Raw genomic sequence first — 72,089 nt, 5'->3', positions numbered from 1 at the left:
CAAACTGAGAACGTGTACGTCGCTGATCTGTAGGATCACCGGCAAGATCACCTGCTGCATCCCGAGTAGCACGGACCCATCTTGGAAGTTGAGGATCCTGAGAAGGTGGGGGAGGATTATCATCCTCGCTTTCATCATCAGAAGAAGAAATGTTTTCAAAGATAGAAGAGATAGGAAGAGGTGGCACATCCGCCGGACTAGGCTCGCAGGCCGATTTATTTTCATCAAATTTTACATCTCTTCTAATGATAACATTTTTGGACTTAAATGGAATAAGTCTATAACCTTTTACATCTTCAGAATATCCAACAAAAGTACATTTCTCACTCTTAGGTTCTAAAGCTTTATGCTTTTCATCTGGAATATGGGCCCATGCTTCACTTCCAAACACACGAAAGTGACTTACATCTGGTTTAATGGAACTCCAAGCTTCTTCTGGAGTGATATTCTCTAGAACCTTAGTAGGAGTGCGATTGATTATATAATTTGCACAATTAATTGCTTCGGCCCAAAAACTAAGACTGAGTCCTTTAGATTGCAGCATACAATTAGCCATTTCCTTTAAGGTGCGATTTTTCCTTTCAGCTACACCATTTTGTTGTGGAGTGTATGGAACAGTATGTTGCATTTGAATTCCATTTTCGGTGCAAAAGTTGATGAATGCGTTTTTAACATATTCTCCACCATTATCAGTTCTTAGCTTAAGAATTTGATGTCCAGATTGTTTTTCAACAAATGCTTTGAAGGCCAAAAAAGTGCTAAATACTTCGCTCTTGAGTTTTAAGAAGTATACCCAAGTGCGTCTAGAGAAATCATCAATGAAAGTTAAGAAGTACTTGCAGCCAGAGAATGAAGCAACAGGAAGAGGACCACATAAATCACTGTGCACAAGCTGTAAAGGGGCTGAGGCGTGCCAAGAGGCACGTTTGTCAAAACTGTCCCGATGATGTTTTCCGAGTACACATCCGGAACAAACACCATCTTTGCAAGATACCATAGGAAGACCTGTCACCATATTTTCTTTACATAGATGCTGAAGGGAGCGATAGTTTAAGTGACCAAACCGCTCATGCCAAAGTTTGCTCACTTCATCATTATGAGCAACAAATACTGAGGGAAGATGGGATGACCCAAAGTTGTGAAACTTATACAACCTTTTGGAATCATCAGCAAGACCAGTAGCTAGAATCTGTTTAGGATCTTTTAGATCCTTGATTACAACATCATGAGGTGAAAATTCAACAATTTTACCTTCACCTGAATGAGTTATCTGATAGACAGATAGAAGGTTGCAGGATAAGTTTGGAACACATAATACATCATTGAACTGACCATTGTCTAGATGAACAGTTCCAGTCCCTACAACATTAAGAGATCTATCATCACCAACATATATATTTTTGGTGTTACAATCATTTAAAGAAGAAAACATGGCTTGGTTTTTGGCCATGTGACAAGAGGCTCCAGAATCAATGAGCCACTCATGAGAATGAGAAGAAGAAGAAGATACATTTAATGCATAACCAGACTGAGATGATTGACGATGACATGCAGAAAGTGCCGTTCCGGAAGTTGAAGTTGAAGTAGGCTCCAGATGGATGTTATGTTTCTTCATTGCGGCTTCCAAGGCTTCCATCTTCTTAAAGCATTTAGATTCTAAGTGGCCATCTCGATTACAAAAGTTACAATGTCTGTCAGTCTTCTTCCATTTGTTTTTATTGGTCTTGTCATTTTGCTGAAATGATCTTTCATCTTGAGGCTGAGTTGGTTTAGGACCATTCCTTTGAGGATAAGACTTCTTAGGATTCTTTGAATTTGGTTGCTGCTGGGCGGCTAACGCTTTCGAGGAAGAGTTTCCAAGATTAAGAAGACCAAGGTGTAAGAGTTTTTCTTGTTCTCTTATTAAGGAATCACAAAAGGAGTCAAAGGAAGGGGGCTTGTAGTCTTTGCCTTGACAAATGAAAGCTTCCCTGGTAGAATGGAAAGTGGAAACAAATACAGAGTAGGCTGGTCCCAACTTAGTAAGGATGGAATAAATAAGGTTACCATCTTCTTTCTTAACTTTAACACCTTCCAAGAGATATCTAAGGGTCTTGAATTTGGACAAGAAATCTTCAATGCAAGAAAAATTATTAGGATCCAAAGTAAGCAACTCATTCTCAAGTTGATGGGCTCTAATTTCATTTTTAATCCCAAAAACTTTAGCAAGTTTTTCTAATGCTTCATGAGGAGTTTCAATTTCTGCAATGTGGAATCTAAGATCAGGAGAAACAGACATTCCTATCAAACCACGTGCTTGATCTTGTCTATTTTCCCATTTTTCGGCCTTGTCTTCATCTTTGGGTTTCTTCTCTTGGTCTGTGGCTATTCTGAAGAGACCTTTACTTCTAAGTAAATCTCCCATGTAGGCTACCCATTGGAAGTAGTTAGTGCTGTCAAGAATGACTTGGCATGGACTTTCCATTTTTTTGAAAAACAACTGAAGCTGAAGATGCTGAAAGTAAGTGGTCCAATGGATAGATCTCGAAAAAATAGGCGGTTTTAAAAAAAACGGCTCTGAAAAAGGCTTCCGGATGAAGAAGTTATGGCTTTTTGAAAAAAAATTGTTGACGTTGCCGGCAAAGTGCGCGAATGTGCGGGAATGAAAAAAATCCGCCCCCACAAAATGGAGACTTGAACCCAAGACCTCTACTCTCTTAAAAGGTCTTTGAACCAATTGATCTATACAAAATATTTGAGAGAGAGAGAGAGAGAGAGAGAGAGAGAGAGAGAGAGAGAGAGAGAGAGAGAGAGAGAGAGAGAGAGAGAGAGAGAGAGAGAGAGAGGGGGGGGGGGGCCTCGATTTGCGTGCTTGCCTTGGGAAGACTCTTTTCCCTACAAAACACAAAACACAAAACCCAACACGAATATCCAAAGAAAAACGAACCTTACGGCTCGAAGTTAGCTTTAGCCAAAAAACTAGAAAATTTTAAAAAAAAAAAATCTCAAAGTTAGCTTTTAGCCGAAAAACTAAATATTTTTCTCAATGTTTCTGATTTTCCGAGATCACACTAAGGTGCAGGGAAAAGAGCATACGCATGAGAAAAATCCTTTCTTTCTGTTTCTGATTTGCCCAGATCGCACAGAGTCGCAGGGCAAAGAGCATACGCAGAAATGAAAGGTATAGATCCGGGAAAAAAAAGGCTAAATAAACCGAAACCGAAATAAGCAGAGAGAAAATGACAGTAAACTGCAAAAAAAAACACTGTATACCTCCCGATCTGAAAAATGACGCAGCTAGGGCTACCGGAAACCTTTTCGCGTGAAACGAAAGGGGTTCCTCACTGAAACAGATGCTCCGAACGCAACAGAGCAGTCCTCTCGGCCCGAAAGCAGTCAGAAACAGCAGATCTAGGAAACGACAGCCGCATGCAGTTCTACCGGCTTCAGATTTGGATCACCAACGGACGCGGCCCTCAAATAGCTCTGATACCATGTAGGAATTTACAGGGTAAGTTCCTCAGAAAGAATACCAAGAGGACACCGCTCACAACCAGATCTCAAATCAATACACCAGTATTTTTGACGTGGTTAAAACCCTCAGAGTGCAAGGAGGGAAACAGTCCACGGCCTGTCCCAACGTGGGTACAGACAATTTATTAATCAAAGAATGAAAATTTACATAAGCTTCTCTCATGCACGGATTCCCCGAACAATGACCCTCCATGCGCTTTAAATAGAACTCATGGACCAATCGGGTGTCAAGCCACGGATCAAGTGTCGGTAATACCGAGGTGAGAGTGAACCGTCGGATCACTACATATCGTGACCGTCGGATTGTAAGTTACAAAATGTACAACGGTAAAGAAACACACTTTACCTAACTCTAACCTAACTCTATACTAGACCAAGTTGAACTTAACTATATCCTATGTGTCGGAATATCCTAACAGATTCATGTTCCGTGGTCATGGTTGCCATGGCTTCTTTTATCCCATGAAGTATAGTTGATCTACCCCTTCATTTGCTCCTTGGAAAACTTCCTTTAGCCCAGGAAGAGATGGACACGTGATAGTATAATGACTCTGCTCACATATCACATAGGTTTCAATAGTATTGAGTGGACATTCCTTCAACGGATTCTTCTTCCTACATTGAGGGCAGAAAATATCCATTGCCTTCTCAATTTCCATCTGTTTCTGTTTTTCCTAAAAAACATCCAGTTGTGAGGACAATGTGCTTAGAATACCAATCCTTAAATTATTCAGCAAGTTTCCAATTTCTACTTTTATAACCCCACTGCTGGATGTCTTAAGAGTTCGTACTCCTTGCTTATGCCTCGTATATCCACGCAAACATTTTATGCACAACTCATAGATGGTGTCAAAATATTCCTTTGAAATACCTCCCTTTCCTACCACATTCAAGAGTTCCAAAGATTCCTCCCTTATTTCCCGTAGAAATATTATCTTTAAGATATATTTATCTAGATCACTATGGCCCGATCTTTGTAGATTGTATTTGAAGCGTTCCACAAATTCCTCTATGTTCTCATCCTCTTTCTACATAATCTTAAATATTTCTTCCTTAATGTATTTGGATTTGTAGTTGTCCTGATATTTTTCAAGGAAAATTGTCTTAATGTCATCTCGTGTTGTAATAGAATTCCCCCCCTAAACCCACAATCCACCTCAGAGTTCAAACTAGCGGGAATATCTTTACTTTCTAAGCATTAGAAATATAATCATATCCCCGACAAACAATGTGAAATTCAAAAAGGAATGTGTTTGGATCTTCATAAGAAAGACCATGGAAATTGGGCAATGTTGCCAAAGGAATAGGCTTCATAGGTGCATCACCTCTAATATCTCAAATTGGAAATTCAATCATGGAAGTTGGATGAGGCATGAATTTTTTCCAATATTCACTTGCAATCTCAACTGGTGTTGGTTGTTCTATAGTGCGGGGTTGAGTCTATCTAACAAAACTTCCTCGATCAAATGGTGGAGTAAATTCCCTCAATCCTTCTCCTTCTTCTGAGTTGGAAATGCTCATTTATTTTGATCCTCTGCCTCCTATTTCTTCTTCCCTAAATTCTAATTCTGCTATTGGGGGAGGTTCTGGTTGTGAAACTGATTGCCCTCTAGATCTCATATGAGATATAACCCTCATAGTAGCTCATGACGATTCTCCTAACTCATGTCTTGAAATGATTTCTTGGATGCATGTAACTCTGCCTAGATCTTTCCCTCTTTTGGGGGCTCTTCCTCTGCCCATTTCATTCATGTTTATGTTCATACAATCAGAAAGCGAAAGGAGAACATTCAAACATATCTGAATCCCAAGACCTAGAACAGGGTGAAAACTTCCCTTCCTAGGATGAGAGTGTGGTACCTAAAAATAAGACAAAAGAAAGAAAGACAAAACAACCACAAAATCTAAGCTTAGGACCTGAAACAGGGAAAAAACGCTTCCCTTCCCAGGACAAGAGAGTGGTTCCTAAAAGAAACAAGAAAACAAAATAACAAAGGAAAATTAATGCTCAGGACCTAGAGCAGGGTGAAAACTTCCCTCCCCAGGATGAGAGAGTAGTTATAGAAAAACAAGAAATCGAAATAGCAAAAAAAAAACAATGCTAAGGACCTAAAGCAAGGTGACAACTTCCCTCCCAAGGATGAAAGAGTAGTCCTAGAAAAATAAGAATTCGAAATAACCAAAGAAATTTAATGCTCAAGACCTAGAGCAGGATGAAAACTTCCCTCCCCAGGACAAGAGAGTGGTTCTAAAAATGTTATGGAACCAGCTCAAGAAAAGATAGAAAAGATAGATCGACGCCTTAGAATTCAGCCTCTTCGAGGGGGAAACCTCCTTTACATTACATAAATGAACAATTCTTGGATGATTCAAATGACAAAACCTCCTTTCTATATATAGGAGTCTAAGGAGTCACAATATAATCCAGCCGACCTAACAATAATAATATAAATCCACAAAAATAACAATAGAGGGATTCTATGGGGCACAATAATAACAATATGGGGGCAATAGGGGCACAACAATATTAATAAGGGGTATAACTGCTATAGTAATGGGGTAATCACTAGTATTATAGGGACCCAACATGCCCCTCTCCTTCAAAAAAGTGTTGTCCTCAACGCTTGAGTAGTTCTGGATACTTATGCATAAAATTCTCATCCTCCCATGTGGAATCTTCAGCGGATAAGTTCTTCCACTTGATAAGATACTCTGAAATTGATCGATTTCGTAGCTGTCGAGTTCTTGTTTCTGTGACTGCTTCTGGTTCCAATATAATTTTTCCTTCCTCGTCAAGTTCTGGCAATATTGTTTGAACTGGGAGCTTGTCGCCTATAACCTTCTTTAAACATGAAACATAGAAAATTGGGTGCAATCGAGAAGCTGCAGGAAGCTCCAATTTGTATGCCATAGTACCAATCTTTTGCAACACCTTGTACGGACCATAATACTTTGGTGATAATTTATTATCCTTCTTAGCTTGCTTGAGGGACATTTGCTTATATGGTTGTAGCCGTAGGAATACCCAATCACCTACATCAAAACTTCTTTCACTGCGATGTTGATCTGCCTGTTGTTTCATTCTATTCTGTGCCAACACGAGGTTATCCTTTAAGAGTTGGAGGACTTGTTGTTGATGTTCGATGTGATGTTCCACTGCCTGAACCTTAGAATTTTCTCTTAAATATGATGTGATGGATGGTGGTTGATACCCATAAAGTGCCATAAATGGGGTCATTTTTGTTGCTGTATGGAAGGAAGTGTTATACCACCATTCAGCCAGAGGCAACCATTTGACCCATTGTGTCTGTTTATCAGATACAAAGCAATGGAGATATCCTTCCAAACATTTGTTTACTATCTTAGTTTTCCCATCAAATTGAGGATGATAAGATGAGCTATGAGCTAATTGAGTACCAAGACAAGAAAATAATTCTGTCCAAAAATTTCCAGTGAAAATGGGATCTCTGTCACTTACAATAATCTTTGGGTTTCCATGTAGCTTTTGAATTGTTTCCATAAATGCAGTAGAAACTGTACTGGCTTTAAATGGATGTGATAATGCACAAAAGTGTGCATACTTGGTAAGTCTGTCAACTACCACCATGATGACACTCTTTCCCTCAGACTTGGGTAAACCTGTGATAAAATCCATTGAAACCTCCTCCCAACGTTGGCTTGGAATGGATAAAGGTTGTAATAGACCCGGTGTCTTAATTGTTTCAACTTTATTTTGTTGGCAAACCAAACATTCCGCCACAAACTTTTGAATATCTGATTTAAGGCCATCCCAAAAAAATTCCTTCTTAACCCTGTGGTAAGTTTTTAAAAATCCTGAGTGCCCTCCTAAGGGAGAAGTGTGCAATTCCATAAGAATCTTTTGTTTTAGCTGGGAATTCTTACAGAGGTATAAGCGATCTTTGTACCATAACGAATCATTTTTCCAGCTAAATGTATCAAATGTACTGGAATCTTGTTGTAACTTTCGAATAAGTGCCCACACTTCTTCGTCATTCTTCCATTCCTCCCTTGCTTCGTTTATCCAATCTGGTTGGATAATAGAAATGGCGCACAACAATGCTTCCACATCCTCATCCTTTCTTGAGAGTGCATCTGCCACCACATTTTGCTTCCCTTTTTTGTAGATGATTTCAAAGTCATAACCCAACATCTTTGTGACCCACTTTTGTTTCTCTTCAGAGGATAATCTTTGTTCTAAAAAGTATTTAAGGCTATCATGATCCGTTTTTACCTTGAAGTGTCTTCCCATTAGGTAGGGTCGCCATTTCTTAAGTGCATGGAGTATTGCCAACATTTCCTTCTCATAAATAGCTTTGCTTAAAAACTTTCCCTTGATTGGACGACTTTCAAAATCAGTGGGTCTTTCATCTTGCATTAGAACAGCACCAATTCCATTTCCTGAAGCATCACATTCCACAATAAATGTTTTTGTGAAGTCCGGTGTAGCTAAGACCGGTGATTGGCACATTGCCTCTTTAAGATGTTCAAAGGCCTTTGTGGCTTCCAGAGTCCATGAAAATGCATCTTTCTTCAATAATGTTGTTAGAGGTGCTGCTATTCTCCCATAATTCTTAACAAACCTGTGATAATACCCTGTCAACCCAAGAAATCCTTGCAGATGCTTTATGGATGTGGGGATTTTCCATTCCTTAATGGCTTTAATTTTGCTAGGGTCTACCTTAACTCCTTCATGAGATACAATATGACCCAAATATTCCACCTCCTGGACTCCAAAGAAACATTTGGATCTTTTTGCATATAATTGTTTCTCCTCCAATAGTTGTAGCACCATGTCAACATGTTCAACATGATCCTTCCAAGACTTGCTGTAGATTAGTATATCATCAAAAAATACTAACACAAATTTTCTAAGGAATGGTTTGAAAATTGAATTCATCAAACCTTGAAATGTTGAAGGTGCATTGGTAAGGCCAAAAGGCATGACCAAAAATTCATAATGACCCTCATGAGTTCTAAATGCTGTTTTCGGAATGTCTTCAGTCTTCATTCTAATTTGATGATATCCTGAACGAAGATCCAACTTGGTGAAGTAAATTGATCCATGCAATTCATCCAGTAATTCATCAATGACAGGAATGGGGAACTTATCTTTAATAGTGAGCTTTTTGAGCTCCCTATAATCCGGACACATGCGCCATGATCCATCCTTCTTATGCACCAATACTATTGGAGCAGAGAAAGAACTTTGACTCGGTTGAATTATACCAGCCTCTAGCATTTCTGCAACGATACGTTCAATTTCACTCTTTTGGACATAGGGATATCTGTACGGCCTGATGTTTGGAGGAACACTTCCTGGAATCAGATGAATAGCATGATCATGATCACGCATAGGTGGGAGACCTTTGGGAGTCTGATTCATTAGAGAAGGCATTCAGGTTAGCAAGAAAAATGGAAAGCAAAATTATGGCAACCGGGAAGCATACCACTCACAACTATAAAGACGGAAGTGTTGTTGCCCCTAGTCTTCCACAACCTATAAGGTTGACACCACAACAATTGGAAGAAAAAAGAGAAAAAGGGCTTTGTTACAATTGTGATAGCAAATACACTAAAGGTCATAAGTGTGCTGAGAAGAAATTATTCTACATAGATTGTGAAGAGGAAGAAGAAAAGGAGCAAGAAAGGTCAAAAGAAGAGGATATACTCCAGGAACAAAGCCTAGATGAAGAACAAATAAATCCGACCATATCTTGTAATGCATTGGTGGGAATTACCACTCCTCAAACCATCAAGATAGAAGGACAAATCAAGAAGAAAAAGGTAATAGTGTTGATTGATTCAGGAAGCACCCACAATTTTATTCATTGTAAGGTAGCAAAAGAATTGAATTGCTTCTTATATCCAGCACCAGAGTTTCAAGTGATGATTGCAAATGGAGGAACAATAAATTGCTCTGGAAAGCGCCATAATATCAAGCTATCCATGGGAGAATATGTATTGACTAGCCCAATGCTTTCCATTCCAATGGGAGGTGTTGATGTTGTACTAGGAGTCAAATGGCTACAATCCTTGGGTACAATAGCTTTTAATTTTCAAGAACTTTTCATCAAATTTTCTACGGAAGGAAAGGAAGTTGAATTAAGGGGTATTGCAGGGAAACCAGGAAAGATAATCAGCTCTAATGGTATGAAAAAGCTTCTAAAAAAGGAGCAAAGAGGTGTAATTGCACAATTATGCTCGCTAGATGTTTCCACATCGGAATCATCTATTTCTCCAGATCTCCAAAATGTCCTGGACAAGCATTCCAAGGTATTTGAGACTTCCCGGGAGGTCACCCATCCCAATACTACTCTAGCCCAAGCACGCTTAACTGCGGAGTTCTGATGGGATCCGGTGCATTAACGCTGGTATGATCGCACCAAATAAATCGCACCATATCTTGTATTCTGCTGATCATCATCCTTTCATATCTGCAAAGAAACATAGGTTAGCAAGTCACATAAGCAATGCTCCCCTAACACTATGCTTCATTGATTAATAATTCACAAAGACATGACAAATAGATATACCTTCGTGCTTGAGATACAAATTAACCTTGCAAGGACATGAAATAGGTCAAGGAAAAAGGGGTGAAAAGGCAGGTGAAAAGTAGGCAAATTTAGTAAAAAACAACACTGATGGATCCTAGATTTCCTCGAGAATGCTAGAGCTCTAAGATAGAATGTGAAAATGAGTTCTAGCAACATCGATTAAATAGATTTGGACAAATTAGGGTTTATGAAATGCATGCCTAAAATCAAGTAAAAAGTGACACTTGGCAGAAGTTTCTAAAAATAGTGTAAGTGCCTTCTTTGGGATACTAAAAATAGATCCCTATTTTTTAGGGATGCCTTTTTCCTTTTTTTATTTTTTCGAGGAAACTTGCCATGCAAACTGCTAGGAAAGACAACATAGTTACAGGAATTGGGCAACTTTATGACTCAATGCACTGCGCAGTTTTTGAGCTCAGTGAGGGTTGTGCAATTTTTGGGCTCATTGTTGGGATGCCTCCTCATGACTATGCATTTTCTGAGCTCAAGACTGCACAATTCCCATCATCAAGGTTGGTTGCCTTGAAGGATTGCACAGTTTCTGGGGGCAAGCCCAGAACTACTGTCTGACCAAGTTAGGAGATCAACTTGTGAGTTAGAAAATGAATTGAGTAAGAAAACAAAAGCCAAAATAGTTGAAGCAGGAATACTTGGATCAATGTGAGATGAGATGTTGTGGTTAAGAAGTAAGGCTCCAAAATCGAAGCATAGGAAAAAATTTGGAGGGTGGTTGTAGCTCCTACAACAAAAGGGTGATCACTACACTCTCAAATGAGCTTTTAATCTAGTCTTTCTCACTAGTAGTTTTTTCTACATGAATTTGGCTCATGGATAATATTTGTTCTTGCATGGAAAAAATCACTGGCTTCTTTATCCTACAATCTTCAAGCAAAATATCTCTTTGATATTTTCTCTTTTTCTGTTGTCCTAATTCTTCGAAATCTTGAATTCCAACTTAGGTTGGCTCCTCCCTTCATCAAACAAGGAATCCTCTCTTATGGAGTTTCCTTGGAAGACCAACCATCAAGGTGGTTTGTTTCAACTTTTGAGGCATTTTTGATGTAGGTGCATAGACCAAGCACCAGATGTGAGAGTTTGGACAAGAGCTTACCAAGTTATGGGATGGTCACATGGTAATGATGGGAGGAATTTTTTATTTTTTTGTAAGAAATTGTAAATATTTACATTAGGTAGTGGGTTTTTATTTTTCTAGAATAAGTTGGAGAAGGTATTTTCTATTGTAAATTTTAGTTTTGAATTTCCCTTATTTTGTGGAGAAGGGGAAATGATTCACCCTTTGTGACTCTTGGTGTTATGAAACCATCTCACAAAAAGATAGAAAATATAGATCAACGCCTTATAATTCATCCTCTTCGAGGGGGAAACCTCCTTTACATTACACAAATGAAAAATTCTTGAATGATACAAATGACAAGACCTCCTTTCTATATATAGGAGTCTAAGGGGTCATAATATAATCAGAGCCGACATAACAATAATAATTTAAGGGCACAATAATAACAATAGTGGGCTTCTATGGGGCACAATAATAACAATATGGGGACTACATGGGTACAACAATATAATAAGGGGGTTGTACTAATAATAATAAGGGGTTACACTAGTAGTATAGGGGCCTAACATGCGCCTCTCCTTCAAAAAGTGTTGTCCTCAACGCTTGAGTAGTTCTTGATGCTTCTATATAAAATTCCTGTCCTCCCATGTGGTATCTTTGGTGGGTAAGTTCTTCCACTTGATGAGATACTATGAAATTGATCGATTTCGTAGTCATCGGGTTCTTGTTTCTATGATTGCTCCAGGTTCCAATATGATTTTTCCTTCCTCTTCAAGTTCTGGAAATATTGTTTGAATTGGGATATTCTGCAACTTTTGAATAATTGGTTGCACTTCTTTGTCCTTCTTCCATTCATCCCTTGCTTCGTTTATCCAATTTGGTTGGATAATAGAAATAGCACAAAACAATGCTTCCACATCCTCATCCTTTCTTGAGAGTACATCTGCAACAAAAAATTTCTTCCCTTTTCTGTAGATGATGTCAAAGTCATAACCCAACATATTTGTGACCCATTTTTTATGTTCTTCTAATGATAATATTTGTTCTAAAATGTATTTAAAACTATCATGATCCATTTTTACCTTGAAGTGTCTTCCCATTGGGTAAGGTTTCCATTTCTTAAGTGCATGTAGTATTGCCAACATTTCCTTCTCATAAATAGCTTGCTTGAGATGTAATCGTAAAAATACCCAATCACCTACATCAAAACTTTTTTCACTGCAATGTTGATCTACCTATCTTTTCATTCGATTCTGCACCAAAGTGGTGTTATCCTTTAAAAGTTGGAGAACTTGTTGTTGATGCTCGATGTTATGTTTCACTGCTTGAACCTTTTTCTTCTTGATAATTCCTTCTATCTTGAAAGTTTGAGGAGTGGTAATTTCTTCCAATGCTTTACAAGATATGGTCGGATTCATTTCTTGATGCTCGATGTGATCTTTCACTTCTTGAACATTTTTCTTCTTGATATGTCCTTCTATCTTGATAGTTTGAGGAGTAGTAATTCTGGCCAATGCATTACAAGATATGGTTGGATTCATTTCTTCTTTCTTGATGTGATCTTTCACTTCTTGAACCTTTTTCTTCTTGATATGTCCTTCTATCTTGAGAGTTTGAGTGGTAATTCTTGCCAATGCTTTACAAGATATGGTCAGATTCATTTCTTCTTTCTTTGGGGTTGGGTCCTGGCATATATCCTCTTCTTTTGATGTTTCTTGATCCTTTTCTTCCTCCTCTTCATACTCTATGTAAAATAATTTCTTCTCAGCACACTTATGACCTTTAGTACATTTTCTATCACAATTGTAACAAAGCCCTTTTTCTCTTTTTTCTTCCAATTGTTGTGGTGTAAGCCTTGTAGGTTGTGGAAGGCTAGGAGAAGAAACACTTCCATAATTATAGTCATGAGTGGTGGGATTCCTTCTTGTCATAATTTTTCTTTCAATTTTTCTTGCGAACTCGAATGCCTCCTCCAATGAATCAGGTTCCCAAAAACGAATCTCATGTTGAACATTATCCTTTAAAGTCCCTATGAAGACATCAATCCTTTGCTTCTCTGGAATATAATTTACCCTTGTATTCAATTTTTGAAAGTCTTCAATGTGCTCTTCCATTGAACCTTTCTGTTTGAGATTTATCAATTGGCTAAAGAAGAAGTTTCTCTTTGTATCCTCATAATGTGCTATCATTTTCTCTGTGAAAATTGACCACATGACAAGTGGTTTACAAGAACAAAGCCCTTTATACCATAAAAATTGATTCGGTTCTAAATAATTAGATGTAATACATACCTTTTGTAATAGTGGTACACCATGTAGATCAAAATATTTCTCCATCTGTAGTATCCAATTTACCGGATCCTTGCCATCAAACTTCCTCATCTCTCTTTTTCTTGATTTTAGGAGCTCGATCTTGAAACGACTGTAACTCTGTAATTTCAGATCTTCCAGTTCTGAAATTGTGATCTGCAGTAGCCCTTTTCGTCCTCTTTCCAATGCCACCAGTCTGATCAAAATTGGATTCTCCAAAGAAGAGTTATGCCAAATCTCCCATGGTGACCTGATTATAGACTAGTTCAGTAGAGAGAACTTGTACGACGTGACACATGTCACTGTTTCGACCTTTGGATCTAAAAAATGTATACAAGAAACTAAAGTCCGTCCTCTTTCTGTAACTTCTTATGAAATTTCAATCCGATGCTCAGAGAGAAAGTTATGACGATTTTCCCCAGGTCATATGTTTGGAATGTAATTCGGGGGTTTGGAAAAACCCTAAATTTCTCAGACTATATCTGCGAAAATATAGCGAGACAAGATCTGAAATTCGAAGCCAAGGTTCAGACCGATTTCATCTCAAATGGGTTTTTCTCCTAGCTTCTGAAACTCCGTAGCGAAATAGTTATAGCGAAAATACCACGATGACCTGTTTGGAGTAGCAAAACCCTAGAATCCACAACTTTGATACCAAATGTTATGAAACCAGCTCACAAAAATATAGAAAAGATAGATCAACGCCTTATAATTCAGCCTCTTTGAGGGGGCAACCTCCTTTACATTACACAAATGAACAATTCTTGGATGATACAAATGACAATACCTCCTTTCTATATATAGGAGTCTAAGGGGTCATAATATAATCAGAGCCGACATAACAATAATAATTTAAGGGCACAATAATAACAATAGTGGGCTTCTATGGGGCATAATAATAACAATATGGGGACTACATGGGTACAACAATATAATAAGGGGGTTGTACTGATAACAATAAGGGGTTAAACTAGTAGTATAGGGGCCTAACACTTGGTTGTCATAGTCCGTTCCTTTAGGGAAACAATAAAAAAGAGTGTTTGGGAAGAAGCAGAGAAAAAAAGAGAATCTCTCGAGAGAGGAGAAGAAAGAAGAGGAGAGGAGAAGATCTCGAGAGAGGAGAAGAGAGAGGGAGATAAGAGAGGAACTCGATGTTCTTCTATATAACTACAATTCCAAAGTTTTTCAAATGCCTATACCTTCAATCTATGTGAACAAAAGGTATTTTTGTGTGAATGACATAATGAAAAATAATGGGGTTGTAAGTTGTGTGATGATTAAATAATTCAAAACTCTGTGGTTACACTGTATTCATTTCTACTTATGAACCATTATTATTTGTAGTTTAATTCCTGTATGTTTTGATCGAATTTGAGAGTATGTAACTTGTTGAACCTATTTACATTAAAAATATGAACATTGTGACCTCAATCATTGTGTGGTTGTTCATGATTCTTTTGTATTTTGTCGTAATGGTTTCAAAACCCCATGGAGGAACTTTCACTATGTTCTGGCATAGTGAATTCATGGTTGTTACAACAATTCGAGTGTTGTTACAGTAAAACAAAGCACCTTGTTTTGGAATGATGTGAAAATCCTCTTAGATTGGTTTTGGATTACCAAATTTGTAATAAATAGTAAACATGGTGAAGAGAGATAAGGTGAGTCATTTACAACATTAAGAATCAAGTGTGGGTGTGGAGAGACGATTAGAAAAAGGAGTTGGGTCGTTTCAGCTTCTCGAAAATTGTTGTACAAAAAATTTAATGAGTGTTGCGAAATTATTTCATAGCAAATGGCGCTACATAATTATTCTATAGTGACTGGAAAATGAATTAAAAATGGATCCTATGAAATTATTTCGTAGTCACTGATAAAAAGATTTAACTTTTTGAAAAACTGTGTGTTAGTTTGAAATCCCCTTTTGTCCTACTTCTGCATTGCCCAGTTGTGTGGGTATATTTTATTGTTGGGCATTGAATGTGACAAAGGGTCGAATAGATTGTTATATGGATGGGGTATATTGGTGATATTAGCATCCAGTGTGAATCAAACTACATCAAGTGGTATCAGAGCCACATGAAGCTCTTTAGCTTAACAACTCTCAGAGGAAGAATATAAATTTTGTAAAGAAGATGAGTTTGCACCAAAAAAACAGGTATGGCATGATTTTAATCTTGAAGCAGAGGATGTGAACAAGAATTTCATTTTCCTATGAAGTTCGTTTTATGAAAAGATTGTAGTGGAGTTTTCTAAAAGAGATCGGGACATAGTAGAGAATGGAAATCTGAAAGAAAGGAATCTAGTAAAGTTTAGAGTTTGCAACAAAAGCATGGAGAAAAATTAGATTTAAAAATATGATTGAGGTAACTTATTTTGTTATTATTGATTTGAATATTGATGATTGCATGAAGAAAATTTGAAGAAGTCAGTGTATGGAAGAAAATATGCTTTGGGAGGAAGTATATCACATTTGTTTTGAAGAAAACAAAAATTTCTAAGTGAAGGACATTAGTAGACTGTAACATTAAAGGTAGAACTAGTAGATAAGACTGTAACAACAATGATGCATGTTCAATAGGGATTTGGATAGTGAAGAATGGTATTTTGTCAATTAATTAATGATTACAAGTAGCAGTGATGGTGTTTACATTTGACGATTGTAAACAAGAATAGAGGGAGTTGTTAATGATGATGGTAAGGAACCTTGCAATAAAGGAGGACAAGCAAAGTTCTCATAGGAAGAAGGTGAGTAAATTTCATGCAGAAGCCAAAAGAGAAAAGAGTTCTCAGATGAAGATTCCAGAGGAAGGAGTCAATGGAAATGTCCAGAGAAGACTAGGCATGGAAGAGCTTAGCATGATATTTAAAAACATGTTGATAAATTCAGCTTGTTGTAGTGGCTTGTGAGTAGGGAGAAGCTCATAAAAGAAGGAGATTTGTGATTACTGAGATTCATAGTAAAGGTTTAGAGATAATCCATAGTAGATCAAGTCAAGACAAACTTGATAGAGAAGTAGCTGAAATTAAATTACAACTAGAGATGATGAGAGGACTGCTACAAAAAGATGAGGAAGACTAGGGTTACAGATGGAGTCTCCAGAAGAAAGTAAAATGGAATTTGTTGTAGGTGAAGCTGAGATAGAGATAAAATTCTTAGTTGATGGAGAAACTCAAGGAGTTTGAATAGAAGATAAATGCTCAGTTGGAGGAAAAGCTCAAAGGAGTTGAGCTGCAGCAAAGGACAATTGTTGAAGAATAAGTTCTTTGTGAACTTAAACAAGGAGTAAACCTTGAAGAGAGAGAGAATGATAATGCTGAAAGGAGACTAGCTGAAAGTATCATGGGCCATTTGGAAACTGAAGATCAACATGAAGAAAATGTTGATGAGAGACTAGTTGAGAGTCTGACAAGCTGTGTAGATAACCAACATATGATGGCTGAGGTGTTAATGGAGGATACATGCCATGATGATTTTTATTTTACAATTGGTGTATGAAAGCAAGAGTTATTCTAGATGAAGGACACATAATTGATTTTGTTCTGTGCAGAGAGGAGGAACAAAAATTAAGTGTTGTTACACAGGTTGGAAGGAAGACAAATGATAGTTAAGATGAAGACTATGTGGCATGGGAAAATGTAGCCAAGGAAGAACAACCTAAGGGTGATGAACACATGTGTGTGTATATTAATGATGAAGTTGGTACAATGAAGGAAGTAGGATCCAATAACAATGAAGATTCGATGGGAAGCTTGAAAGATTTAGCGTTGCATGAGGAAGAGATGCTGGAAGCAACAAAGGAGACTTAAAAATCTCATATTTTTAAAACAAATAATTAGTTTGTGTATGCATATGTGTAGGAAACAACAAAATGGATTAGAGATACTTCAATTAATGATGTACATGAACAATTGGGAGAGGACTTGTAGGATTACAGAATAGGCACGAAAAACATTGTAGCTAAATTGAAGTTTTTAGAAAATTGGTTGACCAATCCAAGGATAGAGAGTAGAGTGAATTGCATCAATCAAAGATATGATAAGGACAAATTTTTGATGGAGAAATGAAAAAACAAGGAGACAATAGTGATGACAAGTTCCATCAGAAAATATAGAGAGTGATGAAAGAAAATCCAAGAAATTGTTATCTTGATGTGTCAATGGAGGACAACATCAAATTTCAGCTAGAAATTAATGGGTTGTTCTAGCCAAAGGATAGGTTTCATATGGAAATAGAGAGAATAAGGAAGCTGATGTTGAAGAAGCCTCATTAGAAGAGGTATATAGGGCACCAGAGAATAAAGGGAAGCATATTGCAGATGGTAAAGCCAGTTTTCATTAGCAAAGAAGGAGGAAGACTACAACAGGAGAAAACAATGGAGCAACAACATGGCAAGGAGAAGGACCAACTATGAAGTAAAGCTTGGGATCGACAAATATTCACTTCATCAGCACATGGTCAGGATACCATGAACCTTTTTTCACCTTGGGAGTCTAATGCAAGTGCATAGATTGAGAAAAATATGTGAGAGCCTGGAAAAGAGCTTACCAATGTGAGGGGATGGTCACATGGTTACGTTGGGAGGGATTTTTAAATGTTTTGTAAGAAACTGTAAATATTTACATTAGGAAGTGAGTTTTGATTTTTCTAGAATAAGTTAGAGAAGTTATTTTCTGATGTAAATTTTAGTTTTCAGTTTCCCTTATTTTTTGGAGAAGGGGAAATGATTCACCCTTTGTGACTCTTGGTTGTCATAGTCCATTCCTTTCGGGAAATAATAAAAAATAGATTGTTTGGGAAGAAGCAAAGAAAAAAGGAGATTCTCTTGAGAGAGGAGAAGAAAGAAGAGGAGAGGAGAAGCTCTCGAGAGAGGAGAAGAAAGAGGGAGAGAGGAGAGGAACTCGTTGTTCTCCTATGTAACTATAGTTCCAAGGTTTTTCAAATGCATGTACCTTCAATCTGTGTGAACAGAAGGTATTTTTGTGTGAATGGCATAATGAACAATAGTGGGGTTGTAATTTGTGTGATGATTAAATAATTTGAAACTTTGTGGTTACATTGTATTCATTTCTGCTTATGAACCATTATTATTTGCAATTTTATTCTTGTGTGTGTTGATCAATTTGAGAGTCTGTAACTTGCTAAATCGATTTACATTAAAAATATGAACATTGTGACCTCAATTGTTGTGTGGTTGTTCATGATTGTTTTGTATTTTGTTGTAATGGTTTCAAAACACCGTGGAAGAACTTTCACTATTTTATGGCGTAGCGAATGCATTGTTGTTATTCAAGTGTTGTTATAGTAAAATAGAGCACCTTGTTTTGGAATGATGCGAAAATCCTCTTAGATTGGTTTTCGATTGCCAAATTTGTAATAAATTATAAACCTAGTGAAGAGAGGTAAGATAACTTGTTTACAAAGTTAAGAAGCAAGTTTGGGTGTGTAGAGTCGATTAGGAAAAGGAGTTGGGTCATTTCATCTTCCCGAAAATTGTTGCACATAAAATTTAACGAGTGTTGTGAAATTATTTCGTAGTGAACGACACTACAAAATTATTCTATAGAAACTAGAAAGTGAATTAGAAATGGACGTTATGAAATTATTTCGTAGCGACTGAACAAAAAAAAATAAAAAATAAAATTGAAAGGTTGCATGTCGGTTTTAAATCACCTTGTGGCTTGCTTTCGCATTGCCCAATTGGGTGGGTATATTTTATTTTTGAGAATTGAACGTGACAAAGGGCTGAATCCATTGTTATATGGATCCGGTAGATTGGTTATATCGGCAGCCGTTGTGAATCAAAATGCATCACTTTTGGTATTATATATTCAAGTTGTTTGTTTTTTTTTGCTAAATATGTCTAAATCTATTGATATGACAAAATGGTACAAGGAGGCACCGGCCTCTGAAGTTCAGATCTCAAAATAAGCTTTGTTTAACAACCTATATCTAAAAGTGATTGCCCGCAATGGGGAAACTAGTCCAAAATTGAAATGTTTGCTGCCCACGCAGGGGTTACAACCTGGAACAGTTTATCAGACTTCACATTAAAATTTAACAACAATTGCATACAGTAATCAACAAAATAGACCGCTGACAACATTTTCACAAAGGAAACGACAAAATGGACCACTAATATGGGAATCCGTGAGCTCATGACCTGGCAGGAGGGTAAGCTTGGAACGACTATGTGTCGTTGGATTGAGAAGGTTCATAGATGATCAGACATCTGTATTCTTCCATCTCATCCTCTGCAACCTGTTGAACTCTCGACTCTTCCTCGTCTTGGATCGGGTTGAGGTATTACCTCCATGATCTGCGCCTTTGCGTTCTGAGGCGTCCTCCTGATTTCTGCGTTCCCCTGAGCTGATGCCATGGACTTTCCTTTTACCTACAACTGTCTTCTTCGGGATATGGCTAGCTAGGGTATACGTGATTTGAGGTATTTCTTTGAATGCAACTGAAATTGTGGAAATTATGCACGACTTGTCCAGAGTACACTGAAATTGAAATTGGGTTGAATGGCTGGGAGGTTGAGGAGTCTCTACATCACTCCCCGAACCTGCCATCTGCGCATGTCCTCATCTGCTGCAGGTGGCAGGATATCATCCTGTGAAGTGAGTTGCAGAAGAGGGGGAAGAAGCGGCAGAGGGGGTAGATTCTGAGTGGGACTGGGATGGAGGCCGAATTACTCTGCCTCTGCTGCCACCCCTCTGGCAGCGCATTCGATGGCGCAACCAAGGCATGCTAAACTGGCTTGAATGGGATAAACTGGGACGAGGAAGGGCGGTGACAGGGGTGGAATTGCTGGAGGGGGCCGAAGGAGCAGAGGTATTCAGATCAGTGCCAAGGTTAAGGTCTGAAGTATCAGAGCGAAGGCTATGAAGGAGATTGTGCGAGAAATGGGCAGTCTCGTCCAAATCAGGCTGGCCTCTTCTCCCCGATGTCATGCGCAGGCTCGGCTCTGCGGCATCAGGGAGACAGATAAGATTCAGAGGAGAATGAGTATGGGGGAAGCAATCCGAGAGCGTCATCTTAATCAATAGAGCAAGTCTACCTCGTCCCACGCACTACAATAAATCTCCATAAATGCCTGAGGTAGAGTTTTGGAGGGAGGCGTGGGCAAACAGTTGGCTTTGCCACCTGCCGTCCCTTTTTCGCTGTGCTATGACAACACATTTATCACCTGCATTCGGGAGATTCAAGTTGTTTGTTGATTTCAAACTTTTGTAATTTTAATTTACAAAGTTTGGATGATGAAATATTTTGAAACCATTTCAACTCACACCTCCACATTCATAAGGTTCCAATCCCCAAAAGTTTTAACTTATAGATGTGGCATGCTATTTTTGTCTCTAACATACTCTATATTTACATTTTCACTTACATGGTGATTTCATCCCAAGGGTGTCTAAGGCAAGTGTTGGGAATTCCTCTTTTTCAATCAAGATTTGTTCTTGATCTCTTGATAAAATATGTCCATGGATTTCCTTTTAGGTGGCATGTTTTGAACCACTTTTCACCTTGCTGAGGCAATTTCATAACTTGTCTAATCATATGCTCTGATAAGTGAATTGTTAAATTGCCTACCTTAGCATACTCTCCATCAAATGTGAATGCAACCCAATGGTCACAAAAATGTACTATAAATGTATATCATATCAATAATAATGTATTCAATGTTTATCATCCATATTTGTTGTTTACATTCCATGTGACTTTAACATGGTATCAGAGCGCAGCCCATGCCTAAGCATTTACAGATTTTGTTAGCTCTGCATCATTTCCAGAATTTGTCTGTCATTTCTCTATTTATAGAAATATTCTAATGTTGCTCTACTGCACCTAGGCACTCTAGCAGATCGTTTAATTACTCTTTGTGAATGTGTATGCATTAAGTGTTGGTTGGAATCTTGAAAATTGTGCATTGAGCCTTTGCTATACTGGAATTAGTTGGAGGTTGTGTTACTTCATTACCTTGACTAACTGTGTTAATTATTTTACTGACTGACTGTATTAATTATTTTACCGAGCCACTGTGTGTTGTCTGCTCCTCTGTCTGCGCTCAAAGATTCGATAGTCATACCACCATATATACAATTTCGTTAAGAGTGCTCTTGGCATCACAGAAGAGCGCTTGAAGATCTTCCATCTAACCCTCAACACATAGTTCTTGATACCGAGCTAAGTCACCAACATTAAATTCTTGTAAAATATAATATAGCCACTCTACATGCGTACCTAGAAGACTCTTCACAATTGGATGTGCCAACAGTTCTCCAAAGTTGTATATGTTATCTCCAAGTAATGCAGCAAGAGACAAGTCAAATGCTAAATCCATATTGAATAGTTCCGAAAGAGACTCTACAGTAGTATAAGGCAGAAACAGAAGAGCATTTTTATAAAACTCAGCAAATTCTTGTCTCAACTTATGATACTGAGATGATACCCAATGGTAGCTTGCATAAACAAAAGGATCTATATCAATCATATTGTAAAGTGTATTTTTTCCCTCATCTAGTAGCTTTTTACATTCTTTTTGTTCACTTTGTTCAAGTTTTAATGCAGTTATTTGCATTCTAACATATAGTATTGGTTCCTTAATTCGTGTATCCCTTGTGGCATGAAGCTTCTCGATTACTCCCTCTAAGTAGCTGATAGTAGCTTCCCTTTTTGTGTACTGACGAGAAACTATAACAAAAAAATGTGCAAGCTTAAGCAGATTGATATTCGTCTCAAAATTTGTTATAAAAATGCAATATAGTTGGATAAGCGCATCACCAGCTTGGAAAACTACGAGGGCTACGAACTGTTCGAGCTTGAGAGTGAGTTGGTGCCCCGTTAATACAAGATTTTTCGCCAGCTCTTTGCCTTTGTCCACCAGGGGCTCCTTCACTTGTAGCAGATTTCCATGCTCAGGGGTTGCATCTTGCCCACTGAGCTTCTTCCCTAGAAGCTTCAAGCATCCGTACCTTCAATTCCTGGAAGTGAATTGTCTACGTTACCGACGATTGAAATTCACCAGGTCACAGGTTTGAACTCTGAGGGGGCTCCCGGGCACCGGTGGCTATCGAAGGCAGAGAAAGGAGGGGATTCTCGCCAGAGACATGTCTGCTTAGACTAGTTAATGGACAACACAATTTTAATGAGCCCAGAGATGGAGGAAGACATGAAATGATTTGAAGAATGGAGTCTTCCAGGGAGGCCGAGCATTCTTAAAGATAGCAGAATGATTCCTTGAAGATTAAACATCATAGGGTTTTCCTCAATTAAAGTTGGTCGATTATCACAATTCTGGTGTAATTCCAAGGAGGAAAGAGGGTCGAATCCCCTCACTACCAAGTTTGGACTAGTGCTGGATATTTTCTGGGCCGAGTTATAGCCTATTCGAACACCACAATTATTCATGTGCATTGAGGCTGTATATCACCTTATATAGGCTCGATTTTGGATTTTGTGCTAACTGCTTGGAGTTTTGGCCATTGCTGGTGAACTGGAAGGAGCTACGATTCATTTATTGTGCTTATAACAAATCATTGCATCCTTTGTTGAATGTTGGTTGGATTTTCTCTCACATCTGAAAGTCTGGTCTGAAATTCAGGCCTAAGATTTGGTATTGGACAATGTATTTCTCAAACTGATGCTAGAAAACCCCTCCAATTTTGTTATCTCATATGTATGTGCAATATTTGTTCACTACCATATAAATACCAGGAGGAAGGCCCACTCCTTGTGCAGCACCTCGTACACCAGTTCACAGTGCTCCTCAGACAGTTGTGCATGCTCCTCCTCTGGTGTGGTGAAGAAGGAAATTCTATGGGTGGCATCACTAAATGATTCAAGAGACATTATATATTCAATGATGGTTTGATGCACAACTGGTATTCTTCATTTTTGAAATCTTCAATAGTTGGGGTTTGTCTAGCCTTGCTACAGTCTCCACTAGGATTGTTGAGCCTTCATTTCTTTGTTGAGACAATGGCTAGAATTGATGATACATTAGAGTTGTTAAATATCCTAATTCATTCCACTATTGATGGAATGGTAAAAATTAGGTCTGATACACTTTCTAATATTAAAATTTGTCTGCAAAATGCACATGAGAAAATTGATTTTTTGCAGCTCGAATCTCAATTCCAGCAAGAAGAGCTACATCAAAATAGAAATCATTCTGAACCTGTTTTTGTTCAGAACATTGAGACAACCACCCATCAGTAGCAAGTCAATATTGTTGAAGTTAGTTCAGATATAGTACCCAATGAAGCAACAGTTGTACATGCAGATGCCGAAGTTCAGTTTGCACTTCCCAAGCCCATCATTAGACCTTGGGAAGAGCTTGTCCATAACAAGCACAGAACGGGTATTGGATATGACAAGGAGGTTTCCTTTAACATTCTAGATTACTCAAAGCCCATTCAGTTTCAGAGTGTTGGATTCCTTCATGACAGTTCACCTTCAGCTGTTCTAGATTCTGCTCCTCTTCCATAGCATCCACAACAAGTTGTTAAATGCCAACACTGTGACCGAGTTGGCCATATCAAAGATCACTGTTTTGACATTCATCCATGTAAGCACTGTCATAAAACCAGTCATTATTCAAATAGATGCTTCAGAAACAAACCTCCGTCTAGAAAAAAGATTCATCTTGGATGGATTGCTTCTTGGCAATGGGCATCAACAGCCAAGAATATATTTCAGCCATATGTCCGAACTTGTTCTAGAGTATTGAACAGTCTTGCAATTGAGTTTTCTCCATCATATCACCTTGTATATGACAGGGGGGAAACGATGGTCATATACAAGCTTCAAAGCCACATCAAGCGAGCCTGAGCCACAACCTGCCATACTAGATTCAGATTTGTAGCCAAAGACAAATATGCCCTTGAGAATGCCTTTAGTCGATGATACCTCTTCAAAGAATTGGGGACACTTCCTCTAGCAAAAGTCTTTATCTTCTTGCCAGTTTTGGAAGAGTTCCAGTAATTGCAATAAGAATTCCAGAGTTGTTGGTCATCCTTAAACCATCACAGGTTGAGATCTCCCTTTTCAGGTTGAGGTTCTCCCTTTTATGCGGGGTGAGACCTCCCTTTCATGGTTGAAGGTTTCCCTCTTCAAAACATCAGGAGCACTTCCTCTAGCAGAAGACCTGAGCTTCATTCCAGACTTGGAAGAGTTCCGGGAACTGCACTAAGTGTTCCAGTGTTGGTGGTCATCCTTAAACCACCCCCTTATACCAACATTTCAGAGAGCACATTCAACCTAGTGCTACCATGCATTTTTGCACATTTTTTTATAACTCTCTTCTTGGACTCATACATACCCCTTCGGATTAAGGGGGGGAATGTTGGACAGTTAATCCTCTATGGGTTGGTGTAGAATGTGAAAAACCATGAGAGTCTAAGAGACCTTGGGATGTGGAACCCAACTGTCACACAAATGTACTATAAATGTATATCATGTCAATACTAATGCATTCAATTTTTAACATCCATATTTGTTGCTTACATTCCATTTGACTTTAACAATCTCTATTTTTGTATTATCATATTATGTTGCAATGGTTCTTGTCTAATTTAATCTATTTGATTTAACTGCATGATTTTTTCCTTTTGAGCCTCTGATAAATCTCACCATAGTAATGATATTAATATGAATGTTTCGACTTGGAATTCAATAGAAAGGATATTTTTCTACCAAATAATAGTTCATAAGGAGTAAAACCAATAACGTTTTCTCAAGTTGTTCAATATGCCCATAAAGCATCTAGAAGTCTATCTTCCTAGCATTTTATGTGCAACTAGATTGTCTTAGTAATAATTGTTTCCAAAATATTATTAGTAGCTTCCACTTGGCCATTGGCTTGGGGGTGATAATTGTTAGGTAAAATTGACTCGAGGAAAGAGTCAATGTTGATGTGGTCAACAATAGTGGTTTTGGGCCCATGGGTTTTTGGTTGCCCATGTTTTTGCGCCCATGTAATTCATGTAATGGAGCCTTTAAAAGGCTATGAGGAACTTTATTGTAATGTTCCAAGGGATGTGAATGGTGAAGGCTCACTTAGTCGGATTGGCTAGGGATTTGCCCAAGGATCTAATGGAATTCCATTAGCTTGGTTTTTCCCCAAAGTTGGGGTTTTCCTATGGTAAACACTATGTACATATTGCGTTTATGATTGTTTTTGGTTCATGTAATGTTTCTCTTGATAATTTTTTGTCTCTCTAGTTAATTTTTTTATATTTGGTATCAGGGCCAAGAGTTGGATTCAAAGGGATGCCTCTGTTTCCAAGGGTTTATATGGCCTAATGAATAAAGTGTCGTGAAAGAAATTGAAGCTGGTGATATCCATGTTATTTGACACCTTGGAGACTTCCAACAAGCACCACAGTGCTAAAGGTTAAATGGAAAGACACATAAGGGTGTATGTTAGAGTTTTCAAAAATTAGGATCTTGATTTGCTGGAGTGACTAAGTCAAGAAAAATCCATGTGGAATGAACAATTCCTCAAGGGTGAGGAATACTACACTTAATGCATTATCATTGTAAGTGTGAGGCTTTGTGACCCAAATCACAAGGAGCATGATGTGATGATAAATTTAGAGATGACCACTAAATTTGAATGAACAATTCCTCAAGCGTGAGGAATACTACACTTAACGCATTAGCATTTTCGGTGTGAGGCATGGTGACCCAAATCTCGAGGAGCATGATGCCACGATAAATTTAGAGACAACCACTAAATTGGAATGGATAGGTGGCCATGGTTTCTTGTTAGCTCACTCAGTTAGCGAAGGAGAATCCGATTAGAGGAGTCAAAGTCAAGCAGATAATTCAAATGCTGACAATGCAAGAAGCTCTTACAAGGGTGGATTCTCTTGAGTGACCATTTCCCACAATGTCTCAAACCATTCGTTGGAAAAAAAAAGCTAGCCATTGTGTTGGATATGATAACAAATTCTTGGGATTTTTACATGGGTCGTGGGTTTGGTGATAGCAGAAGCCTCAAGGAATCCCAGAGACAGTTGCCAACGGAGCAAGAGGAAAATGACGGGAAATAGAGATATTTCTTAGGTGGATATGGTTTAAGGTTCATAATTTGAGTGGCCAAGGTGTTGGCCACATCCAACGTGGAGAATGGGCCATTTGAGCTACAACCTAAAGAAGATGCTTGCCAATGGGACAATAGTCTAATCAGCTCTAGTGGCCACAATTCTAAAGTGGTTGTGCTTATGTCAGAGGTGTTGTTGGTTTTTTTATTTATGAAGTAATGAAGGGAATGTGGAATTCACTTATCATGAATGTTGCTACTAGGGGCCTACACAATGCATGAGGACGAAAGGTTTGTGAGGTGGGTCAGGTTGTGTAGGTCACATGAAAAATAACAATATGAGGATTGGTGTGGATGGAAACAACTAGGGCATTTGTTGTGGTGCGTAGGCCCATAGATAGAACCATGGGTCATGGTTACATACTAAGTGTTTAACACAATACTTCAATGACATATTGGTTTCATTGGTTAGATGCAGTCATGGAAGTCATCTTTGGAGAGGATATCATGAGTTTAGGAGCATGTCAAGGTGAGAGGATGGTAGTATAAATGCCAAAGAAAAAAATTTATTATAATGGAGTTGAAATTTTATTGCATGTAATGGGCATACTGTTGTAATACCTGGTAAGACATGTATAGGCCTGCGAAATTGTTGGTAAGGTCTAGTGTTAGACCTAGGTCATGGGGGGGCATGAGGATACTTTGAGTATAAAATTTGAAGGGGGTAAGGGCTAGAGTGAGCGGGGCTAACTCACATGGCTCGTTTGGATGGATTTGGTAAAGGAAACCCCAAGAAAAGGTTTAAAGGGGGTATTGTTAGATAAACTAGACTCAAGAAAAGCGTTAAAGTTAACCGGGTCAACAACAATGGTTTTGGGCCCATGGTTTGTTGGTTTCCCATGATTTTGTACCCATGGAATCCATGTAATGGAACCCTTAAAAGGTTGGGAGGAATTTTATTGTAGTGGGGTAGGGGATGTGGGTGGTGAAGGCTCACTTGGTCGACTTGGTTAGGAATTTAGCCAAGGATCTAATGGAATTTTGTTAGCTAGGTTTTTCCCTAGAGTTATGGTTTTCTAGGATAAGCACTTTGTACATATTGTGTTTATGATTGTTCTAGTTGGTGTAATTTTTCTCTTGATAAATATTTTCTTTCTCTAATTAATTTTTTTTACAATAATGAGTGGATTTTCTATGCTTGATCTTGTGTTTTTCCACTATTTTTTAGACTATTTTGGTAGTGAATTTTGCTCCTTTATCAATGACTATTTCTTGCAGGACTCCAAATCTAACAAAAAATCTTGCGAAGAGAGTTTTGGCTACGAAATGATTTGAGGCTATTGTTTATTCTTTGGTTACTTCCCATTTGGTAACATAGTCGATACAAATCATAATGCACCTTTTAATTTTTGATATAGGGTAGATTAGACTGATGAAACTTAGGGCCCATTTTTCAAATGGTTCTAGATGAACTTGTGGTTATAGGGGAATTTCGTTAGATGCTACTGGTTGGCCCATCCATCGATAAATAACACAATTTTGAATATATTTTATGCCATCTTTGAGTAGAGATGGCTAATAGTATCCTTGAGTATCTTGTAGGCAGTCCTTTTATCTGCAAAATGTCCTCCATAGGATTCATTATGAGAAGCTTTTAAGATTTCTAATATTTCATCCTCTCTAACACCTTGTCTAATAACAAAATTAGGTCCTGTGTAGAAAATATTTCTTTTAATCCAACTATATATAGCACTTTGTTTAATTATTTTATTTTCCTCTTTTGAATTAAAGTGGAGTGGTAACTTCCCAATAGACAAGTAATTTTTCACATCAACAAACCACAATTTTAATAGATATAGAAAATATATGTTCATATAGAAAATTATAAAAAAAATGAAACAAACTCACCAGAGTTATTAAGGTGTGAGAGGAAGTTCACCACTTGATTTTTATCTTCTAGGATGATCTATGATAGTGATGTTGAACTCTTGCAACAATAACAACTGTCATGTAATCTTACCATTAGTAATTGGTTTATTGATATTTAGTGGTGGAAATATGTATGGATAAATACTCCATAACTAGTAACATAATGTCATAATTTGTTCACTACATGCACAACTGCCAACATCTCCTTAATAATAATGTATTTGAGCTTAGTAGTGTTACAAAGTATTTTTTCACACTTCCCATCCCATATCCTCAAGCGTCAAAAAGACGAAAATTGTCAGTGTATTCACCATGAAACATATACAGAAGCATCCTTGAAGAAAAGAAGAAAAATTTCCTTGAATGAGTTTATGAGAAAACTTGTCAAAAACCTAGTTTTCAAGACCAATGTGTTTTGCACCACTGGTAACCCATGTTGGTAACTTGTTGCACTACATTGGCCTAGCACTTTCATCACAGATTTTATAAGGAAAACCCACGATGAACCTCTTTAGATAGTATTTCCTAAAGTGGAGGAGAAGCTTCTCTTACAAGAAGTCTCGAGAACGACGAGCTGGTTACAGGTGAATAATGATTAGATCGAGATCAGCCATTCTTGGTCCTTGATCCTACTTTCATGGATATTTCCCTAGATTTGTGGAACCTCTCCCTTCTTTTATGGATCCTTAACTCCCTCTCCTTCCCTATAAATGAGATCCCTACTATCCACAACTAGTTAGCTATTGCTTGGTTTCCTTCCTATGCTGAAACTATGCCTAAATGCTGCCCATTTTGCTAAGGAGAAAGGAGTGCTTGAAGGTTAAGTCTAGGACTTGGATACTCACTTAAAAGAGGCTTCCAAAATCAAGGCTTAAGTGGTTTTAATTCTCCCTTTACCATCTATTAATAATACATTATGTGTTGGATTTTAGAATGTGAAGGCCCTGAGAACCAGACCCTAGACGAAGGTCCACGGATGCTCTCAGAGTTTGTCCCTTCGGTCCCTTTGACGATCGCCTCTTGTGCACCAGGCCTCAGTCACTCTGAGACCATCACCCTCTCCCATGGCGGAGCTGAACTTGAGCCACAAAGATCTCTCATTCAAAGACATTTTTATTGGTCGCCCTCTGAACCAGGATTCATTTTCACAAAGAAGGCCTCCATATCTGCCTTCCAACCCGCTGGAGAGAAACCTAAGAACAAAGAAACAAGGTCACGGGATGAAAAAAGAAAGAGATACATCCAACAAATGGAACCACCTCCACCAACCCCTCTTTCACAAAGGCAAACACCACAAAGGGTCACAGGCTGTATGAAGAATAAAGGGAAAAAAAAAGAATAACTACAACCCTATAGCCAAAAACATCCTGGAGCTGGAAATCCAAGACTCAGGAGTGGAGGTCTATAGAGAATGCATGTAGGAACACACAGTCATTTGCAAATTTAAGGGCATTTGGTTGATAGAGAAAACCCTAAACTGGTGGATACAAAACAAATGGACACCTAAGGGGGAAATCAAACTCTAGCTGGGCTCCAAAGGTTTCTTCACAGTAATGTTTGACCTCCTAGAAGACAGAGACAAGTTCTTTGAAGGAGGTCCTTATTTCTTCAACTCAGCAGGCATATACATGAGATTTTGGAAGGATAACTTCACACTAGAGAAGGAAGACTTCACTAGAGTCCCAGTTTGGGTGCGCCTCTACTCCTTACCAATGGATTATTGGGCTCCTTCAGTCCTAAAAGGCATAGGAGACCAGCTAGGGGAGTATATAAAAATGTTTGAAGGAACCAGAAACGGACATTACGTATCCTACACCAGAATATGTGTGTACATAGATGTCTCTGGAGCCCTCCCAGACGCAATAAAATTAATCTTTAGAGATGAAGTCTGGTTACAAAGTATAGACTATGAACACATCCCCTTCAGGTGCAGGAAGTGCCATGAGCACGACCATCTCTTTAGAGACTTTCCTCTAAATAAAGCCCCCCAAAGTGCTGATCATGCAAGCAAGAAAAAAGAAACGAAGGATACATTAAAGTCAACTCCAGGAACAAGAACAACAGGAAAAAGACCAATCCCAAAAAGGATCAGCAAATGATGGAAAACTAGAACCAATTCGATGCCCTACTCAACATACAAGAACAATCAGATCCATACTACCTGACAGGAGATGAAGCAGGAGAAGAGGAGTAGACCAAAGTAGACAGGGAACATGAAGATAGAGATGTAGATCAAAGCAACAGGGAAACTGATCTCTCACAAGAGGACATTGAGATGGAAGAAATAGTGACTGAGGAAACACCAGAGGAGAGTACCATAGAAGAAGCATTGGAAGGAGTAGACCTGGAAACCATTACAGAAGAATTGAAGAAAAATGAAATAAAGGCAATCCCAGAACACCAACTTCAAAAAATAGAAGGGGCTTACCTCCTCCAAGAGGATCTAAAACTTAGAGCAGGCCACCCCGCACAGGAAACCAATGCATCAAAATGAAGCATGGCTAACATTCCAAAAGGAGGGTTCAACTCTGAAGGACCCAACCAAAAAAGAGACAGAAATACCACCATCCAGCTCCTCCAAGAACTGGGAGCCAAGCTGATAAACGAAGGACAGGTAAAAGCTTTGGCCCTAACCCCCTCTCCTTACATATGAATTACATTTCTTGGAATATAAGAGGACTAAATAGTCCTGGAAAGAAAAGAATCCTCAAAAACAGAATCCTATCTGATAAGCCTGACACCCTCCTCATTCAAGAAACCAAACTTGAGTTGGCTCACTCCTCTCTCCTTCAAAAATCCTACTTCAAGCCTTATAGCCACTTATCCAACTCGGCCATAGGTTCTGCGGGAGGTATTATGACCTTATGTAAAAACTCGAAATTCGATCTCATCTCCTATTTTGCTACCCATCACTCCATCACCTCTATCCTAAGAATCATCGACAGTAAGTATAGAATCTGCATAACAAATATCTATGCCCCCCACACAAGGTGACAGACCAAATCAAGATGCTTCAATGCATCTCTAATTTGCTCCATTCCATTCATTTGCCTTACAAAATCATGGATGGGTACTTCAATATGATAACAAATCTAGAATAAAAGAGGGGAGGAATCTGAAAATTGGACAGGGAATCAGATGATTTCATATCAACTATTGAAAGTCTCAAGTTCATCGACATCCCCACAAGCAATGGCACTTTCACCTGCAACAACCGAAGAGGAGGTGAACATCAAATAGCCTCTAGGCTAGATCGTTTCCTCCTCTCGGAAGAAGCTTACCTAACCTATTGGGAAACGGAGGCTCGCATTCTTCCGCAAGTGGGCTCTGATCATTGGCCCATCTCTCTTAAGTTTCATATCTCCACTGGTCCTAAAAACAAGCCTTTTAGATTTGAGGCTTTCTGGTTGGATCACCCGGAATTCCTGGACAAAATGAGGCTATGGTGGAATAACTCTCCCACTAGACCTGGCAACAAGATGTACACCTTCCAACAGAAACTAAAACATGTCAAAGAAGAAATAAAAAATTGGAATAGAGAATCATTCGACAACATCATCACCAAAAATAAAAATAAAATAAAAAATAAAAAATAAAAAATTGGAGCTTAAGATGGAGCTCCTCCAACATCACATCATTGAAGAAGGGATCATAGAACACAACAAGAAAGAAGAGAAAAAATTACACAAAATTGGGATGAAAGAGTCATTCAGGAAGAGAAGTTATGGCAGCAAAAATCAAGAATAAGTTGGCTAAAATGTGGGGAGAGAAAAATGCCTTTTTCCACAAATAAATGATATAGCATAAAAGAAACAAAAAAATCCCGACTCTAAAATAAACCGAGAGGGACACCTCATTCACTCTTAGGAGGATATGTCATAAGATTTAACTCAGTACTTTAGCTCTCTTCTCAAGGAGCCAAGGAAGGACCAGGCTGAGGACATTAAAAAAATCACCAAACACATTCCCAAGATCCTCACTAAAGATCACAATAAAATTCTCTTAAGAAAAGTTTCTCTTCAAGAAGTGGAGGATGTTGTCATGAGCATGCCCAATGGTAAAGCCTCGGGCCCCGATGGCTTTACCATTGACTTCTATAAAGTCTTTTGGCCTTTCCTCAAATTCGAGGTCCATGCCCTTGTGGAAGAATCCCAACTCAAAAGTTTGTCCTAAAAGCCCTCAATTCCACTTTCCGCACTCTGATTCCCAAGGGAGATGCAACAAACTCCCCAGAAAATTTTAGGCCCATAGCCCTCTTCAATTTCATTCATAAAATCATCTCCAAAGTCTTGGCCAATCGTCTGAAATCTATCTTGCCTCTCCTTATCTCTCATCATCAATCTCGCTATGTGGAAGGTAGGCAAATCATGGACAGTATCATCCTCTCCCATGAACTATTCCATTCTCTTAACTCAAAAAATAAACCTGGCATGATGATTCAATTAGACATGTCCAAAGCCTTCGATAAGATAAGTTGGGCCTACATGAGAGAAGTTCTATTAGCTTATGTGTTCTACAAAGACAACATCAAATGGATCATGGAACTGGTGACTGGAGCATTCTTCTCCATCCTCTTTAATGGCTCCCCCACTTTGCCATTCCACCCCTCTAGGGGCATCAGGCAAGGGGACCCTATCTCTCCCTTTCTCGTTGTTATCTTGGCTGAAGGGCTCAGTTGCTCTATTTCAACGGTCCTGTTGGCAAATTCTCTTTCTGGTCTCTAGACTTATGCCTCTACTCCTCCCTCCACACACCAACAATTCATTGATGACACCCTGCTTATAGGTCTCCTGACTATCAAAGAATATTCCTCCTTCAAGACCATTTTGTCTGACTTCTCAGCAGCCTCTGGAACCTCCATCAATCCCACAAAATCTAAGCTATTCTTCTTCAACATTCCTCTGCCTATTCGCAGAAACATTTGTAGAATCTTTGACTTCCCCATCAACTCTCTCCCCTCCAATTATCTAGGGGTACCCTTGACTGATAGGCCACTAGCCTTGGCCACTTGGGAAGCTTTGACTAATAAATTAGTAAAGATGCTAGCCAACTGGACCTTCCGTTCACTCAATCTAGATGGCCATCTAGTTCTGGTAAAACAAGTTCTACAGGCGATCCCGAAATATCTTTATTATACTTTGGCTGCCCCAAAGGTGATCTCCAATGCAATCAGAAATATGAAAAGGAAATTTTTATGGAGAGGGGTAGAGAAAAAGAAGAAATGGCCTCTTATTTCTTGGGACAAAATATGCAGACCCAAAAAAGACGGAGGCCTAGGACTCAAGGACACTGAGCTCCTTGGGAAGGCCCTAGGAGCTAAAACTCTATGGAGATGGATAGAAAACCCCAATTCCCCCTAGGGAACCCTATGGAAAGCTAAGTATGCACCCACCCACTCTCAGGAGAAAATAATAAGGCTCAACCGTAGCATCAAAGGTTTAGTAATTTGGAATCAAGCATGGGAGAATCAAGCTATCATACAAAAACACAATTTTTTGGAAATTGGTAAGGGAGACAAGGAAGTCTTCTTGGAAGATGCCTAGAAGCAAAGGCTTGAACTCAAGAAGAATCAGTACCAACCTATTAAATCCAAAATGAAAAACTAGAGGTAGGAGCAAGGTCTGTCATTATTGGAAAAATAGAGCTGAAGGGGACAATATGAGAGAATGGATTGATCAGAAAGACTAGGCTCCCCACATCAACCCTCAGGTTTGGTCTAAGATTTCAACTGAACTCCAAAAGAGACAAATCCTCCATGACACCTCTGAGGACAAAATCCGTTGGGGCAAAAGAATTGCGGGTCACTTCAATATTAAGGAAGCATACAAATATGTAGCTGATCATGATCAAATCCAACTGGACTCCAAATGGAATTCAATATGGGACAGAAGAAATTGGCCAAAAAGTTCCATTTTTCTTTGCCTTGTCTTGCATAGGAAAATTATAACCTAGGAGAATCTCTGGAAAAAAGGCTTTATTGGATCCTCCAGATGCCAACTCTGGCAGCAAGAGGAAGAAACTTCAAACCATCTCTTGAATGAATGTCTCTATGCGAAAAAAACTTTGGCATTAGGTTCATTTAGTCTTTAAAGGATCAGATTGGGATCCCTCTTCCATCCTCAACACCATCTATAACTGGCACTCTTCCTTCTCCTCCCACCCTCAGGTGAACAGAGCATGGAATCTCGTCCCAAGTATGGTTTGTTGGGCTCTCTGGAAGGAATGTAACACAAGAATTTTCTGGGGCATTTCATCTCAAGAAGAAATCACTTTATATAAGCTCAAGAGTTCTATTCGGGAGACAGTGGCCACCTCCACTCTTTAGAACACCAACGACCCTCCTAGCAACTCATATGTGAGAATTCTCTCCATGGTGGACCTCCACCAAATAAGCGCCCCTGTGGTAACCTCTTACACTAGAAAAGGAAATTAGAACGACAAATGGCTTCCCCTGGAGCAAGGAACTATTAAGTTGAATTACAACAGGGTGGTAGGTAACCTAGGCCTGGCTGGTTTTAAAGGAATCTTCAAGAATGCACGAGGGGAAATTATATAGATTTACGAGGGTGATCTTTGTCAGCACTATGAAGCTATCAATCTTAAGAACAACTAGAAAAACAAACAATAACTGTTCAAGAATCCTGAGTCGCATCAAGGCAGGATCTAGGTATTGGGGGGAGGATGGTTCTGACATGTACATGCCAAGCACCGTCCTCGGTAGGACAATTTTGTTGGATAATCAACCCACGACCCCTCTCTCTTGCAAGGACGCCGCCCATCCATCCCTTCAACCCAGTGCGGTACACTCTCCACCCCCTAACCCCTATACCTACATAGCCTCTCATTATTTCCCCTTACCTTGGCTCCACTCCCCCCAAAGCCTTGCCGCCCCTATTTATTTCCCCCTTACCCCTGCCCTCTCGGTCATTCCCTCTGTTCTTTGGCTCCTCTGTCACTCCCCTATTATCTCTGTTCTCAAGGTCCTACGTCTCTCCCCTATTATCTGTCTGTTTCAGCTCTTTGGTCCCTCTTCCTTCCTCATGGCCCCAAAACGCACCTCTATCTCGACTCCCTCTCAGGGGCGTGGGAGTGGTAGAGTGCCTCTCATTGTAATTCCTTGGTTTCTCCCCACACGGAGACCTCCGCAAGGCACGCTACTCTAAATTATGCAGTTGTTGTTAACCCGGAGACCCAAGAACGCATAGCCAGTCTTGAAGTGCAAGCTAGCGTTCTTCGTAGAGCGGTCACCTCAGAGGAAATCGATAAGGACTTCATATGGATACCCGACCCAACCCTCACGAGGGTGAGAGAGAACCTATGTGCATGAACTATTGAGACTTGGTGGCAGATGAAGAAAATTATGGTTCTGGCTCTACAGAAGGAGGAGGATCGTTCAAAGGTGATTGAAAGGAAAATTGACAACATAACAAAGAAATTTGTAATCTTTGTAGATGCAGTTCAACACTGCCACTTTATAACTCGTGACTCTACACAGTATACTATTATCAATAAGAAATCCATGGCAAAGGTCCACTCGCCAGCCGAAGGTTCGCCAAGCATCAAGAAATAGATGGCTGGTGCCTCTTCAAGCACCTATATGTCGTCATGCCACAAGAAGGGTGTATACAAGAACAACCCATCAGTTTGGATGACGAACCAACCACTACCAATCGGGAATGATTGCAAAAAGCTATATTTTGTCTGAATTCCATTGTTAGCTTGTTGGGGCTTGAATTCCACTGCAACGCGGGCCTGCCCATGTTCTCCCATGTCTACTTTGGCAGTACATTCGCGTCTGATCCTAGATCCATAATTACTTGATCCATTTCATACTCCTCGATTTGCGCAGTCAATCTCATTTCCCTTCCTATTCACAATGTATGTTTCCTGAGCTTTTGGACTACGTGTGGTTCTCCTGACCCAGCGCACCTAGTGATTAGTTCCTGTAGTCCTTTCACAGCTTTGCTGTCGCACAACAACTTCATACATGTCTCCAGAAAGGTAGTGAGCATTAAAGGATCAATCTCTGGTTCTAGTTGATCCTTACTACCTAAAGTGGAGGCCTCTGTGAAGCTCTTATTATCTTCCAGGAATGTCTCCTTCGTGTGCTCCAAATCAAATTCAGGTTCCTTTGTAGGAGCCTTGCGAACCCACACACTTTCTTCAGGCTACTTACCTTTGTCATCTCCTGTCGTGATACCGCTTCGAAGCACGATGTTTACATTCAGGTCCTCTTTGCACGGCTTAGACCTCATCATTTGTAGGTTCTAAGTCGGGGGAGGCTGGAGTATTCCTTTATCGCGCAACCTCGCTATCAGTGTAGGGCAGTCCTCCGTCTCATGATCGAACTGAGTACAACACAAAAATGATGCTCTCGTTGGATTTTTAAAATCGTGGGCATAATGCCCTGGACCTTCGCAATTGTAACAAATCAGTTGTCCACGACCCCTTCCTGGTCCCATTCCACCTCGACCTCGTCCGCGCCCCTGAAATCCAGTGCGTGCCATCATTGCATTTTGATTGAGGGTTCACGTTTCGGTCTGCACCCTGTAGGTGGGGGTTCGATCCATCATCAGTTCATAACTTCTACAGGTGTGCTCATCATGGCCTACCAACCTGAAGAAATTACAGAACAATTGTTGGGACGTCTGCGTATACTTCTGTAATAGATGACAATTATCCGTAGCATGTTTTCCTACTATCTGACAGATTGTGCACCATAATGCAGGCACTGCCCTAAGTTATGCTTGTGCCTCTGGCCTCAATTGCATCGGTCGTCCTCCCACCAACTAGTTCGTGAAGACTGGACAATGGTCCTTGTCATGTCCCTGTCCCTTGCACTTTATGCACCATACCTCCTCATGCACCTCTAGGCGAGTTGTCCTGTCCTGTTTCAAACTATGCATTTCCAGACATAAATTCTTCAGTTGCACGTGGATTTGTTGAACTCCCAGGCCAAGATCTTGTATTGGGGTCTCGTGCAGTCTCATTGCAATCTCCAAGGCTTCGGCCTGGGTGGATAACTTCTGCTGCGATAATGTCATCCTTAGATGCGGTGTTAGTGACGCTACAAACCATGCGTGGTGCTGTCCATCCGTCAAGGTCACGTTGGCTTCGTGAATCATACCCTTCAGCCTCTGATCCATCTCCCAGGGGGTCTCGCCTAGAAGCATCATGATTTCCTTAAACCCGATAATCGACTGTGTCTGCAATTTTGGCCTGCTAAATTCCTTATTCAACGCAGCTTGGATATCTGCGATCCCTACGTTTGGATTGTCATTAGAGTGCTTAATGTACCATGTCAGTGCGTGATCCTGTAACACGCTTACCAGTGTTGCCTCCTTTATGTTTTCATCCGTGACCCCTCGCGCTTCCCATACAGCCTTTACCACGAACCAAAATTGGTTCGGATCTTCGTTCCCTACTCCTTTGAATACCTGAAACTTTATTGCGCTTGCCATACTGAACTGTGGTGGTGGCGTAGGTGGTGTGGGAAGAGATGGAGGTGACGATTGTGAAATTGGTGGCGGTGTAGGTGGGGGTGGTATGTGCAGAATTCACTGCCCTATCAGAATGGTCATGCTTCTTGGAGAAACTTTCGTGAGCTCTTCCTTGCTTTCCCGCCGAGGTGAAATCAAGGGACTAGTCTCTAATTCTTCGTTACTTCCGTTTCTATAGATCTTCCCATTTCGCGTAGCCTCAAACATCAATTTATTCGCATAACCCACTTTTCACACAGTAGCATTTTAATCCACCTGTTCAAATATTTAATATACTTACCTCGTGGTCCTTTGAGGAAGCGTCGTTCCACCTCGTTGTAGCTGATTTACGTATCTACTGTGAACTCGGTGATAAACCCTCCTATAATCTGATTGAGGCAATGGTCCACAATGCGCGTGATCTTATCTTCCGATGCTTCTAGTCTACACACCAATTCTGGAGTCCACAGGATTGGTTTGTCGAGCCTACACCTTCCCTGATTGTCTGCTAGCTTCGCGATCCACTCGTACAACTCATAGGGGAAGGATGCAAAGAAAATCTCATGGATTTCCTTATACATGTAGCACTCTAACCATTGTTCCTTTGATACTCGCGGATTCCTATTTCCCTGCACTGCGAACTCATGAATCTTTCTGTCCAGCCACTTTTCAATTTGTTGGATTCTAGTGACACGACATCAGACATCTCTTATGCAGATCCTAGTCTTGGCAATGGAACCAATTGTTGGCTTATTGGGGCCTAACCCAGGTTCAAAGGTGATTTAGCCAAACAAATCCTGGTACTACTGGCTCTTTCGGCAACATTACACAGAGCGCGGACTAAGGTCTCACTCGAAGTAGTATGGGAGGGTGCTAGAACCAAGTTTCCACACCCTGGAGATGTCTGATGAGTTCAAGTGGTCCGCGGTTCGACCCTGCGCGCACGTCACTACGCGCACTTACTCGTTCCTCGCAACTTGAGGTGTTGCCTTCGCACAACCCTACTCGGTGGCCGAACAATGTTATTACCCAAGTCCTTACTAGTAATCCAATATTAGTCGATTAACTTAGCTTATTTGTTTGCATTCGGTCATACTTAACAATATTCACAATTCATACAAGTGTGTGCAGTAAATAAATAGTATAATTGCAAATGATATCAAACATGTAATAACTCAGAACATATACATAGAATTGGTAACAAAACCTTTCTTTATTAATCTTCTTCTCCATTTACAGACTCAACTCTACACTGCGCACTCAGCTACAGGGACTTGCGCACTCAGCTACAGACTCTACTAGGCCTTTGTGCACTCAGCTGCAGAGCCTCTTCCTACTCTACGACACGCTTGGCCTTTTGCTCTTACCTTCTACTTCGCTATCTTTTTCTATCCATCAGATTCTATGATCCCTTTACAACTTATAGCCTTGCTCTATTTATACACTCCCATGGTCCGCGGACCATGGGTAGGCTGACTTTACATTCAAAACTTAGGGTGGACAACCCTATGACTCTAACATACATTTCGCGCTTCGTGCCCACAATTTGCGGAGTATTTATAACAATATCAACTCAAAACTTGGGCTTTGAGCCCCAAAACATGTCATGGGGGGTTTCCATGCCCAACAACCACCAAGGATGCTAGACCACAGCTGTGAATGTGGTTACGGAAACAAATCTCCCCAACATTGTCTTTTTTGTAGTGACTCAGTCCTTTAATCTCCTTTTTGAGACTTTAGATAAGTGGGTTTCTGAATTTTTCCTGGATATGGATCTTTGTAACTCACAGAGTTCTCAGAACCCAAATTATGTAAAGTTTCATAGTAGCTTGACCAAGTCTAAATCCAGAGTGAACAATTTTGTTGGCTCATGTGTCAATGACTCTGTCCCAAACAACACAACCTTTGTAATTACTCTCTTTTTAAAGTAATATATTCTATCTTATTTACAAACAAAAAAAAATACATTATGTGTTTGCTTTCCATAAATGTGTCAATCATTTCTCATTTAGTATAATACTCCTTGAGCTGTTATATAGTTTATATTGGAATGAGTTTTTCTATGTATGTGTTTGTTGTCTACACATGATTTTCCTTGCAGGTATTCATTCCTAACGATGAAGAGGAGATTGAGCTTGGAAGTGAGAGAATCAAGGATGACACCAATGGATTTTAGCATCAGAGTGAGGTAGGTCATCTATCCTCCTTTGTGTTTTCTGGTATAAGCTAGGAAAGTTTGCACATATTTGTCTAGTTTGTTGTTAGATCCTCCCATAGGACTAGAGGGGTTGTTTCTGTCCGCAGAAAGGATTTTGCCTGCAAAACAAAATGACGACATCATTGGGGAGATTATAGCCCTTCAAACCTCCTTTTTATGTTTGGTCCTTTTTATTAGTTTGGCCAAACTGCTAGTAATTTGTAACTTAGCTTCATTATGGGTCCACATTCTGAGTAGTATGTTCTTTAGAGTGTAAAGTTTGGATCTCTCTTTGAGTTTCTTTTCATTTTCCTAAGTCTTTCTCACCCAACGTGTTTTCTCCAGAAACAGTCGCATTGTTAGGGATGATTTTGTCCATTATAGTTGCGCTGAAGAGTTTGTAAGCCTGTCAGCACGAGTTTTTACCATTAAAGTAGCGTTGGTCCAAAAAATGAGATTTTTTTAGGGTTTCTACAAGAAAGGTTTAGTTTGTCTTGATCTCTGAAGTGTCCTCTTGCTCTGTGTGCATAGAATTGTCCATTATTTTTGTTGATTGAATTTACTGTTTGCTGCTTGTATGTGTGGAAGGAATACTGATTTGCTGTTGGTTAAAACATTACTAGTTCTTTTGAAAACCATAAAAGAAATGACATTTGCATCTGCTTAACTTTCGTCTCAAAGTTTACTTTTTGAAATTGCATTAGATTACATTGCATTGAAAAGTCATTTTGGGATTATCATTTAACATAGATCACATTTCTTAGCGTTGAAATTTGAAAGTGCATTCTCATTCATTGAAAAGAAAAAAATGAAAAAATTTGTGTAGGTGCATTTTAGTGAACTGAAATTAATTTTACTTTTGGTGGATTCATTGGAATAGTGAAAGTAGAAGATCTAGTTAGGAATCTTTGTTTGTTGCATACTTGGTTGTTGAAATGGAAAGAATCATTTTATCATACTAGTTTCATCATAGGTATGTTCAAGTGACATCAATCTTTGAGTCTTAAAATCAAAACTTAATTCAAGATCAACTTAAAATTAATCTCATTTAACCTAAGGAGCATTTGAAACATTAACAAAAGCATTTAGAGGTATAGAATAGAAATATGTTTCGACGTCTTTAAACATAGGAGTTTTCGTTATTTTCCAACGTTGTATCCCGAGGGTGAAATCTCGTTTCATGTACGTAAGTGTATAGGATCGTTCTCCAATAATTTCGGGTATATTGGAGGCACTGCATGAACGGTAATTATATGGGAACTCTTTCATCGAACGGTTACGCATTGGACAACACTACTACGGATTGTACTCCTACGTATCATCGCGTATGTTTTCGGAGTCCCCAATAGGTTGTTATCCATATGTTGTAGCAGCTACAACCACCCTCCAAAATTTTTCCTTAGCCTGTTTTGGAGCCTCCCTACCAACCTTACACAACGCTTTGTCTTGCTTCATCAAGTACTCAAGCTTCATGTGTTTTCCTCGCACAAAGGCAGCCTATCGATCGTAGTTGATCCATTCCCCTCATAGGCTGCTCGCCTGAACTTGGTCCAGCTATGAGCAGCTTCCCCTTGAAAATTGCGCATTTTTGGAGGGAAACTAGCCTTCCCTCCAGGAATTACTCAATCCTCTCTGACAGCCTATCGGGCTCCGGGATTGCGCAATCCTGCCAGCCAACCCCCAACAGGATTTGCATAAATTTTCCCAGCAGCAGGCTATTCAGCCCAAGATTTGTGCAAATCTAGGCAGCAGTCAGCTGCTCTGCCCAGAAATTGTGCAAATCTCCTGGGTAGCCAGCCCAACTCCCAGCTAGAAACGTGCATTTTTCTCCAACAGTCGAGAAGTTTCTTGCATGTGCAGCTGAGTTGATAAGTTTCCCCCAGGACTGAGAAAAATACACTTGCACACATGGACTACTTCTCCCAAGGCAGCATGCAAAGGCATCCCTTGTTTCAGGGATCTATGTTTAGCAGTTGGAGGTTGCATGCAAGGATAAATTCCAAAACCTCTCACCAAGTGTCTCTTCCCCTAGATTTGTGGCATGCGCGTCACGACCTTGATGTTATCAAAACTCATCAACCGGATGCTGTAGAGCTCATTCATCGCATCAAACTTGCAGCTCTGACATCCCACATCACATCTAGGAGAAGTTGAAACATTTAGCTCAGCTGTTTTGGGGTAAGCCCGCTTCCCATGCCTTGTGCTACATTTCTATCGCTTTTTGTGTTTTCACTTGTAGGAGTACCATTTTCTTGATTTCTTTGAACACTTGCTATCGTTTACATATATACTAGCTTGTCCTATCTCTGTTTCATTTTTCGTTGCTATCTCACTATTGTCGCATGCATGAAACTGTTTTTCACGGATGTTCGCCCAATCAGCGAACTACCTCAATATTAATCACTTCTGCTATCACTTAATGTCTCCATGCATTCATTGAATTACTTGTTTTCAATTTCCCATCGGCGAATTAGGCCAACCATGGCTTGGGCTTTGCCTTCACCAAGGCTGCATTGCGTAATCTGGGAAAGGAAGGCAAACCTTCCTCCCTAGAAATGTGCATTCTTTCCCAGCACTAGCCTCCAGGACTATTTTGCGCCTTTCTAGAGGACAGTGGTTGCTTGGCCTAAGAAATTGCGCAAATCTATCCCTGGGCCAGAAATCCTTCCCAATTGGAATTGCGCATTGTGCAATCCCAACAGTCAACAACCAGACTGGACTGTGCATTGCGCAGTTCTAATAGTCATCCAGTCTCCTAGTAGCCTAGACGGTGAGTAGTCTTGGTAGTCGGTCTCTCGACCTCCCACCTGAAATTGCACAACCTTTATGATCATTTACCTAGGTATGTTGCAAGTCAGTTCTCATGTTCACTTTGGTTTTCGACTGACAAATTTCTTGCTATGAGTGTTTCCATGTCTCCAGGTATCGCAAGTGTTCATCTGCCTCTCAGCAGTACAGGTACAGTGGTTTCCAGGAGAGTAGAGACAAAGACACCATTCAGAACATGCTTTTGGGTGCAGTCGATCAAGTGTCTATGAGCTTGCCCACTCACGAAGACATCAAGTTGTTCATAGACAAGGACATCAAGCAGCAGCATCATAGCAAGCAACATCATGAATAGCAGCTGAAGGCAGCATACCAAATGCAGCAAACGCATCGAATGCAAGAGGAAGGTTGTTGACAAACACAGAGGCAGAACAAAGTTGTAAGATCAAGTAGATCCACTGATAATGAAGGCAAGTTTGGAGACTCAGGCTATGTTGTGATGGCGCGACATGAATGTCGTGTGAATACAGAGAATGGAACGAAGAAGGAGTTGCATGTATTGAAGCAGCAACTTAAGGAAGAACTTGAAGCTACATAGACAGATCAATGAGTTGTAGCAGGATCAGGAACAATAGCGGGCACAACATGCACTCACGGATGAAACTGCGCTCGTACAAGTTAAAGATCCATCCTAGCAACTAACACATAGCAGACATGGTGAGCAGTGTTTTTTATCACATGAAAGGGATTCAGTAGCATGCATGTCATTGTTCGCATGCATGCAACCCAACCCATTCAGCATACTCACCAAGGCGAAGACAAGAAGCAATTCCATCTGGAGCTGAACATGTACTTAGGCAAGTTGATTTGCATGATCACCAGCACACCCTTGAAGATCAACATGGACACTATGCATCAGTGTGTTGTCAGTTTAACCATACCCAAGAAGACCACGTGCATGTTAGCAGATGAGTTGGATGAAGGGGCCGAACCAATGCACCGGTTGCAACGAAAGCAAGAGTTCGCTTCAGCAAGATGTCACCATGAGGTGCATGCACACCATCACAAACGACCAAGCTTGGCATTAGCTCACCACCTTCACCATCACAAGCATGTCAAAGAGTTGGTCTCACCACAGTGGATCAAGTGTCAGTGATGTCTTGCAAGGCTTGCTCAAGCCATGTTGTCTCACATGAGTACATGTGCATTGGAATGTTGAGTCATGTCAAGTGTAATTCAAGTGTTAATAGTGGACGTAGCAGTCATAGAGTAGGTGAAGAGTCATGAGGGTAGTTGAATGGTCACAAAGGGGAATGTCAAGGGTCACCCCACCCTTTGCTATAAATAGTCCCTCATAACTCATTGTATAGGCTTTTGTTCAACCAAGCTTCTACTAATACTATCTTGAAGAAAGCTTGGACAGTATTGTAACGCACCTTGGCTTCTCCACTGCATGGAGCTAGTATATCTCTTTGGAGGAGCAAGCGGATGTGGTTGTAATGTTACACTATTGGTGCTAGTAGGTTTACATGGATGTATTGTATGATTGTGACTTACACTTCTTTATATAATAAGAGCCAACACATTTTTATGCATATGTTGTTATTGTAGTTGGACTGCTCTGGTTGCCTTAATGATATATGTTGTTTAACTTACGTACTTGTGTATGAACTAATTTGTATGCAATTACATGAATCTTGTTGTTAATGTGTTGTATATGTTGTTAATGCTGTCACTGTCTATGTCGACTGCTCTGCTGGACAGCAGAAGGACCTTTCACATGAACCTTGCTGTAACAACCGTCACACTCGTCTCGGACTGATCCGTGAGTGTTGTATGTGTTATCTTACCTTGTATGATGTGACTGCCGCATCCGAGTGGACTGCTCCGCCGGAAACTATGCATGTCCTTTCATGTTGTGTGTTCCTAGCCAAGTTGGGATTGATCCCTTTCAACCTAGAACTCACCTTCACCTTCATCTCCCTTCGAAGTTTTAGAACCTCTCATACACCTTCCTTGACTCACTGCATCAGTCACACCCTTGCTACTGATAATGTTATCATACTTGCCTCTCTGTGACATCGTGGTCAAGGCATTACCTTATGACCCACTGCTGGGACTCCTAAGCCAAATGGTCTGAGGTCTAATTGGGACTTCTTACCAGGGAGATCCCCTTGACATGTTGGCGGGTCCAGCACCGTCAACATTTATGGTGCTAGAAGGAGGGCCTGATGACAAGCTGTGTCCTCTCATCTTGTTTTGAACCTTTGCATATCTTCCATGGAGTCTTTCACTCTTCTTCCCCCGAGGTGTTTTTCGAATCATGAAGATGTCTCCATATTGGGGAAGCTTTTCGATCTCTTTTCCACTCACATGTATGATGGTGAAGGCGAAGTGGCCTGGCCTGAGCACTTACATAACTTTCTTTCCATGATTCATGAGGAAGATGAGTTTTCTGACGAATAGGCCAGTTTGCTACTTGCATACACACTTCGTGAATCTCCATTTCGTTGGGTGCTCAGCCTACTGGCTGACACCGTGCACTCATTTGAGCACTTTTGTTATCTTATTGAAGATACATTTTATCATTTTGATCTAGACCATCTTGACCAGAAACTATTACAACAACGGAGGGCTCCGCATGAATCCGTTATTGACTTTTGGCAGCACTTCTGTGACTTGCAGTTTCAAGCTCCGAGTAGCTAGATGAAATTTTCTTATCATTGGGACCGCTTCGAGTACTACCTTAAGAAATCTACCCATCCCAAGAGAAAGTTTGAGATCAAGCCTCGCTCAACATTCTTCGTTGATGGAGCTACGCAATCTCATGTGGAAGCAGGCACTGTCTCAACTGACTATCCGCCTTCCTCTTATTCAATAGCTCCACCACTGCCCAGTGATGTTGAGGATCATGCTCACACACCTGTTCATCCTCCACACCCTCCCAACATCACTTCACTCAATTTTCGCACAGATTTGGTTTTGAGTTCTTCGATTCCTCATAGCATTCTTTTCTATGACCTCCATCTTCGCACCCCGGTGTTCCTCCGGATCATGTTGGCTTGTGTTTGTCCATTTCCGACTCTTCACTTGTTGTGAACAAGGAACAACCCACTGACGGAGTTGGTGTTGCACAACCAACATGCGTTGTCATTCATGAAGAGTATGAGTGGGAGCTTGATCATCAACACTTGGCGAAGGATGACTCCATTCCATCCAAGCCCCCTCTGTTCTTTCCTAACATCGTTGGTGAACCTGCCACTCATGATTTCACATGTGTGTCTTCATCCATGGATGCACCCATTATTTATCTTTCACAGGACACACTGTATGTTAGCCCATCATCCAACAACGAAGAGGACCAAGATTTCATTGGAAATAAACTTGATCTTTCATCTGCTCTTTCTGGAAACACAAAGGGTGAACATCCTTCCTTCTCATATATCCCTCTGTGTGATTCATCAAACCATGAGGATGTCGACCAACCTCCTAAATTTTCTGATCTTGGTTATTGTGATCTCTTCACCTCATCATCTAATCATGATGTTGATTCACTCATTGTTAATCTGTCTAAACCACTGGTCCACGAAGATCCATCTATCAACGAAGTCGAAACCCCACAGACCGTCGAGGAATTTCAGCTTGAGCTAATGGTTATGTCAGGCCCTCATTGTCCTGAGGTTGGTTTCGCTTCTGATCAATAAATTGTTCAAACACTCAAGGCTCCTCATCACTCATCTGTATGAACTCAAGCTCAATCTAACACTCAGATTTTACTTCCTACACTCGAACTACACAATCTCATTTCTAATGCATTGGAGGGGTCTTACATTACAAGAACTCGTGCTCGACGCAAGTTATATTTGTCTCTTTTGTTTGCTTGCATGTCATAGTCAAGAGTGTGCTTATGCTTCAAAATTGCATGTAGTGTCACACAACACCATGATAAGTCCGCGGATTGCCCGTCATGCAAATGAACTCACTTATGTCCCATGGGCACTTTGAATCACGGAGTGTGATTGTCTTCATTGTTATACATTTCTTTCTTGTTGGTTCACACAACTGGGTTGCTTGCGAACCAAGCATTCACCAACATGGGTCTACCAATGCGCTGGTGGATGCATTGGAAGTATCACTTCACATGATCAGGCCCATGTACTGTTAGTGTAGGAGTAGGAGTAGTGTTTGCTTTCAGTTGTTTGCTTGCATGCTTGTTTGCTTACGTGCTTTGTTTGCTTGTTTGTTTACTTTCTTCACTTTCATTTTTTCTTCTGCTCTTGCTTTTCTTTGTTGATTGTTAGTTTTTTCACTTGTTTCATTCATAGTTTAGTTTTGCATGAAACCATGTATGACTCTTGAAGCGAGTTGGGTAAAGTACAAGAGGGCTTGTACAACTATCACTACTTGGTTATCTATCATCTTGCCTCTGTATGATGAGCTTGTTACTTTTAGTCCATGATACATCAAAGGAAAATACGTACTGTTCGAAGTGAACCTTGGTGTAAACACAACGCTTGCACGCTAACTAGTGTCACCTTCTCTAGTCGATTGTTTTTGGGTTAACCCTTGTCAGCTTAGTCAAGTAGAGTAAGGTAAGGGGGAAAACCTTAATAGGCACGTCAGAGATACAATAAACTACTTCTCTGCTGGAACAACCTCTTCTGCTCTCAATAAGTCGAGATCCCTCTTCCGCCTCTGAAATGAATAACTGCTATGCACAGTGAAAACTAAAAAAGATGAAAAGTAAAAAATTCAAAATGAAAAATGAATAAGGTGAAATAAGAGAAATGCTTCTTGCGCAGGGAGGTGATGCAAGTAACTCTGCCGGGGTACTGACCAGGATTGTTGGCAGTGGTTCCTATGTGACTCCACCGGGGTATTGTCCAGGCCTACTAGCAGTGGAGCAACACCAAAGATGAAACTAAGACTCTGATGATTACACTGCTTCTACACCTATATACCCCTCAACCCCAATCGAAACAATTGTGTTTCCTTGGCTTCGAATGTGTGTCAATCAACCAAGGGTTTGGTAGATGCTACATCTTACAATCAAGTTAGTGTGAAACCAAGATGAGCTTAAAACTGAACAATACTTCTAGAGGTGTTAGAATTGATTTTCAAGAACAAGGTCCATTTAGAGAGATGGAGTTCTACCAGTGTGTCGCCAAGTGTTGTAGTGGCTAAAACCACCCTCCAGAATTTTTCCTTGGCCTATTTTGGAGCCTCCCTACCAACCTTACACAGCGCTTTGTCTTGCTTCGTCAAGTACTCAAGCTTCATGTGTTTTCCTCGCACAAAGGCAGCCTGTCGATCATGGTTGATCCATTCCCCTCATAGGCAGCTCACCCGGACTTGGTCCAGATGCAGGCTGAGCGGATTCCCCTTGAAAACTGCACATTTCAGGAAGGAAACCAGTCTTCCCTCCAGGAATTGCGCAATCTTCTCTCACAACCTATTGGGCTCCAGGATTTTGCAATCCTCCGCGGCAACCCCTCCAGCAGGATTTGCATAAATTTTCCCAGAAACAAGTTGTTCAGCCCAGGATTTGCGCAAATATGGGTAGAAGTCAACTACTTTGCCCAGAAATTACACAAATCCCCTAGGAAGCTAGCCTAGATCCTAGCTAGAAATGCACATTTTTCTCCAGCAGTCGAGCAGTCTCTTGCATGTGCAACTGAGTTGACTGGTTCCCTCCGGGACTGAGCAAAACAAACTTCCATGCATGGGCTGCTTCTCCCAAGGAAGCATGCAAATGCATCCCTTGTTTTAGGGATCTATGTTTAGCAGTTGAAGGTTGCATGCAAGGAGAAATTCCGAAACCTCTCACCAAGTGTTGTTTCCCCTAAATTCGTGGCATGCACATCACTACCTCAATGTTATCAAAACTCATCAACCGGACGCTGCAGAGCTCATTCCTCACATCAATCTTGTAGCTCTGACATCCCACAACACATCTAGGAGCAGTCGACACATTCAGCTTAGCTATTTTGGGGTAAGCCTGCTTCCCATGCCTTGTGCTACATTTCTGTCGCTTTTTGTGTTTTCTCTTGTAGGAGTATTGTTTGCTTGGTTTCTTTGAATGCTTGATGTCATTTACATATTTACTAGCTTGTCCTAGCTCTGTTTAAATTTTTGTTGCTATCTCACTATTGTCGCATGCATGAAACTGTTTTGCATGGACGTTCGCCCAACCGACGAACTGCCTCACCGACATGCATGTTGATCAGTTTGCTAAATCTTTCATTCATGTTTTTCATGCACTGTTAATCACTTCTACTATCACTTAATGTTGCCAGGCATTCATTGAATTACTTGCTTTTAGTTGCCTGTTGGCGAGTCGGGTCAACCTTGGCCTGGGCTCTACCTTCACCAAGGCTACATTGCCCAATCTGGGAAAGGAAGTCTCAACTTCCTCTCTAGAAATGTGCATTCCTACCCAACACTAGCCTCCAGAACTGTTTTGCGCATTTCTGGAGGATAGTGCCTGCTTGGCCCAAGAAATTGCGCAAATCTATCCCTAGGCCAGCAGTCCTTCCTAGCTGGAATTGCGCATTGTGCAATCCCAACAGTCAGAAGCTAGACTGGACTATGCATTGCATATTTTTAGCAATCAGCTAGTTTCCCAGCAGCCCAGATGGTGCATTGAGCAGTCTTGGCAGTTGGTCTCCTGACCTGCCAGCCGAAATTGCACAACCTTTATGATCATTTACCCAGGTATGTTGAAAGTTAGTTCTCATGTTCATTTTGGTTTTCGACTGACAGATTGCTTGCTATGAGTGTTTCCATGTCTCTAGGTATCAAAAGTGTTCATCTGCCTCACAACAGTACAGGTATAATGGTTTCCAGGAGAGCAGAGATGAAGACACCATTCAGAACATGCTTGGGGGTGTAGTCGATCAAGTGTCTATGAGCTTGCCTAGTCATGAAGACATCAAGTTTTTCATAGAAAAGGACATCAAGCGAAAGCATCACAACAAGCAGCATCATGAACAGCAGCTGAAGGTAGCATACTGAATGCAACGAATGCAGTGAACGCAGTGAATGAAACGAATGCAGCAAATGCAAGAGGAAGGTTGTTGACAAACATAGAAGTGGAACAAAGTTGCAAGATCAAGCAGATCCACTGATAATGAAGGAAAATTTGGAGACTCAGGCTATGAGGTGACAGCACGACATGAAGATCACACGAATACAGAGAATGGAACAAAGAAGGAGTTGCATGTGCCAAAGCAACAACTCAAGGAAGAACATGAAGCTGCACAGACAGGCGAATGTGTTGCAGTCGGATCAAGAACAATAGTGGGTGCAACATGCACTCATGGATGAAACTGGTCCCATACAATTTAAAGATCCATCCCAGTAGCTAACACATAGCAGACATAGTGAGCAGTGTTGTTGATCACATGCAAGGGATTTAGCAACATGCATGTCATTGTGTGCACACATGCAACCCGACCCATTCATCACACTCACCAAGGTGAAGACAAGAAGCAAGTCCAACTGGAGTTGAACATGTACTTCGGCAAGTTGATGCACATGGCCACTAGTACACCCTTGAATATTAGCATAGACACTATGCATCAGTGTGGTTTCAGTTCAGTCATACCCAAGAAGACCATGCGTATGTTAGCAGACAAGTTGGATGAAGGGGCCGAACCAATGCACCAGTTGCAATGGAAGAAAGAGTTCACTTCAGCAAGATGTCACCATGAGGTGCATGCACACCATCATGGATGACCAAGCTTGGCATCAGCTCACCACCTTCACCATCACACTCATGTCAAAGAGTTGGTCTCACCACAGTGGACCGAGTGTAAGTGATGTCTTGCAAGGCTTTCTCAAGCCATGTTGTCTCACATGAGTACATGTGCATTGTAATTTTGAGTCATGTCAAGTGTAAGTCAAGTGTCAATAGTGTATGTAACAATCATAGAGTAGGTGAAGAGTCATGAGGGTAATTGAATGGTCACAAAGGGGAATGTCAAGGGTTACCCCACCCTTTGCTATAAATAGTCCCTCATAACTCATTGTATAGGCTTTTGGTCAACCAAGCTTTTACTAAGACTATCTTGAAGAAAGCTTGGACAGTATTGTAATGTGCCTTGGCTTCTCCACTGCACGGAGCTAGTACATCTCTTTGGAGGAGCAGGCGGATGTGGCTGTAACGTTCCACTGTTGGGGCTAGCACGTTGACATGGATGTATTGTATGCTTGTGACTTACACTTCTTTATAAAATAAGAGCCAACACAATTTCATGCATATGTTGTTATTGTAGTTGGACTGCTCTGGTTGCCTTAATGATATATGTTGTTTAACTTACGTACTTGTGTATGAACTGATTTGTATGCAATTAAATAAATCTTGTTGTTAATGTGTTGTATGTGTTGTTAATGTTGTCATCGTCCGTGTCGACTACTCTGCCGGACATCAGACAGATCTTTCACATGAACCTTGCTATGACAACCGTCGCACTCGTCTCAAACTGATCCGTGAGTGTTTTACGTGTTATCTTACCTTGTATGATGTGACTGCCACATCCGAGTGGACTGCTCTGCCAGAAGTTGTGCATGTCCTTTCATGTTGTGTGTTCCTAGCCAAGTTGGGACCGATCCCTTTAAACCTAGAACTCACCTTCACCTTGATCTGCCTTCAAAGTGTTAGAACCTCTCATACACCTTCCTTAACTCACTACATCAGTCACGCCCTTGCTACTCACAGAGTTATCCTACCTGCTTATGTGTGACATCATGGTCAAGGAATTACGTTACGACCCACTTGCTGGGACTCCTACACTAAATGTTCTGAAGTCTAATTTGGACTTCTTACTGGGGAGATCCCCTTGACATGTTGGTGGGTCCAGCACCGTCAACATTTCTGGTGCTAGGAGGAGGGCCTAATGACAAGATGTGTCCTCTCATCCTGTTTTGAACCTTTGCATATCTTCCATGGAGTCTTGCACTCTTCTTCCCCTGAGGTGTTTTTCGAATCATGAAGATGTCTCCATCTCAGGCAATCCTTTTGATCTCTTGTCCACTCACACGTATGATGGTGAAGGCGAAGTGGCCTGACTTGAGCACTTACATAACTTTATTTCCATGATTCATGAGGAAGATGAGTTTTCTGATGAACAGGCCAGTTTGCTGCTTGCATACACACTTTGCGAATCTCCATTTCGTTGGGTGCTCAAACCTATCGGTTGATACCATGCACTCATTTGAGCACCTTTGTGATCTTATTGAAGACACGTTCTATCATTTTGATCCAGACCATCTTGACTGGAAACTATTACAGCAACAAAGGGCTTTGCATCAATTCGTTATTGATTTTTCGCAGCGCTTCCGTGACTTGCAGTTTCAAGCTCCAAGTAGCCAGATGAAATTTTCTTATCTTTGGGACCAGTTCAAGTACTGCCTTAAGAAATCTGCCCATCCCAAGAGAAAGTTTGAGATCAAGCCTCGCTCAAAATTCTTTGTTGATGGATCTACGTAATCTCATGTGGAGGCGGGCACTGTCTCAAATGACTGTCTACCTTCCTCTTATTCAATAGCTCCACCACTGCCCAGTGATGTTGAGGATCAAGCTCACACACCTGTTCATCCTTCACACTCTCCCAACATCACTGCACTCATTTTTCACGCAGATTTGGTTGTGAGTCCTTCGAGTCCTCATATGAATTCTTTTCTACGACCTTCGTCTTTCCACCCCGGGTGTTCCTCTGGATGATGTTGTCTTCCGTTCATCCGTTTCAGACTCTTCACTTGCTCTGAACGAGGAACAACCCACTGACGAAGTTGGTGTTGCACAACCAACATGCGTTTTCATTCATGAAGAGTATGAGTAGGAGCTTGAGCATCAACACTAGATGAAGGATGACTCCCTTCCATCTGAGCCCCCTTTGTTCTTTCCTAACACCATTGGTGAACCTGCCATTCATGATTCCGCATGTGTGTCTTCATCCATGGATGCATCCATTGTTGATCTTTCACAGGACACACTGTATGTTAGCCCATCATCCAACAATGGAGAGGGTCAATCATTCATTGGAAATTCACTTGATATTTCATCTGTTCTTTCCGAAAACACAGAGTGTGAACATCCTTCCCTCTCATCTACCCCTCTATGTGATTCATCAAACCATGAGGATTCCGACCAACATCCTGAATTTTCTGATCTTTGTTGTTGTGATCTCTTCACCTCATCATCCGATCATGATGTTGATTCACTCGTTGTTAATCTATCTAAGCCACTAGTCCACGAAGATCCATCCGTCAATGAAGTCAAAACCCCAGAGACCATCGAGGCACTTCAGCCCGAGCTAATGGTTATGTCAGGCCCTCGCTGTCTTGAGGTTGGTTTCGCTTCCGATCAAGAAATTGTTCAAACACTCAAGGCTCCTCATCACTCATCTGTATGCACTCAAGATCAATCTAACTCTCATATTTTACTTCCTCCACTCGAACTACATGATCCCATTGCTCATGCATTAGAGGGGTCTTACATTGCAAGCACTCATGCGAGACGCAAGTTACCTTTTTTTCTTCTATTTGCTTGCATGTCATAGTCAAGAGTTTGCTTATGCTTCAAAGTTGCACGTAGTTTCACACAACACCATGATAAGTCGCAGACTGATCGTCATGCACATGCACTCACTTATGTCTCATGGGCACTTTGAATCACGGAGTGTGGTTATCTTCATTGTTATATCTTTCTTGATTGCTGGTTCACACAACTGGGTTGCATAAGGACCAAGCCTTCACCAACATGGGCCTACCAATGCGCCGGTGGCTGCATTGGAAGTATCACTTCACGTGATCAGGCCCATGTACTGTTATTGTAGGAGTAGTAGTGTTTGCTTTCAGTTGTTTGCTTGCATGCTTGTTTGCTTATGTTCTTTGTTTGCTTTCTTGTTTTTTTACTTGCTTCACTTTCATTTTTGCTTCTTCTCTTGCTTTGCTTTATTGATTGTTAGTTCGTTCGCTTGTTTCGTTCATAGGTTAGTTTTGCATGAAACCATGTATGACTCTTGAAGTGAGTTGGGTAAAGTACAAGAGGGCTTGTACAACTATCACTTCTTGGTTGTTTGTCATCTTGCCTCTGTATGATGAGCTTTCTACTTTTAGTCCATGATACATCAAAGGAAAATATGTACTGTTCGAAGTGAACCTTGGTGTAAACACAACGCTTGCGTGCTAACTAGTGTCACCTTCTCTAGTTGATTGTTTTTGGGTTAACCCTTGTCAGCTCAGTCAAGTAGAGTAAGGTAAGGGGGAAAACCTTAACAGGCACATCAAAGATACAATAAACTACTTCTCTGCTGGAACAACCTCTTCTGCTCTCAATAAGTCGGGATCCCTCTTCCGCCTCTGAAATGAATAAGTGCTATGCACAGTGAAAAATAAAAAGAATGAAAAGTCAAAAATGAAAAATGAAAAATGAATAAGCCAAAAGAAGACAAAGGCTTCCTGTGTAGGGAGTTGATGCAAGTAACTCCACTGGGGTACTGACCAGGCTCGTGGCAGCAGAGGCATGCATGTGTTCCTATGTGACTCCACTGGGGTACTGTCCAGGCCTGCTGGCAGTGGAGCAACACCAAAGATGAAACTAAGACTCTGATGACTATATTGATTGTGTACCTATATACCCCTCAACCCCAATCGAAACAACTGTGTTTCCTTGGCTTGGAATGTGTGTCAATCGACCAAGGGTTTGGCAGATGCTACATCTTACAATCAAGTTAGTGTGAAACCAAGATGAGCTGAAAACTTAACAATAATTCCAAAGGTGTTAGACTTGCTTTTCATGAACATGGTCCATTTAGAGAGCTGGAGTTATACCAGTGTGTCACCAAGTGTTGTAGCAGCTACAAACACCCTCCAAAATGTTTCCTAACATGTTTTGGAGCCTCCCTACCAACCTTACACAACACTTTGTCTTGCTTCGTCAACTACTTAAGCTTCATGTGTTTTCCTCGCATAAAGGTAGCCTGTCGATCACGGTTGATCCATTCCCCTCACAGGTTGCTCACCCGAACTTGGTCCAGCTGCAGGTTGAGTAGCTTCCCCTTGAAAATTATGCATTTCTGGAGGGCAACCATCCTTCCCTGCTGTTGAAGGCTCGAAAAATCGGGTCTACAACAAGGGGGATAACCACCCTGTCCAGACCTTAATGCAGCTCCTTTTCCGTTTGGAATAGTGACTCCGACTAGGGATGATGGGACCAGTTTCCCAATCTGTTTATGATGGGTGTACTAACGGGATGATGTTTTTCCTTTTGGGGTTTTATGAGGTGAATTCTTATTCTAAATTTAATCTATCTTTTAACTATCATATGCAATCTATTTTAATCAAAGAAAACATCTAACTCTAAATTGTCCTGGGAGTAACATTTACTTATGCGATCTAAAATAATTTCTAACAGCAATTGATAATGAAAATCATTCAATCACCACGAGAAAAGAATCCATTAGAAATGATTGTTTTGTATAAAAATTTAGCCGAAACAATTATGAGAAATATATTGCATAAGAGTTATTCATATATTCAGCATAAAAAGGTAAGTTATCACCATACAAAAGTGCAATAATGACAACTAAACATTCAAACTTTCATATATCAATAACTGAAAATGATTTATCACTTGGCACATAAGTAAAAAGTATTAGGAGATAAAAATACCATTGGTAATAAGTTCTACTCATGAGCTGCAACAATATAGATCTATCTTCCAATAACTTAACATCCACTAAGAGTACAAAAGTGCATTTCAGTAGCAGATATCAAACACATATAGAAAATAAATCTCGTTCCATTCATTTTATCAAAACCTCCTTAGTGGGGGGGCAAAATGCACGTTCTGAAGAATTGTTTTTGATAAAACTTTGGACCCCTCTCTAAATGCATGAGAGGGGTTTAAATACTCCTCTAATGAAATCTAAAAATAAATATTACAAAAATAGATGAGGCAGTTTAAACGACCTGCCTCGTTTTAAGCAAAAATAAACTAAAACAAAAATAAATTGTATCTATGATAAATCCTGCATTTGATTCTTTAGATCGCAAATGTCCAACATCGGTTTCAAGAGTGTTGGTTGGCCGAATTCAGCTTTTAATTGTCCTGCAAATACAGCGGTGGCAAGAGCTGGGCATTAAGAGCAAGTGCTTCTGTGATAAATTCCCCAATTTTGGGATCATCTTTATGCAGTTCTATCATACCTCGTAACTGTTCTTCTTTATTAGCCAAACTACTTTGATGATCCAATTGCATCTACTGGAAGTCTTGTTGGAGTTTTGCTAACTATGTTTCTGCTTCTTGATTGATGCTGACTTGTTGTAGTTGCTGTTCCAAAAACAAAATCCTATCCTCTTTCTCCTTAAGTAACAATTGAACCTCTATTGCCTTATCAATTGTTGCCGAAGCGTATGCTCCTGCGATCTGAGAGAGCCTAGTTAGATTTCCTATGGGTCTGTAGTGGGGTCTTTCCAAAGAACATCCAGAGGTTCATCCTCTGGAGCGAGCATGACATCTAGCTTTCTTTTCTTTCTTTGCCTTCTGATGACAGCCTTATGTTGAGGGCTATAAAATATGTCTAGAGGAGGAATTTCCTCTATCCTTAGTACAATATGAATATGCTGTCTAGAGGAGGAATTTCAGATGATGGAGCAATAGGAATATGCTCTGTTTCCTGAGTATTGATAGCCCCTTCTATCACCATTTCTATGGCTGTCTCTTTTGGGTTTGTCAGTGGCTCTGCGCTTTGTTCTTCAGTGTTGATTAACTTATTAAAATTCTCCCATTCCCCTTCTAGATCCACTACAAGTGGCTTTGTTGGCTTTGTAAGGGGAGTGGGAACTTCAGCTTGTTTTGGGGACAAAGCCTGCTGGTCAAGCTTTTCTGTAGATTGAGCTGTGTCTTTAATTGACCCCTCACTTCTGCTGTGTTCACTCTTGGACTGATCACCGAACTTTTCAGCTGATTCTTTTTCAGAACTGGTTTTAGACTTCTCTTTTGAACTTCCACTTATGCTAACACTGGGAGTAGGCTCCCTTATTGGTTCGATGAGCAATTGGTCCAATGAGACCTTTGATAACCTCTGTTTTCTGTAATTGTCAAACTTTTGGAGTTTTTCTTGGTCAAACTGAATTCGTGCCATATGTAGAACTTCTCTGAAAGTGTTCTTCTGTAGAAAGACATCGTCAAAGGGATCTTCTTCATTGGAAAACACTTTTATTTTAACCGTTGTAGTAAAATTACTTACAACACCAAAGGGATCATATTGCCTCCCGGGGAACTTTGGTAGTTGTAAACATAACATATTATCAACTTCTTTGAAAGAATGACCTAAGTCATGCAATGCAAAGGCTCTACATACTACAGGAAACTGGGGCCAAATGGCCTTCTTGGAGTCTTTCAATACCTTGCTCATTCCCCCCACACCACAAGTCTGATAAGCTATTTCCCTGGCCATTAGTTTATCGGGGACATAAAGAGGTAGCACATGGGGTGAAGCAATGCTACCAAACACTCTGATATATGTGAACAACTCTTCCCCAAACCACCTTGCCACAGGGAGAATGTCCACTTTAGCCTCTGGGGAAAACCTTGGGGCATCTTGGTTGTAGAGCATTTTATGAATAGGGAGCATAACTCCATGACAAATCTTGAAGAAATGTGGGATGAAATTGGATTCCCATAATACTTTGTGATAAACCTAAATGGGAAGTGGATTTTGTACCGTCCACTTCCATCCCATAATAGGGAAATCAGAAACAAAACAAATAGCGTCCATGACATAGGTGCTAAAAAAGAATGGAGGGTAAACCCTTGAAGTAAAGCTTCTTTTAGTTCTATATCCTAAAATTGCAGTGGCTAAATTATCCGATAGAATTTGGGCCCAATCCATTATGGTGGCATTGGTAGCCGCATCCAATAGAGGTAACCATTCTGATGAAAACTTGTTGATGTTTGGTCTCCCAAACAGTCTACATAGCATTGCAGTGGCAAAACAGTAAGGAGAAGAAAGAGAGCCAGTGGCATACATACCGTTTTTATCCTTCTTCAATCTTTCCTCATTGTTTGACCAGTGCTTTGTGCATTCTGCTAAGTCTTCGTTCTCCTTGGCGAACTTTTCTACAAATTGCTTGTTGTAGCTAGCCTGGGGTTTTGGCAAGTGGTACATACGTCTTAAATTGCTTGGAGTAAAGGACCCCAAGACTTGCTGGCTGGCCATCTTGAACTCTCTATCAGATATGTCTGCGTGATCTATAATCCATTTCACCATATCAGTGTAGGGGAGTATCTTCGGCCTCGCAGCAATGCGGTGTAGAAATGAGCATGCAAGCTCAGTTAGGGATGCTTCAGAAGAGCTGTGTCCATCTGCTGTAATTGTAACTTTCATAATTCTTGGGTTTTCCTCCTCTAACAACTGGTACATAGCTTCCTAGGTAGATATCCCTGCGTCCCTACTACAGGTGGTGTCTGTGAATAATGGGGTCATTTCTGTCTTCTCAGACGCAGGAGCCTTGCTTTTCTTCCCCATTTCTTCGTATATTACGCTCTGGGTATTCTTCCTGAAAGTTGCAAGCAGAGAGCAAAGATATGATAAGGATGATACAGGAAAAATCAATAGAAAGACAAAAATAAGGTGACGGGAAAGCTTTAATTCTAAATCATATCAAAAGATATCAACTTGTGTCAAATGGTCCTTTACCCTGATCCGAATCGTTTTTAATAAATGACCACTAATGGACCATTAAGCTAAACTTTAATGTTCATAACTTTGCATCGAACGCCGGAAAGTACTGTCCTAGAACTCTGAGCCCTTTGATCTGCGATAAAAGCGATTTTGCGATTTGCTTCGCAATATCGCAAAACCTGCTATCGTTAATAACCATCGTTACGTTGGGCTGCTGCGATATGCGATTTGCGAGAGGCTATCGCATTTCACGATATTTGGTTGTGTTACATAAAGTAACGCTGTGGTATTGAAATTTGTGATGCGATGAGGTTGTAAGCTTTGTGATCTCGCATTTTCGCGGATCACACTTTTAAGGGGTGGCTTTTATAAGGGATGCCCGTTGTGACCTTTTGCGATGCGATAATAATTGTTTAAAAGCGGGTTTTTTGAGCTCTCCTTAATGTTCAAGACTTTTCATTATAAAGCTTTTTCTTAGGTTTTATGGTCATGTAGCGCTTTTTATAAGGAAACTCATAGTTTGTGATGTTTTATGCGCTTGGAGTATGAAAAGGTAAATTTACATGTTTTAGCAAGTTCCACTTTGATATCTTGTTTTATTCTAAAAACAAAAGTCAACATTAAATGCTAAGATTTTTTATTTTTTTTTTGAAGGGTCCCCATTTATTAATGTTATTACTAACACAAATAAAAAGGGGGGTTCTTGATGGTCACAACACCTCCAGGAATTACGCAATCCTCTCTGACAGCCTACTGGGCTCGAGGATTGCACAATCCTGCAAGCCAACCCTCCCAACAGGATTTGCACAAATTTTCCCAACAGCAAGTTGTTCAGCCCGAGATTTGTGCAAATCTGGGAAGTAGTCAGCTACTCTGTCTAGAAATTACGTAAATCTCTTCGGCAGCCAGCCCAACTCTTAGCCAGAAATGCGCATTTTTCTCCAGCAGTCGAGCAGTCTCTTGCAGTGCAGCTGAGTTTATCGGTTCCCTCCGGGACTGAGAAAAACCGACTTGCATGCAAGGGATGATTCTCCCAAGCCAACATGTAAAGGAATCCCTTGTTTTAGGGATCTATGTTTAGCAGTTGGAGGTTGCATGCAAGGAGCAATTCTGAAACCTCTCATGAAATGTCGCTTCCCCTAGATTCGTGGCATGCATGTCACAACCTCGATGTTATCAAAACTCATCAACCGAATGCTACATAGCTCATTCCTCACATCAAACTTGCAGCTCTGACATCCCACATCACATCTAGGAGCAGTCAGAACATTCAGCTCAATTGTTTTAGGGTAAGCTCGCTTCCCATGCCTTGTGTTGCATTTCTGTCGCTTTTTGTGTTTTCCCTTGTAGGAGTATTGTTTGCTTGATTTATTTGAACGCTTTCTGTCATTTACATATATACTAGCTTTTCCTAGCTCTGTTTCATTTTTTGTTGCTATCTCACTGTTGTCGCATGCATGAAATTGTTTTACACGGACGTTCGTCCAACCAACGAACTACCTCATCCACATGTATGTTGATCTATTTGTTGAATCTTTCATTCATGTTTTTCATGCACTGTTAATCACTTCTGCTATCACTTAATGTCACCATGCATTCACTGAATTACTTGCTTTCAGTTGCCCATCGAAGAGTCGGGCCAACCTTGGCCCAGGCTCTGCCTTCACCAAGGCTACATCATGCAATCTAGGAAAGGAAGGTTCACCTTCCTCTCTAGAAATGCACATTCCTGTCCAGAACTAGCCTCCAAGACTGTTTTGCACATTTCTGGAGGACAGTGCCTGCTTGGCCCAAGAAATTACGCAAATCTGTCCCTGGGCCAGCAATCCTTCCCAACTGGAATTGCGCATTGTGCAATCCGAGTAGTCAGCAACCAGACTAGACTATGCATTACATACTTCCAACAGTCAACTTGTCTCCGAGCAGCCCAGACGGTGCCTTGAGCAGTCTTACTAGTCGGTCTCCCGACCTCCCTGCCGAAATTGCGCAACCTTTATGATCATTTACTCAGGTATGTTGGAAGTCAGTTCTCATGTTCATTTTGGTTTTCGACTGACAGATTCTTGCTATGAGTGTTTCCATGTCTCCCGGTATCGCAAGTGTTCATCTGCCTCTCAATAGTACAAGTATAATGGTTTCCACAAGAGCAGAGACAAAGACACCATTCAGAACATGCTTGGGGGTGCAGTTGATCAAGTGTCTATGAGCTTGCCTAGTCACGAAGACATCAAGTTTTTCATAGGCAAGGACATCAAGCAACAGCATCATAGCAAGCAACATCATGAACAACAGCTGAAGGTAGCATACCGAATGTAGCGAATGCAAGAGGAAGGTTGTTGAAAAACACAGAGGTAGAAAAAATTTGCATGATCAAGCAGATCCACTGATAATGAATGCAACTTTGGAGACTCGGGATATGAGGTGACGATGCGACACGAAGGTCGCACAAATACAGAGAATGGAACAAAGAAGGAGTTGCAAGTGCCGAAGGAACAACTCAAGGAAGAACATGAAGCTACACAGACAGACGAATGAGTTGTAGCAAGATTAGGAACAACAATGGGCGCAACGTGCACTCATGGATGAAACTGTGCTCATACAAGTTAAAGATCCATCCCAGCAGCTAACACATAGTAGACATGGTGAGCAGTGTTGTTGATCACATGGAAGGGATTTAGTAGCATGTGCGTCATTGTGTGCACGCATGCAACCCAACCCATTCAACACACTCACCAAGGCAAAGACAAGAAGCAAGTCCAACTGGAGCTGAACATGTACTTCAGCAAGTTGATGCGCATGACCACCAGCACATACTTGAAGATCAACATGGACACTATACATCAATGTGTTTCTGGTTCAGCCATACCTAAGAAGACCATGTGCATGTTAGCAAACGAGTTGGATGAAGGGGTCGAACCAATGCACCGGTTGCAGTGGAAGCAAGAGTTCGCTTCAGCAAGATGTCACCATGAGGTGTATGCACACCATCACAGACGACCAATCTTGGCATCGGCTCACCACCTTCACCATCACAATCATGTCAAAGAGTTGGTTTCACCACAGTGAACCGAGTGTCAGTGATGTCTTGCAAGGCTTGCTCAAGCCATGTTGTCTCACTTGAGTACATTTGCATTGTAATGTTGAGTCATGTCAAGTGTAAGTCAAGTGTCAATAATGGATGTAGCAGTCATAGAGTAGGTGAAGAGTCATGAGGGTAGTTGAATGGTCACAAAGGGGAATGTCAAGGGTCACCCCACCCTTTGCTATAAATAGTCCCTCATAACTCATTGTAACATGCCTTAAATTCTCCACTACATGGAGTTAGTACATCTCTTTGGAGGAGCAGGCGGATGTGGCTATAACGTTACATTGTTGGGGCTAGCAGGTTTACATGCATGTATTGTATGATTATTACTTACACTTCTTTATATAATAAGAGCCAACACATTTTCATGCATATGTTGTTATTGTAGTTGGACTACTCTGGTTGCCTTAATGATATATGTTGTTTAACTTACGTACTTGTGTATGAACTGATTTGTATGCAATTATATGAATCTTGTTGTTAATGTGTTGTATATTTTTTTAATGTTGTCACCATCCATGTCAAATGCTCTGCCACTATTGGCTTGAGGGGGCCTGACCCAGGTTCAGCGTTAATTAGCCAAACAAATCCCTACACTACTAATCCTTTCGGCATCTGCCCACAGAGCGTGGACCAAAGTCTCACCCGAAGCAGTATGGGGGGGTACTGGAACCAAGTTTTCGTACTCTAAGATGGTTGTGATGTCGTTTGATTTCTTCTATCCCTGCCTTCGCGCAGGTGGTCTCACTCTCGGGCTTGTAAGACAAACTATTAAAATTGGCAACTAGGGCCAAACTCCATGTGGGTCATCTTATTCATGGCTGATAATTTTTTTATTAGATTCCTCTCATCGAGAGGTGTAGGATTGATCTAAAGATCATCCGATTCCTATAAGTATTTATGGAGATATGAATTTATTTTGATTATGGAATAATTATCAAGCTGACCTACAACACATATAGGTTCAGAAGCCCAATAGTCGCATATATTCAATCATCAACAGTTGTGTATAAATACAGGAGTTCTTTTCCTCATTTGGACTCACTCATCTCATCTCATCTCTCTCTCTCTCTCACCTAAGCCAAAAAAGGTCGTTCGAAATCCTGGACTAGTGCGCGGCAAAATCTAGCACTGGTGCGCAGCGAAATCTGGCACTGGCGTGCGGCGAAATCTTGCACTGGTGCGCGGTGAAATCTTGCACTAGTGCACAGAGAAATTTGGCACTTATGCACAACGAAATCTAGCACTGGTGCACAGAGAAATCTGGCACTGGTTAAAAGAGAAATCTTGGACTGGTGCACGGAGAAATCTTGCATTGGTGCGCGGCAATATCTTGGACTGGTGCACGACGAAGTCTCAGACTGGTGCACGGTGAACGACTCACTGGTGGAGACTTGACAATTTCGATCTAGGGTTTGTTGTCCTTGTTCATGGCTGATCTAGGGTTTGCTGCTACTGATGTAAATCATATTTATGTACTATTTCTCTCTGCTAAATTATTGAAGATAAAGGAAGATTTGATCAAAGGGTTTCCCCACATTGGGGTTTGTCCCTGGCTAGCCATCACATCTTGTGTCTCTTGTCTTGGCTTGTTTTATGTCGATCGTTTAATGTTCTATCTTCACTTCACTTTATGTACATGTGATTGCTAATCTGTGGATAATAATAAGAAAGATAAGTAAACTGCTATAAGCATAGAACATACCATAAATTAACATGGAATCAGAGCAGAGGTGAAGACAAAGCCCGAGCAAGAGCAAGAGCAATCACCGAAGAAAAGATTGGCAAGGCTATCCTAAAATAATTCATGGGGTCCTCAACACACTTCCCTGTTGAAGACAAGCTCTGTGAGAAGTCTGACTGCCACGGATGGAAGATGTCTCTCGATCTAACATTAGAAGAACAGGAAGTGTTGGACCATGTGAAAGGCAGAATTGTTGAGCCTCCATCAAATGCATCTATTGCTGCTAGGAACAAATGGACCTAAGGGTGGAAGAAAAGGACGATGTTACATTTGCGATAAAGTAGGTCACTATGCAAGGGAGTGCCCCGATAGAACGGACTCACACCGGGACGATGATCAAAATCCCTCTCATGGCAATCATAGGAATGGAAAATCTAATAGAAGAGGAAAAAGGAGTGTTGGAAATCAAGGAAGAGGACAACCATTCAAGAAGGCTAGAAATTCCAGAACCTGGTGCCCATCTCGACAATAGATGACAAAGGCTACAAGTTGGCTTTCATCAATGGAAAGAGGCTAGCATTAAGAGGGAGACTACAACACCATATACTTCTGAAAAGAATGGTGTGGTGGAAAGGAAGAACCGTACAATTGTGGAAGCTGTCCGTGCCATGCTTCATTATCAAAGACTTTCAAAGTTTCTATGGGCCAAAGCTGCAGCACCGCTGTATATGTACAAAACCAATGCCTTGGGTTCCAAGACTCCTGAAGAAATGTTCACAAGTAAGAAACCTGACGTATCTCATTTTAGAAATTTTGGAAGCCTTGTATATTTTCATGTGTTGAAAGAGAAAAGGAATAAATTGGGTGCATCTGGAAAGAAAGGAATCTTCATGGGCTATGGTGAAAATACTAAGGGCTATAGAATCTATGTAGCCAGGCAAAGGGAAGTCATGATTAGTCATGATGTCACATTTGAAGAAGATATGGCTCTCAACAAGGTGGAAAATCTTCCAACTTTGAGGAGCTCTCATGAAGCTGACACCAGGGAACCAAAAGAAAAGGATGATGAAATAATGCTTGATGTGGAAGAACCCATGGATCCTATTGATCCACCCGAGCCTTCCTCTTCTAGAAAGAGGACCTCTTGGCTTAAGGGGCTACTCGATGATGCTGAAGGACACATTGCACCTCGAGGAACCTTCCATGAAAGTAAGAAACCCAACAGGTATCATGGATACCTGACCATCATGAGCACGATCATACAAAATGAGCCTTCATCATTCTCAGATGCCGTCAAGCATCAAAGTATGGAAGGATGTTATGACCAAAGAATATGAGTCTATTATGAAGAATGATGTCTGGAAAGTGGTTCCCAGACCCCAGGACAAGACAATTTTCACTTCTAAATGGATTTACAAGATAAAGCATGCAACAGATGGAAGTACGGAAAAATATAGGCTCGTTTTGTCACTCGTGGCTTCTCCCAGAAGGAAGGTATAGACTATGATGATATATTTTCACTTGTTTCCAGATATACCACCATCCGCTCGATCATAGCCCTTACAACTTCACAAGGATGGAACCTACATTAGATGGATGTCAAGACCATGTTCTTGCATGGTTTGATCAAAGAAGATTTCTACGTAGAGCAACCCAAAGGATTTGAGATTTATGATCGAAAATCTCATGTATGCAGGTTGAAGAAGGCTCTCTATGGGCTGAAGCAAGCACCCCGAGCATGGTATGAGAGGATCGACAGCTACTTGATGAAGCTGGGATTCACTAGGACTGAAGTCGAACCTAACCTTTACTTTAAGGTTGAAGATGACTAACCTCTCATACTGGTGTTGTATGTGGATGACCTCTTCCTAACAAGTGCAGAACTTCTCATTCACAAATGTAAGAGGGAGTTGGCTTCTGAATTCGAAATAAAGGACCTAGGACTGATGCACTATTTCCTAGGACTTGAAGTTTGGTAGAAGCCAAGGGAAATTTTCCTATCAAAAGGAAAATATGTGGTGAAGATATTGGAAAGATTCGGTATGGTGGACTGCAAGCCTGTTACTACCCCGATGGAGCTTGACTTTAAGAAGTTAAGCAGTAGCGCTGCTGGACCTATTTTACGAAATGCTACTGAGTATCGACAACTCGTAGGAGCATTAATGTTCTTAGTGAAATCCTGTCCAGATATATGCTTTGCAGTCAACACATTAAGTCAACATATGGTTGAACCTCACCACATACATTGGATTGGTACCAAGAATCTGTTAAGATATCTTCGTGGCACAAATTACATATGGGTTAAGATACACTACCGGAGATGTGAGACTACTTGGATAAACTGATGCTGATTGGGCAGGCAATGTGGTGGATCGTAAGAGCAATTCTAGGTGTTGTTTCTCCTTGGGATCTGCTTTGATATCCTGGATGAGCAGGAAGCAGAATTCGGTGGCTTTGAGCACTGCCGAGGTAGAGTATATTGCTGCTAGCATGGCCTCCTGTGAGGTAGTCTAGTTATGAAAGCTCTTCAGTTAGCTGTTTGGATTTACATTGGATACCATCGTGATCCTATGTGACAACCAGAGTGGGTTTCGTTTGTCAGAGAATCCCGTATTTCATGATCGCTCCAAGCATATCGATTTCAGGTACCACTATATTCGAGATATGGTGCAGCGAGGAGCTATAAGGCTCCAACATATCGTACAGATGAACAGGTCATCGACATTCTGACAAAGCCCCTAGGAAAGGCCAAATTTTTGACTTTCCGAAAATGACTTGGTGTCGTTCAAAAAACCCTCCGATGAGGGTCCTGTATGATGTATTGATCTCTGGGAGCTCCCATGGGGTGCAGGGTACTTCTTGGAGCGACATATGAAAAACAGGGTAAAAGAATCAAAACTTTCCCTGTGACACCCTGTGGCAACTATGTAGCAAGATGATTAATTCTCTTGTGAGGTTTGGATGATGTGTTCTCCATGAAAATTATGTAGCAGGATGATTAGTTCTCCTGTGAGGTCTGGATGATGTTTTCCCCATGACGATTGTGTAGCAGGATGATTAGTTCTTCTGTGAGGTCTGGATGATGTGTTCTCCATGACAATTATGTAGCAGGATGATCAGTTCTCCTATGAGGATAGGATTGATTAGTTCTCTTGTCAAGGCATGCTACCCATGCAGTTTGGGACTCATGGGAAGTACCTCTCATCTAATCAATGAGTAGGGAAATGAGGATAGGGACCATAGTAGTACCGATAATGCATCGATGTATCTATCGTACTCCCTATGCTAGGATGACCTTCATTGATCTGGGATCAATGATACTAGTCTGGGACCAGTGGTAGGAGTTGTACCCACTATGACGCTAACTTTGGGTTGGTTGAGACTGGTTTGGGACTAGTGGTACACACTCTCAGACTGACTTTGAGTCAATGGAGGATGGTATGATACATCCTCGTGCATTGATCTGGGATCAAGGATACTGGTCTAGGACCAGTGGTAGGAGTTGTACCCACTATGACGCTGACTTCGGGTCGGTTGAGACTGGTCTGGGACTAGTGGTACACACTCTGAGACTAACTTTGAGTCAGTGGAGGATGGTATGATACATCCTCGTTCATTGATCTGGGATCAATGATACTAGTCTGGGACTAGTGGTAGGAGTTGTACCCACTATGACGCTAACTTCGGGTCGGTTGAGACTGGTCTGGGACCAGTGGTACACACTCTGAGACTGACTTTGAGTCAGTGGAGGATGGTATGATACATCCTCGTTCATTGATCTGGGATCAATGATACTGGTCTGGGACCAGTGGTAGGAGTTGTACCCACTATGACGCTGACTTCAGGTCGGTTGAGACTGGTCTGGGACCAGTGGTACACACTCTGAGACTGACTCTGAGTCAGTGGAGGATGGTATGATACATCCTCATTCATTGATCTAGGATCAATGATACTGGTCTGGGACTAGTGGTACACACTCTGAGACTGAATTTGAGTCAGTGGAGGATGATACTGGTCTGGGACCAGTGGTACACACTCTGAGACTGACTTTGAGTCAGTGGAGGATGATACTGGTCTGGGACCACTAGTAGGAGTTGTACGCACTATGATGCTAACTTTGGGTCAGTTGAGACTGGTCTGGGACCAGTGGTACACACTCTGAGACTGACTTTGAGTCAGTATGATACATCCTCAATCATTTCTTCCTCTTCATAATTCGGTTAAAGCATAGTAGAGTAGAACAGAGAAGAGCAGAGTAGATCAGAACAGGGCAGAACCGAACAGAGTAAAGCAGGCAGGATAGAGCAGAGCAAAGTAGGGGTCAAGTTGTACAGGGTAGTGCATTTGATGGACGAATAGTAGTGACTGACAAACAAATTGCAGATGGAGTTCTCCCTAGTTGAGAGGGAGTGTTAAAATTGGCAACTAGGGCCAAAATCCATGTGGGTCATCTTATTCATGGCTGATAATATTTTTATTAGATTCCTCTCGTCGAGAGGTGTAGGATTGATCTAAAGATCATCCAATTCTAATAAGTATTTATGGAGATATGAATTTATTTTGATTATGGTATAATTATCAAGCCGACCTACAACTCATGTAGGCTCAGAAGCCCAACAGTCGCATCTATTCAATCATCAACAGTTGTGTATAAATACAGGAGGTCTTTTCCTCATTTGGACTCACTCATCTCATCTCATCTCTCTCTCTCTCCCCCAAGCCGAAAAAGGTCGTTCAAAATCCTGGACTAGTGCGCGGCAAAATTTGGCACTGGTGCGCAGCGAAATCTGGCACTGGTGCGTGACGAAATCTTGCACTGGTGTGCGGAAAAATCTTACACTAGTGCGCAGCGAAAACTGGCATTGGTTGCCGAGGAAATATGGCACTGGTGTGCGGCGAAATCTGGCACTGGTGCGTGGCGAAATCTGGCATTGGTGCGTGGCGAAATCTTGCATTGGTGCATGGCGATATCTTGGACTGGTGCATGGCTAAGTCTCAGACTGGTGCACGGTGAACGACTCACCGGTGGAGACTTGACAAGTTCGATCTAGGGTTTGCTGTCCTTGTTCAGGGCTGATTTGGGGTTTACTGCTACTGATGTAAATCAAATTTATGTACTATTTCTCTCTGTTGAATTATTGAAGATAAAGGAAGATTTGATCAAAGGGTTTCCCCACATTGGGGTTTGTCCCTGGCTAGTTGCCACATATTGTGTCTCTTATCTTGGCTTGTTTTCTGTCGATCGTTTAATGTTCTATCTACACTTTAATTTATGTACATGTGATTGCTAATCTGTGGATAATAATAAGAAAGATAAGTAAACTGCTATAAGCATAGAACATACTGTTGAGTCCCAAACTTGCATCTTCCCTATACACCTTTTTAGCCTTTTTTTCCAGTTACCTGAACCACCAAGCTGTCAAATCATTGCATATTAGTTTAAAAAGAGCATATAAAATGGTTTCCTAACTATGTCTTGTGACTGCTGTTTGATCTAGATTGTTGCTCAGTCAGCTGCGGAAACTTATCACTTTCCGTAGCCAGCTCAACTTTTCGAAGCCTTTTTGTTGAAGTCTATGTTACAGGTGTCTACTAGAGAATCCGGCCACATGGGAAAGCTGCAAATGATGTGTACATGGGATGTGTCCCCTTGGTTCAGCTGAATCACTCACAAAAGGCCATGGTCAAGGACAGTCAAAGCGGTGGTCAACCTAAGATTTTTGCGGTGGCAGGACTCTGTTTTTACCACGTGAAGACTTGCATGGAAAATTCCTCGATCTCAGGAGGAGTGCTAACACCTGTGGACTGTTCCGTGAACCAAATCTAACAACCACCACTCCTCGGATTTAATTGTCCCGGCTACCATATTGCTAGATTTCTGGACGTGGTTATTCACGTGTCTGTTTAGTAGCACAAAATTTAGGAAGTAGTTTTATCATCCTTAGTTATAAATAACGCGTTATCACACGCATATTAGCTAGCTTTTGTGTATGTAATTTTGACTGTTTTACGAGCCCACTGTGCCGTAACTCTATCTTTATGTTAGGACTTCATTTTAATATATGAGAAGACAGTGTTCTTAAATTCAATTTGTGACTGATTGCCGATTGGCCGAGGTTGCAAAGGGCCCCAGTACACCAAGGTTCTATAATTACTGTATAGTTTCATGCTTTCTTCTTTTATGTTACTGATGCCATAATCGTTTGCTTATATATATTACAAAGTTTTTGGTATTCATGATAGTTGCTGTCCATAGTTTCTCTTATGCTTTCTAATGACTGTTAACTGATCAGTGTTTTTCTTTCAGGTTCTTGTAGACAGCCTGGGCAATTTCACATAGCTTTTTAATGAATAATGGCATGAAATCATCTTGTCCTTCTGTTGATTTATTTTCTGAGTTCTAATTCCAGCATTGTTATTTCTTTCAGTTTTGTTTTTCCCATTTACTTTCATGCAATTTAGATATCATATTACTCAATTTGTTTATGATTACCTCCTATAGCCAGAGCGAGTTGAATGGTGAGGGGTCAGAATGTGAGTTGATGTAGCATGATTTAGTTTACTTTTCTGCAAGTTAGTGATTATATTACTCATGTCATTTTCAGTTACCTCCTATAGCCAGAGCGAGTCGAATGGTGAGGGATTGAAGTATGAATGTGTAGTTTGATCTTAGTTTCATTTTATGCAATTTAGATATCAGATTACTCAATTTGTTTATGATTACCTCCTATAGTCAGAGCGAGTCGAATGGTGAGGGGTCAGAATATGAGTTGAAGTAGTATGATTTAGTTTACTTTGCTTACTGTTTTTTTAATTGCTTTAAGTTCATTTTTTTTTTCTCTTTTTATATAGCAGCAAGGATACTGGGCTTCATTGTCACTAGCTCACTGTTTGGTACATTTTTATTTTCTCTTAGTAATTGATTTCATCATTGCAAGTTTTAAAACCTTTTTGAGAACTTTGAAGTTTGGAAATCATTGTAGAGGTCACCATTGCCTTGAACACTTATATCCATACTTGACTTTTAATTTTGCCATCTCACATTAGGGAATCAACAAAAGATAAACCCAAAACCAAACCAAAAATCAAAAATGACAAAGAAGTAAGAAATCGGTTATCTTGCATATATAGTGCACTTCACTTCAGCAGTTTACGACTCCCAGATTGACAATTTATATAGAAATTTAGGACACACTAAATTGACCAAACACATACCATAAATTAACACAAACCCTCTATTTCAGCCTTCAATATATTTGCGAAAGACCTTCGCGCTACCCTAACCTGTGGCCCAGGTACTTTCGCACTGCTATGGTAGCATGCCGTGCAGATTCCTTAGTTATCCTAAGTGATTTGCTATCTTGTCAATTACTTGGGGTTATTACCGCATAAGCATATATTCGTAATTGTGTTCAATAATTCAGTGTAATTGCATTCATTCGCGCATCATATAAGCATAATAAATGAAATTCATACAGAAATATCCAAACTTATCGACAAAACAAACACACAGAAATTGCGGAACAACTCCTTTTATTAATATCTCCAAGTGTTACAGACTCTGTTCTCCCTGTGCAAACAACTGCAGGGGTCTGCGCACTCAGCTGCAGACTTCTACCCTAGGCCTCTATGCACTCAGCTACAAAGCCTCTATCTACACTACAACCCAAGACTTAGATTTCTTTCTTCACGGCTATGACTCTATTTCATGTTCGATCTATATCTTAAACTACTTAGAGCTTAGATCTTTTTATACAATCCCATGGTCCACAGACCATGGGTAGGTCTCTTACAGCCGACTTTACTTTACAAAAATAAGGGTGGAATACCCTTTTTGACACATAACACCATCGCGCTCTGCAACCACAAAATACAAAGTCTTTACAATTATATTACAAAAATTGACTTAACATGGGTGTTATAGACAATTTTGTGCCTTACAGCAACAAGCATGAATTGTCAATAATCCAAGGGATCCAAAGTTCCCTAAACATGATGTTCCTACCCCTAGAGGAACAAGGTCAGCAAACCAACAGCTCTCAGATCAGTTCTCCACCTGAAAACACTCAAAAACAAGCAATCCTGAAATCAAAGCAGGTGCTCCACTAGGTTTCTGCGCTGAAACTTAGTTGCTCCATGGTGTACCTGCGTTGCAAAGCAAGTGGGACAAAGGCCACCTGCGCTGAGCGAGATGGGACAAGTGGCACACTGAGTCATTGCTCTGGAATCTTCCAAAAATGACACTTGGATCAGGTATTTCGCCTTGTGATGAGTCAGAGGCTCTGTTTCTCCAAGTGGAAGCAAGGTTCTCCAAGTGGACTCAAGAACTGAAGATCAACTAAAGATTAACTGAAGAGAGAGAGGACACAAGGTAGCTACACATCAGTTGCAAGCTGACTCATCCTTTCTCAATTCATCTATATATTGAGCTCTCTCCTATGAGCTCAGGAGGCTGGAATTTGGTGCAAAGTAATGATATGCTGTTGGTTTCACTATAGAACTATTGGGTGATTGTTTGAGAGAGGTGAAGAAGAGAAATTCTTTCTGCTGGGAGGTGTTGCTGGATTGGAGCCTTCAATGGTTGTAATACTCCCAGAACCTTTACTTCTTCATTAATAAAAGCTATTGAGGTTCTTCTATGTGCTCTTGTTTCAATAATATATTGTGATAATTGCATGTTTGGTTTACACTAATCCTTGAACCAGTTATGATTGCATGCTTCTTGTAGTTTCCTTC

At 40.6% G+C, this 72,089-nt stretch overlaps 2 pseudogenes; both read right to left on the bottom strand.

Annotated features, from left to right (window-relative positions):
* Positions 1-9,797: 9,797 nt before the first annotated feature.
* LOC149257541 (5S ribosomal RNA) lies at positions 9,798-9,919 on the bottom strand (annotated as a pseudogene).
* Positions 9,920-21,628: 11,709 nt separating this feature from the next.
* LOC149257540 (26S proteasome non-ATPase regulatory subunit 13 homolog B pseudogene) lies at positions 21,629-58,323 on the bottom strand (annotated as a pseudogene).
* Positions 58,324-72,089: the final 13,766 nt, after the last annotated feature.

Source organism: Pinus tabuliformis, chromosome 6, assembly GCF_031772625.1.
Source record: "Pinus tabuliformis cultivar Carrire ecotype Pingquan chromosome 6, CPIR1, whole genome shotgun sequence".
Taxonomy (NCBI): domain Eukaryota; kingdom Viridiplantae; phylum Streptophyta; class Pinopsida; order Pinales; family Pinaceae; genus Pinus; species Pinus tabuliformis.
Note: the sequence above shows the minus strand (reverse complement) of the source record. Positions and strands in the feature narration are given on the sequence as shown.